General features: G+C 35.2%; 3 protein-coding genes across 9 annotated transcripts; 1 reads left to right on the top strand and 2 right to left on the bottom strand.

The window, feature by feature from the left end:
• Positions 1-4,692: 4,692 nt before the first annotated feature.
• Positions 4,693-18,660, bottom strand: LOC141388615 (uncharacterized). Of its 2 annotated transcripts, XM_073958629.1 has the most exons (6): positions 18,399-18,657; positions 17,995-18,303; positions 17,832-17,924; positions 5,496-5,649; positions 5,306-5,439; positions 4,693-5,236 (listed from the first exon to the last, which is right to left on the bottom strand). In XM_073958629.1, exons 2-6 carry the CDS (start codon positions 18,083-18,085, stop codon positions 4,905-4,907), a joined length of 804 nt encoding a protein of 267 aa, XP_073814730.1. In that variant the 5' UTR covers positions 18,086-18,303; positions 18,399-18,657; the 3' UTR covers positions 4,693-4,904. The 2 variants fall into 2 exon arrangements, with proteins under 2 accessions (XP_073814730.1, XP_073814731.1); XM_073958630.1 differs by having other exon boundaries at positions 17,995-18,660.
• Positions 18,661-30,550: 11,890 nt separating this feature from the next.
• On the top strand, positions 30,551-40,425 carry LOC141388614 (uncharacterized). Of its 6 annotated transcripts, XM_073958628.1 has the most exons (4): positions 30,595-30,677; positions 36,967-37,059; positions 37,119-37,201; positions 37,277-40,425. In XM_073958628.1, the coding sequence occupies exons 1-4, from the start codon at positions 30,674-30,676 to the stop codon at positions 37,382-37,384; spliced, it is 288 nt and encodes a 95-aa protein (XP_073814729.1). In that variant the 5' UTR covers positions 30,595-30,673; the 3' UTR covers positions 37,385-40,425. The 6 variants fall into 6 exon arrangements, 2 of the variants coding, with proteins under 2 accessions (XP_073814728.1, XP_073814729.1); XR_012408902.1 differs by having other exon boundaries at positions 30,551-30,668; positions 37,119-40,425; XM_073958627.1 differs by having other exon boundaries at positions 30,565-30,677; positions 37,119-40,425.
• Positions 40,426-42,495: 2,070 nt separating this feature from the next.
• Positions 42,496-43,849, bottom strand: LOC141390908 (circadian clock-controlled protein daywake-like). Its single transcript, XM_073963841.1, has 4 exons — positions 43,723-43,849; positions 43,340-43,562; positions 43,145-43,275; positions 42,496-42,845 (listed from the first exon to the last, which is right to left on the bottom strand). The coding sequence occupies exons 1-4, from the start codon at positions 43,811-43,813 to the stop codon at positions 42,535-42,537; spliced, it is 756 nt and encodes a 251-aa protein (XP_073819942.1). The 5' UTR covers positions 43,814-43,849; the 3' UTR covers positions 42,496-42,534.
• Positions 43,850-56,506: the final 12,657 nt, after the last annotated feature.

The following is a 56,506-nucleotide window of genomic DNA, read 5'->3' as shown; positions in this document are numbered from 1 at the left end:
AAATTCATAAAAATTTATATGTTGATGATTCAAATAAACAAAGAGAAAATACTTCAGGCTGCATTGACTTAAATTCAGGTATTTGATAGAAAAGTTTTCGGAGTGATATACTACTCACGAAAAAGTGTATAGCAATAGAAAATTTATGAATAGTTTTAAGGGTATTTTAACAGAAATAGAAACCGGATTTTCACCACGAATAAATTAAAACCGTTTAATGATATATTAAATCAAATTCATCGGTATAAACTTGTCTATTTCAAAAACAAAATAAAAACATCATCTCAAATAAAAACGCCAACACAATGAACATGTTTTTAATTTGAAATGAAATAGTCCGTATCAATTAGACTAAATATTAATTTCGTTTCCAAAGTCTCACAAGTTGAACAGGAAAGAAAGATATCAGAAGACATATTTAATTAAATATAATTGCTGTTTCAAATTCGAAAAAGAAATTAATGATTATAATCTCTCTCCAATTACTCAATATCAAGCGATATATATTAGAGTACGAACTTTCCAAATATCCTTTTGAATCTACTCCGTGATGAGTCAGTCATTCAGTCATCACTTTTCTCTTTGATATATACTATGTATGTATGTTATATTGATAGAAGAAGATAGAAAAAAATATCCAAAACGGTAAAAAGTAATGACCTCGTAAATAGTATCATAACAATACGCTTCCTACTAAACATGACTATAGTTTTGTTAATGGTCGTATTAAATTCGAATTCGTATATTTATGAATATTTATGCATACTTTATTGCAATATCGTTCTAGATTTAATATGCAGGTTCAATGTCCTATATTGTCGCATTCCTTATTTCTTTTATGTCAATATTAAATAACTTAATATCCCAATCATAATTAATCCGGTAATTTCCTCTGTCGTGTTTGCATTCAAATTTTCTACTTATTGGACACCGTTTTTTTAAAGCTAGCATAAAAATACTTATAAGTAAAATTTGCATAAATTGCATAATTTGCATTGATTATACCCTCGGCGTTTATGCTAACCCCAAGTATGTTTGGACGAAATCCGTTTCAGACAATTTGGAGTCGATTTAGCAATATCCGTCCGTCTGTCTGTCTGGCTGGCTGGTGCGCACGATAAAACTCGAACGGATGAACGGATTTGGTCCAAAATTTGGATACAGCTGCGTTTCCAATACGGGCCCTATCGATCCACTCCTTCGGGTACCTCCCACACAAAATTTTGGAAAAGTTTAGTTTAGGACCTGCTCTCGAATCGCTTTGATTTTTCTTGTAACAGCTTGTATTTGCTTCCCCCATTACGAAGTTGTAAAAAACCCCTATGGCACCAAGTGCAGTGGTTGGAGAGCACGATAACTCTTGAATGGATGAGCCTATGTGGTGCAAAGTATGGAAATCATAATATTTTGTCCGAGCTTTGTTTAAGTTTGAAGATGAGCCATATCTGTCTACTCCTTAGATACCTCCCCCACAAGAGTTCGGAAATGTTCGGAAAATTTTGCGCAGGATAACTCTTGAAGGGAGTTCCCTGATTTGGTTCATACTTTGCACATCGTGACATTTCTACTATTTATAGATGAGGTTCCAATATGGGCTCCGTCGGTCCTCTCTTTCGGTTACCGAACATAAAATTTCGGAAAAGTTAAGTTTAGGACCAGCTTCCGATTCGCTTCGCTGCCCTCATTACAACGGTACATGTTTTATTAGGGGCAAGTCCATACTTCTTGAGAAAGTAGCCCGAAAGGTGAAAAAACCTTCCATGGCACCATATGTAGTGGTTGGAGCGCATGATAGCTGTCGAACGGATCAGCCGAATCGGTCCATAATTTGGCCTTCGTAATATTCCGTCAAATCTTAGTTTATACTCGAAGGCACTATTGGTGCGCAAATTCCGTTCGTCCGTCCGTCTGTTTAGGTATTTTTGTAATCAAAGTACATCCCATTTATTATCCTTTTCGGGTACAAATTTAGGGTTGTCATTTTTTGCCCAAAGGATGAACGCTATTTGCATATAGCTTTCATATTGTAACGGAATTAGGTTTGACGTTGTTGTAACAGTATTTATATGTTTGTATATTCGTTTTTCTGCTTAATCTGGCTCTGGGTCTATCTCCATTTCTAAGAATGTGGCTGCTTCGATGGTGTGAAACCACAGAGCTACTGGAGTTAGTTGAGTAGGTTTGGCAGAACAGTTGAAAAGGTGCAGTGTGACGTGCGGGTCTGTGCCTAATACTGGGCAGATGTTTTGTACTGTGTCATCAATCCTTGCTCTATAGGAATTTAGACGGCTGCACCATACCGAGCGCAGTTGAGCCAAAACTACTCTAGTTTGTCGTAACAGCTGAAGCTCCTCAGCTGTGATAGACGGGGAATATTCTTCGATGACTGTTTCTGTGTGAATGCTATTTAAAACTGTTCCATGAACTTCTTGATATAGGGGTTCTCTCTTGTAAAGTTAGATCTCTCTTTCAAGATCATGAAGATCCATCCTGATATGCCTGGCTGGGGGGTCCTGTCGACCATATGTTGATTAGGATAGCTCTGACGGTAACACCCGAGCAAGTACTGCAACGAAAGCATGCCATTGTGATACTGTACCGGAATAATCTTTGTCTCCACATGTAGATGGTCCACTGAAGGCATAATGAGGCACCCTGTAGCCTCAATATTCAATCCAGTTCCCAGAACGGCATTCTGACAGGTTTGAATATTTTCTCATCACGTTGCACTTATATTCGCGGACAAAACTGGCTTACCAACGACATAACACGTTATATGTGGTCAACAACGTTTCTTTATCTGCACCCCAAGTGTTACCCGGCAACAAACTTGAGGACCTTGTTCCTACATCTCAGCAGATAGCTATGGCATACGCGGACGACATGAACATGACCCCTGGAATTTTGGGGTAGTTTGCGGTCGGAATTCTGCTATCATCGACCATGACATTCAACTCTGTTCTCACCTCTGCCGTTCATGTGGTGAACAGAGTGGGCGTAGATTTAGTTGTGGATATTTGGATATTTCGTGCGTGGAAAAAAAGTGGTCAGATCAGTCAAATAGGAGGTCGGCTTTTCACAAATGACATCAGGGAAGAAACCTGACGTCAATATCGTACAATCATCCGCATGCGTTACGATCTCAATGTCGTCTGGAGAGGTTAAACAGTTCCGGAGATATCACCCCACCTTGAGAAACTCCGTGTTTTATTCTACGGGGCTTAGACTTCTTGTCCCTTAACTCCACGTAAGATTGGCGTCCACACATAGAATTGATTATCCAACGTTTCAAATGTGGACGTAGTGTTGTCTGTCCTCATTATTAAAGGATTTTGATAAGCCAAGCGCCACCATCACTGTTCTATTAACGTGGCTTGCCCTGGTTGAGTCCTCGAGTCATGTGGTGGTTCCTTCTCGCCAGGAAAAGATCTAATGCGATGTAGTATTCTTCTCTTCGCCCAGTCACTCCCGTGTTGCTCGACAAACTGGCGATTAAAAAAACTTGCGCACTGCCTGTGATCAGTCAGAGTAACGTCGCCAAACGTGACTAAGGTCCTATCTTCCTTATTTCCAGGGTTCGAGAGTTATTTAACCGTTGCCCACAGTTCACTTTTTCGGGTTCTAATTTAGCAACTCTTCAGATGATTTAACCGGTTATGCCCACCGACCAAACTGTTAACTTCCAGTGGCAGCTCCCTGACTCTGGGGTCACTGGGGAAACTCATCACCCTCATTTGCTAATCCCTTTCCTCAGTTGGGATGTTTGGTCTCATTTGGGGCATTCGGCCTTTAGGTATATGACGAGCTGCTGCTAACAGAACATCAGAAGGGTTGGGCAGATCTCTGAAGTGATGATTAGTGAACTCTCTGAAACCTTTGCAATTAGCTTTTCCATGATTGACGAAAGTGTGTCGTTTAGAGGTGATGAAATAGGGCACTCTGCTGATTGAGACAAATATAGGGAGATGGTATCATCCAAGAGAAACGACAAGTTGCCAGGTGATGTCATTTGTCACACCAGGTGACACGATGGTTAAGTCTAGCGAATTCGTACACTCTCCGCTAATTCGGGTATAGAGGGTCGTCTGCATTGATCGTACAAAACGTAGAGCTATCAATCTGTGATTTTAAGTCTCAAGTCTTACAATTCGGCGACATCTATATATCGTCACCATAAATGCCCGAAGTCGTATCTCCAAAAAAGCCGAAATTAGTTTTTTGATTGAATCTAATACAGCGATTAAAATACAAGCTTCTACGTTAAAAGATAACGATCCTATTCAAGAAAAGGCATTTCGGAAAATGGTGTAACATCGCAGATTTTGTTGTAATGACTGATCCCAAAACCAAGATTTGGTCATTACATATTTCCATAATACAGTTTTCATTTCATAATGTTTTTCGTTTCTCCTGTAAAATTATGATTTTGGTAGTTACGTCATTGGTCATTTATGGTGACGATATATACAATATTGCATCTTTGTGTTTTCTTTTCTATTCCTACATCTGTATCCAGCACTTTTTTACCAAGACGATTTGGAATCTTCGTCCCTTTCATTCCCGACAACGGGAGGTACAATAAAATGTTGGTAGCATTTATTTCACTGTTCTATTCAAGATCGTCTAATTCGTTTTATCGGATGCTTTAAATAATCTTCATCCTTTTTTCTATTGATACAAATAAAATGACGCTTTTTTTTACAGATACATTTTTATTTTTTTTTATTTACAATATCAACAAATATATTAAAATAACACATACAAATTTTAACAGTCCATGATTATAACATACATATGTATGTACATACATATTTAAATACATAAATATCTCGCGGAGTTTTATTGAATTTAAAACTAAATTAACAACAATTATTTAAACAATCTTCACCTAATTTTTCTAAATATCAGCCATAATAATCGGCAGCAGATGGTAATTCACTGATGATAAATGTTGCCGGTACATTGGCAAAGATCTTTCCAAGACGTTCCGTTATAATTGTTTCAATGGCTGATTTAATGGCAGGACGTAGTATTTCATAAAATTCATGCCAATTTTCATTGAATACAACGTGAGCACTCTCTTCCAAAACATGCTGGCCGTGGAATAGATTGTCCAAGCGTATTCCAAAACCACCAACTTCTTTGATTTCCACATGCAGCTTATCGATATCCATAAATGTTAAGCCGTCTTCGTCGCGTAAATTGAAGCGGATCAGCAATTTGATTTCAAGATGCTCTATAGAAAAAAAATAATGTTGGTGTAGTCAGTCCATAAATAAGTTCATAGGCTCATATGCATACTTACCAGCCCTTATAAATGCCTTGCCATTTCCATTTAAAGCTAAACTTAAAATTCGACCCCTAATTGTGTAATCGGAATGAATATTTAATTTAGGCACCACCAGCGTTACCTTGGCAAACAATTCATTTGTATCGAAACTGAAATAATTTTTTTTTAATTTTATAAACTAAAAAATGTTTTGATTTGGACATACCTTACATGTTCTACACGTATATCTTTGAGGCCTTTTACTTCAAGGTTATGAAGATTGGCATTCATTGAGACAGGATGTCTGAGATCTTGTTCGACATCAATACGTTTCACAAATATCGGGTCCAAGTCGCCAATGTATTTCGGACTGAGCAAACCTGTAATTTGAAATAAAAATAATAGAATTAATACCAATTATTTGCTTTGATTCAACATTAACACTCTGTTTTTGTAAAAAAATTTATTTTTTTAACGCGAATTGTAAAATTTTGTAGATCGATTAATCGACTTAGCGCAAAAATAGAACCCTGATTTTAAAATGAGGAATTTTCAACTATATATGGAACGCTTTTACGATAAATTAGGCCGGTATATTTACTGGTGACTGAACTATGGATGCCTAAATTATTACGAATATAGACGAACGAACAAATTATTAGTTACAAAAATAGGGGGTAAATGGATAACAATTCCCAAAACATTTTAAATCTCACTGTACGCTGTATTGGATATATGAATATGCAAATCATTTAAAGTTTTTTTTATACCCTCCACCATAGTATATAGGGTATATTAAGTTTGTTTTTTCCATTTATAACGTATTGAAATAATCATTTGAGACCCTATTAAGTAAACATCATTCATTTACTTATCGTATAATCCAAAAATACGTTTCTATTTTTTCTACAACTTCTTCTTTATCTTGTGTCAAATTTTCATGTTGATATTTTTAAAACTCAAGAAAAAACTTTTTGTTCGAAGATAACACCGTGTGTAATTTTTTGAATCATGATTTATTAACCATATTTTGACACCGCAGGGTGATAGAGGACCAAAAATAAGAATACACGTGTCCCGGCGTTTTTCTCTATCACTTCAACTTTCGCGGTTATGGGCCCTCAAAGACCTCAGGCCTTATTGTCAAAAGGGATCATTTTGTCAGGCTCATATTTTCTAAACCGATAAGAATTTGGATTCACACGACGAGGCAAAGTTGTAGCTCTCGTCTTAAAGAATAATAATTGTGAACACATAAAATCCATTCAACCTCATCTTCAAGGTGAAAATCGTCAAGGTCAAATTTTGATTATAATTTTTTATCGGATTTTGGTCTACAGATATAAAGCCGATCAAAAGTGTACCATATATCTCAATAAACAACTTTTTAAAACATACGTACGCTGTAGAAATGGTTCTTAATGGTCAAAATAGCAAAACAATTGCGATTTTTATCCTATTTTATCGGCTTCTGCTCAACCACAATAATGTAGCAAAGACATGAGTAAAAAACTTTCTGGAACATACGAACTGTCTACGAACAGTTCTTAATGGCGAAAATAGAAAACAATAACGTTTACAAAAATTCGATTTTTATACTTTTTGCTTCAATTGTGGTCCACAGATATCGAACCGCCCAAAAATTAAGGATGCAGTCAACTTACTAATATGTACCTAAGATCCCTAAGATAAACAACATGAACATTTTCCGAATAATGCTTTAAACTGAAATTCACAAACAATTAAATTATTTTAAACGTTTCTCCCTACTCAGTAGTGGGATTCTCTAACGCATTTTTTGGTTACCGACCAAAATCAGTAAAATTAAAATACTTATAATTTCGGTAATTACTGAAATTTGTCGTTAAGTTAGCAACCAAAATAAAGTTGTCCTTGTCCTGTCCTACCTATAGCTAGAGTGTTGCCAACATTTGTTCATAACTTTCATTTATAACTTTGCGTTCTAATTTGACCGATTTTTGTCGGTAACCAAAAACTGCGTTAGAGAATCCCACTACAGGTCTGGAAATAACAAACTGTACAAAACTCAAGGTAGTTTGAAAAGTTTGTTATTTACGAACCTGAACAGGAAAGAATGATCTGAAATTATAGAATTTTGAGCTTGAAGAACTGTTCCTAGAATGTGCATGTGTTCTAGAAAGTTGTTTATTGAGAACTTAGGTACATTTTAGTAGTTGACTGTATCCTTAATTTTTGGGCGGTTAGATATCTGTGGAACAGAATTGGAGCAAAAAGTATAAAAATCTAATATTTGTAATTTTTTTTTCTATTTTCCCCATTAAGAACTGTTCGTAGACAGTTCGTATGTTCCAGAAAGTTGTTTACTGATGTCTTTGCTACATTATTGTGATTGATTGCTTCCTCGAATTTTGAACGGTTTAGTATCTATGAAGCAGAAGCCGAGAAAATAGGATAAAAATTGCAATTGTTTGGCTATTTTGACCATTTAGGACCGTTTCTACAGAGTTTGTATGTTCTATAAATTTGTTTATTGAGATATATGGTACACTTTTGTAGTTGGTTGTTTGATTCAATTTTGATCGGTTTGATATCTGTAAACCAAAAACCGAGAAAAAATTATAATGAAAAGTTGACCTTGACGATTTTCTCCTTGAAAATGAGTTTGAATGGATTTTATGTGTTCACAATTATTATTATTTAAGACGAGAGCTACAACCAAATTCCACGAGTGAAACCAAATTCTTAGCGGTTTAGAAGATATGAGCCAGACAACATGATCCCTTTTGACATTAAGGCCTCAGGTCTTTGGGGGCCAAGTGATACAGAAAAACGACGGGACACGTGTCTTCTTATTTTTGGTCCTCCATCACGCTCCGGTGTCAGAATATTGTTAATAATTTTCGTGTTGCATAGTGTAAGCTATATCTTTTCACGTTTTGGTATAACCCCCATATAACAGTACCGCCCGATTTGAGGTATTTTGACGTTTTCAGTAATATTTTCTGACCGAATCACCAAACTTCTCCACTAAAACTTGTGGACATAGGTTCATGTTTTGGAATCGGCTTTATATAACGCCACCACCCGATTTCGGGTATTTCGACATTTATAGCTATATTTCCACATCAAATTTGCTATAATTTGGCATTTAGGGTTCCAAGTGGTCAAAAAACGTATCTTCCATAAACAGTAGACATTAGTTCATATGTTTGACTAGCGCCGTAGAACTGTACCGCCCCATTTGAGGTATTTTTTTTTTCGTTCTTTCCCATGCCTCACACACCCGTCCCTGCCGACTTGCAATGCATATACAATTTCTTCATCTAAAAGTTTGAAAATACCTGAAATCGGGATGTAACGTTACATAGGTATACCAAAATAAGGGCCTATGTCCACAATTTTGAATAGATAAGTTTTTGGCCACTAGAAACCCAAAATGCCAAAATATAGCTAATTTTATGTAGCTGAAAACGCCAAAATTCCTGAGTAATACAGTACCAAAACTTGGACTGTTATAACCCATATTCGGACTGCAAACAAAAGACGCGTCTTTCCAGAATTTCAGCGTCCTATCTCTATTTTTGTGGATGCTATAGTGAATGCATAGATCGATTCAGAATTTTACCCTGATAAAGAATATTTATACGTTATAGTGTTGTACGTGATGCGATACAAACGTAAAAACAAAGTTAATATACCCTTCATACTATGGTGTAGGGTATAAAAAGTCAGTTTTTTTATTGTCTGTGCGTTGTACAAAATACAATAGAAATTTATTGTCTGGTATTTATAACTTCGTTTTTGTAGGAAATCCCATTTTCTGCAGAATCGTTTTCGGACAATTCAATATTTTCCGACATAACTTTTCTGATGATATATTCATCCCTCGGCTCTCCATAACATTGTAGGTTGTTATCAGATTGCTCGAAACTCTGCATCGGCTATGATATCCAATAAATGGGTTTCATTAAAATCTCTTCCGCGGTTATTTCACAAAATTTGCACTGCACGTCAAAAATCGCATTGTATGTAAATACAAAAATATACATTTTAAAATCACTTAACAATATTTATTGCCATTCTAAATTCGTCAATAGTTTTTTGCCTTTTTGCCACCAACATAGACAGCCAGTAGATGGAGTAAATGGCTTTTTTATTTTTATTGCAATTATCAGCTTTCTTAAAATGCATATTGCTTGAAATAACATAACGATTTTTTTAAGCTAATATGAAGGAATGATGACCAAATTTCAAGTGCTTATAAGCGCGGAATGCATATAAGCGGGATGCATACATATATCGAAATAATGCCAATGTATTTTGAACTAGAAGTAAAACTTGCACAAATTTCAGTGCTACTTATTCTTATATCCGGGATGTATATAAGAGGAAATATTGTACAAAAAAACGTACCTATACGAGCATAGATCATTTTTTGCGTCGAGGTGTTCTACCCTTTGCAAATTTGAAATATCAATAAATACCTCTCCTATGTGGTCTATTTTAAAGCGTGCATCTATCCATACACACAATTCTCTGTAGATATGTTTTATACACATATCGAATACTAATTACCAAATTTCAGTCATTTTGGTAGGATAATACGGCTAAAACCTTCAAAAAAAGAGTTGTTCTTTTAGCTCTTTTAACTGATCGCTCCTTTAAATGAACTAGGTCGGTCTTTTAGTTCAGTGGTTCAATCGCTCGTCGATACCCAGCAAACCATTCATACCGACACCGTAACGAAATCGGAACAAAATTCGGACGCTACGTCCGATATCTGATCGGTAATGGTAACGATATTTTAACGAAAGTTGTATGAAATGGTTAACATAATTTCGGAACGAAATGTCGGACCGAAATCGGTTCGATTTCGCTCAGAATTCGGAACGAAATCGGAAGAAAATCCTTGGAAAATTCGGGATGCGGGTTTTTCCTCTGAATTTTCGTACAGATTTCTGAACGATTTCGGAATAATGTGGTATAAAAATCTGAGGTACCTTCCGAACTTTCGTAGAGATTTCTGAACGATTTTGGAATAATTTCGTTGATTATAGAAGGAAAACATTTTTCTCTGATGCCTCTTTTTTATTGATCAATTTTCTTTGTTATGTTTTTTATTGGAAGATTATAATTTCAAAGGTATCTAATGATTATCATTTTGAAGTTATAGTAGAACAAAGTAAACTTTGTGTACGAATATGTTGAGTCTATCAGCACTGGCTTGAATTATTATATGTTGCATTTATATTTAAAATATTTAAAAACTGTATATGCGAATTTTATAACCAACCATTTTGTTTTTCGAGAACAAACTAAAATGTTGCCTGTTAGATATATACAAAAGGTGGTTGTTGTGCAATGGGAAATTTGTTTCCGACATATCGATCCGAAATCGGAAGAAAAACATTAGCATATTCGAAGGAAAATTTACTTCCGACATTTTCTCTGAAATCGGAACGAAATCTGAACGAATTCCCCATACGAAAACAAGTAAGAACGGTGTTAAGTTCGGCCGGGCCGAACTTGTTATACCCTCCACCACAAGTTGTATTGAATTAAAATGGAATAATTAGTTTCCTTTCGTGTATGAAGAAGACTTAATACTAAATTTCAGCAATTTCGGTAAAACAATGTGAGGCACCATTCTATGGGGGCTATTTCAGAACTTCGATCTATACCGAAAAATTTCTGACGGAAAGTTTTTAGGCTTAAAGAAGACTAAATACCAAATTTTCTATATTTCGGTAAGAGAATGTGGCTAAAATATAAAAAATACATGAAGGCGTTGACCTAAATTTAATGGGGAAGTGCAGTACCCCCAACAAAGTCTAAATACCAAATTTCAGCCCTTTCGGTGGAATATTGAAGCCACAACGTTCAAAATACCGAAAATGGGGAGGTACCGTTCTATGGGGGCTATATGAAGGCATGGACCGATACCGACAAAGTTCTGGGGGAAAGTTTTATACGACCAACGTAGGCTAAGTACCAAATTTCAGCCATTTCGGTGTGATAATGAAGCTAAAACCTTCAAAATATCGAAAATCGGGAGGTACCGTTCTATGGGGGCTATATGAAGGCATGGACCGATACCGACAAAATTCTGGGGGAAATTTTTATACCCCTAAAGAAGACTACGTACCAAATTTCAGCCATTTTGGTAGGATAATGAAGCTAAAACCTTAAAAATACCGAAAATTGGGAGGTACCGTTCTATGGGGGCTATATCAAAACGTGGACCGATATATCCCATTTTAAATACCAACCATCCTGCAAGCAATAAAAACTTCTGTACCAAATTTTGACTCTCTATTTTCTAAATTGCGAGCTGTATCTTGATTTCAACAAACAGACAGACGGACCGACAGACGGACAGGGTCAAATCGACATAGAATTTTATGCTGATCAATAATATATACACTTTATAGGGTCTCCGACGAATATTTCGATGTGTTACAAACGGAATGACAAATTTAATTATACCCTCCATATGGTGTGGGGTATAACAAGTAAGAGAGGGCAATAGTCGGACGGGCCGACCATGTGATACCCTATACCACTACATATATGTATTAATTCATCGCGTATTAAAACCGTTTTAAAATTTGATTTTGCCTGGTTGGGGAATTGGTTTGAAAGAAGGTGGCAAAGCGAATCATGCTGCAATGTATGTATAAAAATCCAATTGGACAATTAAAACGTTAGGGCACCATGTAATATGCAACAATGCAACAACTAACAATGAGAAAATGTGGTTCTCTACACCTAACCCATTATATATTAAGCAGTAGGCCCGTTATCTAGCAGACACTTTATTGCAATTTTCATCGGGGGGAAGATAAGTAGTTCTATTTTCATACGTAGTCTACTTTGCCGGTATATGCCCTCCAGGAAAAAACATATGGACCAAAAATATTTTTTTGTATTTTTCATACAAATGTAATGGTCCATTTCACCCGCTAAATAATATCAGATCATCATCCAAAATTGTAGGCCTTTTCTTCGACCTAAACTCTCACCTCATGCAACATTTCGTCATTATTGAACTATAATTGCGACCTCTAGCGTGTTTTATATAAGTATAGCTTACTTTCCCGGAATGTCTCTTCCAGGAATAAAGATATAAGCTGTATACTAAAATTTTTCACAATTTTCACACAAAAGTTTTGGTCCATTTAACCCTTTAAATATTATCTGATCCCCATCGCAAATTGCAAGCTACTTCTTCGTCATATACTCTTACCTTATTTAAAATTTCGAGGCGATCTGACTATTATTGCGACCTACAGAGCATACACAACATCGGATAAAAATTATGTTTTTGGTCCTTTTCACCCGCTAAATATTTCACGATCATCACCAATTAAAATAGCTATCTATTCTGATGCGAAACCGACCTCCATACCAAATTTCGTGACGATCGGTCCAAAATTGCGGCCTGGAGTTTGATTACGGACGGACACACATCTCAAAATCGCTTTATCTCGCCGAAGAATATTTCGCGGTGTTACATGAATTTTTACCAAAACAAACTTATATTATCCTTTCCACATAGTGGTGTAGGGTATAAATAGTATAGAAATCGATACGAAATATGAACAATTTTGCTTCCGAAATTGTTCCGATATGTCGGACATCCGACATTTGGTTTGCTGGGTAAGCTCTGCCGGTCAGCTGTCTTTTCGCTCTTCGTTCACTGATTCTGAATCGTTCGCGCGAACACATGTAAATGAACAAACTACTAAATAATATTTATCATTATATCAGCGTCAGGCGAGAGAGCGCCCACGTGCGTTTTTTTATACCCTCCACCATAGTATGGAGGGTATATTAAGTTTGTCATTCCGTTTGTAACACATCGAACTAATCATTTGCGACCCTATAAAGTATATATTCTTGATCAGGATAAAATTCTAAGACGATCTAGCCATGTTCGTCTGTCCGTCTGTTGTAATCACTCTAGCGTTCGCAATAATTGAAATAGAGTTCTGAAATTTTTCACCCGAGGGTCTTTTTTCCATAGGCAGGTCAAGTTCGAAGATGGGCTATATCGGTCCACTCTTTGGTATGGCCCCCATATAACGGTACCTCCGGATTTGAGGTATTTTGACGTTCTTCGCCACATTTGTAGACCGAATAAGCTATAATTTGGCACTTAGGGTTCCTAGTGATCAATAAACTTATATCCCAAAGGATATGGGCATAGGTCCATGGTTTGGTATAGTCCCCATATATCGGTACCTCCCGATTTTCGGTATTTTGAGAATTTTAGTTACAATTTTTAACCGAACTATCTGTAATTTGACATTTGAGGTTCTTAGTGATCATGAAAAATCTCCACGAAACATCGTCAATATAGGTCCATGTTTTGGTATAGCCCCCATATATCAGTACCTCCCGATTTTCGGTATTTTGAGAATTTTAGCTACAATTTTTAACCGAACTATCTGCAATGATCGGTATTTTGAGAATTTTAGCTACAATTTTGTCTATTTAAAAATAATCGTCAATATAGGTCCATGTTTTGGTATATCCCCCCATATAACTTTACCTCCCGATTTTTGGGAATTTTCAGTGGTCACGAAATTTCTTCACTAAAATTCGTCAACATGGGTCCATTTTTGAGGGTCTACATTGTTTTGATGAAACTACCCTCAATTTGACTCTTGAAGTTCCCTGCAGCTATAAAACTTTTCCACCAAAAAATGTAAATATAGGTTGACTCTTTGATATAGCCCCGTAGGTGGTACCTTTCACCTAGCTGAACACATTTTTTAGATTAGATAACACAGTGCAACAAAATGGAGGTGAAAGTCTGGGGCACGAAAAATTCCTCTTGGGGAAGAAAGGCCTTGGTGAGTATATTATGAACCCCGAAGGACAGATCCGCCGTGAGTCGAACGGACGCGGAAGTATGGCGTGATGAAATTTTTGTTAGAGACCCTGTGGGCTATCAGGAATTAGCGTTATATATTTGTTCACTGTTGCTTAAGTGCTCTACAAAAACAACAAACAAAGATATAATGCTAATTAATGATGGCGTACAGGGTCTCTTGCAAAAACTTCATCACGCCATAACGCGGAAGTTCGACTCACGGCGCATCTGTCCTTCGGGGTTTTTAATATACTCACCATTGTCGAAAAGTTGTTACACCTAAAATTGTGAAAGGACCCTAATTATTCCATTTTAATTAAGACTTTTTATGGTGGAGGGTATAAAAAGTTCGGCCCGGTCGAACTTAACGACTTTTTACTTGTTAACGTTGTAAAATATGCAATATAAAAGTATGGTGCCTTAGGCTGCATTATATTTACAAAGGCATCAGTTAACTGAGTCAACGGGGCACAGTGTCACGACCATGGCCCAAAATGGTAAAAATCAAGTACTTCGGCATACCAATTTATTGATGGGAATTGATAGTAAACATTTCAATTTGAAGGAATTTTAATTATGGTATTGATTTGTCATGTAGTTCTGTCCATGTGAAGGTTCAAATCCGATAATTGTTGGAAATACGAATTTTTATCCTTATTTTACTAAAATTAATATTTTTATTATGTTCCAATATTTTCATATTTAAAGTAATTTATCGTTCTAAAATAAATTTTACATGGATTTAATTTTGTTTGGAAGTAAATTGTGATCATGTGGTGTTTACAGCTACCCAAGTCTGTGGTACTTAAGTACTCAAGTACTTCGGCATACCAATTTATTGATGGGAATTGATAGTAAACATTTCAATTTGAAGGAATTTTAATTATGGTATTGATTTGTCATGTAGTTCTGTCCATGTGAAGGTTCAAATCCGATAATTGTTGGAAATACGAATTTTTATCCTTATTTTACTAAAATTAATATTTTTATTATGTTCCAATATTTTCATATTTAAAGTAATTTATCGTTCTAAAATAAATTTTACATGGATTTAATTTTGTTTGGAAGTAAATTGTGATCATGTGGTGTTTACAGCTACCCAAGTCTGTGGTACTTAGTACATCGATTTTGTGAAACAAATTTTGAAAATTAGTGGAGTGGGAAAAATTGTATAAAAGTTTATATCGGTATTATTTGCTGTTTGAGTTTTGAAAAGTGAGTACTTCAAATGTATCATGGCACAATAATGCAGGTACAACGGCAAAAACAGCTGATTATCACATTAGTTGTCAAAATGCATTATTGTGAATAAAACTCCATACAAAAGTTAACAAGCAATTCACAGTAATGCGTTATTTTGAGGTTTGGTGTGGTAAATTGCCCGATTATTGTTATCGATGTAACACCTTCTTATTCCACCATGAAATGTATAAAGGTTCCCTTTTTTAACAAAGCGTTTTGCGGTGTTGGCTATAGCTCGCAAACGAATAGACCGATCATCACATATTTTTGTGGACTTATTAAGTACATAATAATCTTGCTTTTGAACGGAGACACTTTTAAAAATATCAATTTAAACAAATGGTGAGCAGTTTTTGACCGATAATCGGCCAAAAAACGTTTTTAAAAGAAAGTTGTTTGTTGTATTCAATAATCTCACAAAAAATATGAAGACTGAACAACAAATTTCAGTCATTTCAGTGGATATTGAGGCCACAACCTTCAAAATACCGAAAATGGGGAGGTACGATTCTACGGGGGCTATATGAAGACAATGACTTATACCGACAGATTTCAGGTGGAAAGTTATTACCCCCCAACGAAGACTAAATACCAGTTTTCAGCCATTTTGTTGTCGGGAGGTACCGTCCTATGGGGGCTATATGAAGGCGTGGACCTATGCCGACAAATTTCTGGGTGAATATTTTATATCCCCAACGAAGTCTAAATACCAAATTTCAGCAATTTCGGTGTAATAATGAGGCTAAAAGCTTCAAAATTGCGAAAATTGAGGTACTGTTCTATGGGGGCACACAATTCTTTGTTGGAATGTTTCATACAAATATCAATCATTTAGGTTGGTTATTGTGACTAAGGCTTTCAAAATACCGAAAATCGGGAGATACGGTTCTATGTGGACTATATTAAAAAGTGGACCATCGCAGTTTTTTGTCCCGGAGATTGTAAGTCAATAATAAGTACGTGTACCAAACTTTATACACCTACGATAACTCCTTCTTTTTTTAGGCACAGTTAATATGAACTCGCGACATAGTACGGCGTCGTATTATGCACACATCGGGTGCTTAACTAAATTGAATCGTTCTTTCTTTAATCGTTTCTTTGTTGATAGTTATTTTATCTTTCGGTCCGCACTCAGTGAACTGCTGAACTATATCGACCGATCTAGTTCATACGCTTTTTTCAGTGAATCGTTCAATTGAACTAGTTCGTTCTTGAACTATACATCTCTACTTCAAAATACCGAGAATCAGGAGTTACCGTACTATAATGTACTATAAGGTGTGCGTCAAGACGTGGACTTATACCAACAAATTTCTGGGCGAAAGTTTTTTGGAAAGTTTTGTAGCCCCAAGGAAGACTAAGTACCAAATTTCAGTCATTTCGGTAAGATAATGTGCCTGAAATCTTCAAATTACCGAAAATGAGGAGTTACCGTTCTATGGGGGTACATGAAAAAGTGAACTTATTTTTCTGGAAAGTTTTGTTGCCCCGAAGAAGATCAAGTATCAAATTTCAACCATTTCGGTAAAAAATGTGGGTAAAACCTTCAAAATACGAGACCTAAAACCTAACCTAAACCAAATTTTTGGGGAAAAATTTGGTTGACCCAAAGAGATTCAATTAACAAATTTTAACCATTTCGGTAAAAAAATATGGCTGAAACCTTCAAAATACCGAAAATCTGGAAGAGCTGTTCTATGGGGCAATATTAAAACGTGCACCTGTACTAAAAAATTTCTGGTATAAAGACCAATAAGACCAAACACCAAAATTCAGCCATTTCGGTAAGACAATGGGCTAAAATTTACAAAATACTGAAAATTGGGATTTACCGTTCCAAGGAGGGTGGGGAGGTGGGGGCTATATCAAAACGTGGGCCTATAATAACAGATTTGTGAGGAAAATTCTGTAGCCCCAAAGAAGCATATATATCAAATTTCAGTTATTTCGGTGAGATATTGAGGCCACAACCTTCAAAATACCGAACATTTTGAGGTACGTGTACCGATATATCTCATTTTTAATACCAAACGCCTTGATTTCAACAGACGGGCGGACAGGCGGTAGTTTCAAAGTGTTACTACCCTTTTGCTGAGTAACTATTACTACTCTTTTGAGTTAACATCCTTTTGTTGAACAGGTGCGATATGTTTTCATACATTTTACGTTAAGTAAATCGAAATAGAACAACTTATCTGCACTGAGACTATTAAATTATAAATTGAATATAAATTAAAATCTGTAATTTCGAAACTGCGCATTATTTTAATTGAACCTAACTGTTATACAAACCAGTAAATTTATTATACAGTTTAACTACAGTCAAATATGTTTATAACGAGCAACTACTTAAATAAAATGATTTAGCTTATTCGTAATATGAGCAAATGAACAGGAGCTATAATTTCATAGTAAATGTGTTAATTATAATTATCTTAAATTGTTACTATTATTTACCATCTTTCCATTCGGTAAAAAATGCTTGAAAATTTCTTCCCAAACATCGATTGAACTCGACATCATCCGGTTGGCACTGTGTTAAAAAATCGGCTAAAATGAAATACAAAATTATTATTTATTTTTTTGATAACTTTGTATGAATATAATGTTTGTTCATTACGTTTAGCGGTGAGCGTCTTTCCATTGACAACTACGGCTACCAATGTTGTTGCCACGGTCACAAATAAACTTGAACCTGAATCCAGTTTCATGATTAATTTGCACTTTTCAAAAGAATAAAAACACGATTTGATTGACTGATGCACACAAACAAATTAGATGAAGAGCAGTTCTGCCCTAAGCGTGAGCCGTTAATAAGCGTTCAAAATCGGCTATCTTTTGTTGTATGCAATTGCTGAAATACTGATCTGATTTTTTGTTTTGATAAGCGTTTTTCCAAACACTCATTTCGGAATAATTCAAACAGCATCTGAAATTGTATCGAAAACAAAACCAGTTTCTCCAGAATCTTCGTTCACAGAACACAGGAGATGCAATTGATAATGCGTTGTATGAATTACTTACCCTACAGTAAGTCACCTCCCACAGGTATCGTGTGGTTTGATTTGTTTGCTTTTGAACCCTTAGCTTTTGACGTTTATTACGCACTGGTCTTGTAGATTTCACTTAGAACAAACTGCGTTCGAATGGAAATGCTTTTTTCAAACGACATGGTTTTGAATATCGAATTGTTATATCTTCTTTGATGTGTTGTTTCATTGTCAATATTGAAGGTGATTTCTGTTCTGGGTCCCATCCTAAGCGACGTTTCAACTTAAAATACAGCAAACGAGATAAATTTGCGTTGGTTCTACCCTCATAGTATTCTGTGTTTTGAAATGTACACAACGAATAAAACGTGTGTGGCTTAATGAGATATCTATGTATACAGTGATGCTCAAAACATTTGCAACTGAAAAAACTCATGCAGATTTTGCACAGGTCTGGGGAAATTTGTTGTTTTGAAACATATTTATTTTTGTAATTGGGTTGTTTTGTTAGGGCCTTTTCTATGTTTAAAAAATATTATTCGGTTATTTCGAATAAACTAATAATAAAACCTTATCTATATATATAACAAGTGAGCCAAGGCTATAGTCGGGTCGGGGCCGACTATGTGATACCCTACACCACTACCCCTGTTCATAAGCTTTTGACTAATAAAATTCAAAATATTAAAATTGGGATAGCTTAGCGCCTTTGCTCTGAATGTCTTTATTAACACAGGTATATTTTTTGGAAACACATTTAAGTGCATCGACAGTACAACCAAAATAAAAAATGGAAAAGTGGGATGTATTCCAACCATCAATAGGCTTCTTTCTCTGTTAGACCCCCATCAACCCCCAAAATTTCGTGAGGATCCGATCAAAATTTCGTAGTGTGATTTCACAAAAATGGAAAAAGGGATGCATTACCGACTATTGCGATATCTCTGTTGTTTGACCACCTATGACAACCTACTTCACATCGTTGTAAAGGTGATATTTTCTACTTTCCTTGCCAGGTTTTGCTTTCGATATTAACTTTGAAATAAAACGTTGGTCTTTTTCCAAATATTTTTTGTCACATTCCGACCCCTGAATAATATCCGACCATTATCAAAAATCAAAAGGTTTTTTCCTCTGTGCGACCCCCAATAACACCAAAAATTTCGTGACGATCCAATTAAAATTGCGACCTGTAGCGAGATTTCCAAAAAAGTGGAAAAATGGGATGTATTACCGACTATTGCGATATCTCCGTTATTTGTATACCTACGCCGACCTAGTTTACATCATTGTAAAGATGGGATCTTCTACTTTCATAGCCAGGCTTTGCTTTTGGAAAGTCCCCAACCCAAGCTGTGATATTCGTCATTATTATTAAAATCGCAAAAATAAAAAGTTGGGTTCTATTACCGGCTATTGCGATATATTCGTTGTTTGATCACCTACGAGAACCTACTTTACATCATTAGAAAGGCGATGTTTTCTACTTTCATGGCCAGGTTCTGCTTTTGGTATACCCCATATTGAAGCTAAGATATTCGCTTAGGAAAAAAACGTTGTCTTTTTCTCCAAATAAGTTTTTTGCCCATTACGACCCCAAAATATTATCCGACCATCACCAAAATCAATAGGCTTCTTCATCTGTGTGACCCTCATTAACCCTCAAAATTTCGTGACGATCCGATCAAAATTGAGATCTGTAGCGTGATTTCCAAAAAAGTGGAAAAATGGGATGTATTACCGACTATTGCGATATCTCCGTTATTTGGTCACCTACGCCGACCTAGTTTACATCATTGTAAAGATGGGATCTTCTTCTTTCATAGCCAGGCTTTGCTTTTGGAAAGTCCCCAACCCAAGCTGTGATATTCGTCATTATTATTAAAATCGCAAAAATAAAAAGTTGGGTTCTATTTGCGGCTATTGCGATATATTCGTTGTTTGATCACCTACGAGAACCTACTTTACATCATTAGAAAGGTGATATTTTCTACTTTTATTGTCAGGTTTTGCTTTTGGTATACCCCGTATAGGAGCTGAGATATTCGCTTTGGAAAAAAACGTTGTCTTTTTATCCACATAAGTTTTTTGCCCATTCCGACCCCTAAATATTATCCGACCATCACCAAAATCAATAGGCTTCTTCCCCTCCGGGACCCCCATCAACATCCAAAATTTCGTGACGATCCGATCAAAATTGCGACCTGTAGCGTGATTACAAGGTTTAGATGGACAGACGGACAGACGGACGGACGGACACACATAGCCAGATCGACTCAGCTCGTCGAGACATTCATTTTGATATATATAAGTATGGGTCGGCCAAAACCAACTTATAATACCCTCCCCACATAGTGGTGTAGGGTATAAAAATGGTGTAAAAAATGTATAGTAATTCATAAAATGAGAACGGCTAGGCCGATTTCTGTAAAATTTTTTGTCAGTTATTCGTATTTTCGAGGAGAAGGTCTTTACGGAAGAAAATTTTGGAAAATCTCTCTGGAAAAGTCGGAAAATTGGAAAAATCGAAATTTGAGTTTTTGTATGAAATTTTATTCCTTAATAGCGAGACGAAGTTCGCCGGGTCCGCTAGTAAATAATAAATATGGAACTCATGTTTTTAGCAACAACAAACGCACTGTGGTCCCAACCTGCGACACAATTCGAAAAAGTCGATATCAACAAATTTCAATGACAATTTAGGAAATTATCTCTAAATATATCACATTTTAATATTCCAACAATGTTTTTGTAATTTATAACGGTACTTAAGAAACTAAACAGAAGAAGTTGATTGACGTTTACGTATGTTCTCTTTAAGACTTTAAAAACATCAGTAACGTTGTGACTTCTTACAAGGCAAATAACTAAGAATTTAAAAGATAAAATATTTTTTTCGAAATGGATGTTTTAGTTAAAGTTATTTTGATTACTTTTACATAAAAATCTGTACAAATTATTCGCATAAAATGAGTTGGAAATTATTTTTTTTTTCCAAAATACTTTCTTCTGAATTTTTTTCCAATTCCTCAAAATTGAAGTTAAGTTTTACTAACTATGCCGTATGTGACATCAAAAATACTAGTGATGTCTCTGTTCTTTTTAGTGAATATTTTGTATTGTTGTGTTGTTTTGTTTTGTGTTTATTTTGTTTGTTTTGGTTTTTTCGTTCAAGATTTAGATATTTTTGTTTAGGTGTCTACTTATGAGTGTATCTATTTTTCACTCTTGTATATCTATTATATATGATTCTCTATACAAAGTGAAAAACAAACAAAAATGTTAAGTTCGGACGGACAGAACTTTATTATACCCCCAACATGAAATATTCTGACCTGAAATGGGATAATTATTTTATTTTCCCGTCAACAATATCAGGCGGAGACGTTTTCTGACCAGTGAAAACCCCATAAACAACTTACAGTCAATTTAGACTAAAAATGTAGATAAAAACTTCATAGAACTTGAAATCTGATGATACCGTTATATGGGGGCTATACCAAAACCTGGACCAATGTCCACACTTTTTGGTTGGAAAGTTTCCCGATCAATGAGAACTCCAAATACCAAATGAAAGCCACGTTGGGCCGAAAATATAGATAGAAGCTTCAAAATACCTGACATCGTGAGGTACCGTTATATGGGGGCTATACCAAAACATGTGCCTATGTCCACAATTTTTGTGCAGAATGTTTCTGACTACTGGGAACCCTAAATACTAAATTATAGTCAATTCGGGCCAAAAATATAGATGCACTTACTTACTTAGCTGGCCCATTACAGAACATTTGTTCCATAGGCCGAACTAAGAAAACATCTCCATTCCTCTCTATTTGTTGCTTCGCACTCTGGAATACCGCGCCTTTTCATCACCACTTGTTTGCGCCATCTATTCCTTGGCCTGCCAATTCTGCGTGCACCGCCAAGCGGTCCGTATTTATACGCTTTTTTAGCGGGTTCATCACCGCTCATTCTTATGATATGGCCTAGCCAACGCAATCGCTGCATCTCGATACGTTTAACTATATTCATGTCTTTGTATAGCTTATAAAGCTCGTGGTTCATACGACGTCGATATTCACCGTCAACGCAAATCGGCCCGTAGATCTTTCGAAGAATTTTCCTCTCAAACACACCAAGCACTGCCTTATCTGCTTGCGCAAGTACCCATGCTTCGGAGCCATACATTAGCACGGGTAGTATCAGCGTTTTGTATAGTGTTATTTTTGTTTGACGAGATGTGGCTTTGTTTTTAAATTGCTTACTTAATCCATAGTAGCATCTGTTGGCCAATACAATTCTTCTTCTTATTTCACAACTGATGTTGTTTGTTGTGTTTATGGCAGTGCCGAGGTAGACGAGGTAGACAGTTGGTCCGAGCTCTATGGATGCTTTGCGCGTCGACACCATCTTTTTGATCGGAGGGACTGTCGAATACTGCTTTATAATCGACAAAAAGGTGAAATGGTTCGATCTGCATCTCTTGGGTCTTCTATAGGATTTGCCGCAGGGTAAATATCTGGTCAATGGTGGACTTGCCAGGTCTAAAGCCACATTGGTATGGTCCAATTATTTCGTTGACCATTGGCTTTAGTCGTTCGCACAATATCCCTGACACTATCTTATAGGCAATAGGGAGAAGACTTATGCCCCTATAGTTGGAGCATACAGTCTTATCTCCTTTCTTGTGGACGGGATATAGGATGCTCAGGTTCCAATCGTCGGGTACGCGTTCTTCCTGCCAGATGGTGCTAACTAGTTGATGCATACACCTTATCAGCGCGCCTCCGGTTTTAAACAGCTCGGCTGGTAAGCCATCGGCTCCTGCTGCTTTATTATTCTTCAGCCGGTTTATTGCTGTTTTTACCTCATCTTGGCCGGGTGGTATACATTCTATACCATAGTCTGGGATTGGATCTGTGGTATCATCGTCTTCGCTACTATTGGATACCAGCAGATTGGAGAAATGTTCCTTCCATATCCTGAGCACGCTATCTGTATCTGTTACCAGATTACCTTGCTGGTCTCTACAGGAGGATGTGCCTGTACCAAAGCCATCTGTTTGATGTTTCACTATTTGGTAGAATTTTCGGGCTAGTTGGAGCATACAGTCTTATCTCCTTTCTTGTGGACGGGATATAGGATGCTCAGGTTCCAATCGTCGGGTACGCGTTCTTCCTGCCAGATGGTGCTAACTAGTTGATGCATACACCTTATCAGCGCGCCTCCGGTTTTAAACAGCTCGGCTGGTAAGCCATCGGCTCCTGCTGCTTTATTATTCTTCAGCCGGTTTACTGCTGTTTTTACCTCATCTTGGCCGGGTGGTATACATTCTATACCATAGTCTGGGATTGGATCTGTGGTATCATCGTCTTCGCTACTATTGGATACCAGCAGATTGGAGAAATGTTCCTTCCATATCCTGAGCACGCTATCTGTATCTGTTACCAGATTACCTTGCTGGTCTCTACAGGAGGATGTGCCTGTACCAAAGCCATCTGTTTGATGTTTCACTATTTGGTAGAATTTTCGGGCTAGTTGGAGCATACAGTCTTATCTCCTTTCTTGTGGACGGGATATAGGATGCTCAGGTTCCAATCGTCGGGTACGCGTTCTTCCTGCCAGATGGTGCTAACTAGTTGATGCATACACCTTATCAGCGCGCCTCCGGTTTTAAACAGCTCGGCTGGTAAGCCATCGGCTCCTGCTGCTTTATTATTCTTCAGCCGGTTTATTGCTGTTTTTACCTCATCTTGGCCGGGTGGTATACATTCTATACCATAGTCTGGGATTGGATCTGTGGCATCATCGTCTTCGCTACTATTGGATACCAGCAGATTGGAGAAATGTTCCTTCCATATCCTGAGCACGCTATCTGTATCTGTTACCAGATTACCTTGCTGGTCTCTACAGGAGGATGTGCCTGTACCAAAGCCATCTGTTTGATGTTTCACTATTTGGTAGAATTTTCGGGCTTCATTCTGGCTCCTGTACATCTCGATTTTTTCACACTCCCGCTTTTCCACATTTCTCTTTTTCTTGCGGAAAAGACGTTTCTTTTCTCTTCTTTTCTCCCGATATCTCTTTCGTGCGCTACGCGTTGCTACTGATTGTAAAGTAACTCTATATGCCGCATTTTTCTCTTCGGTAGCAGCACGACACTCCTGGTCATACCATGAATTCCTTTGTTGAAGGTCTCTGGAATCCAAGTATGGATTTTGCGGCTGTTTGCATGGAGTGGGCAGTGTTTTGCCATTGTGTTGTTATGTTATCGGGACAAGGAGTGCGTTAAGCAATTGGGCTAGTTGAGTGGAATATGCTGTGGCTATCTGTTGTGTTTGCAGCCTATCGATGTCCAACTTCCGCGTTGTGTCTGTTCGTGCTTTATTTGCAACGTTTAGACGGGTACGTACCTTTGCTGCAACAAGGTAGTGGTCCGAATCAATGTTTGCCCCTCGGAACGATCGTACATCCAACACTCTGGATGAATGTCTTCCATCTATCACAACATGATCAATTTGATTACTTGTTCTTTGATCTGGAGACAGCCAGGTGCCCTTATGAATATCGAGATGATTCAATCTGGTACTGCTAACTACCATGTTTTTTGCAGCTGCAAAGTCTATCAGCCTCATACCATTGTCAGATGTTTCACTGTGGAGACTGAATTTCCCGACTGTTGGGCCAAAGATATTCTCCTTTCCAATTTTGGCATTAAAATCGCCTAGAATGATTTTAATGTCATGGGAAGGGCAACGGTCATATGTTTCTTCTAAGTGCTCGTAAAATATATCTTTGGTCTGTTCGTCCTTTTCTTTAGTGGGAGCATGAGCGCAAAAAAAGCTGATGTTGAAGAATTTAGCTTTTATTCGAATTGCAGCAAGTCTTTCATTCACTGGGGTGAAGCTGGATACCAGATGTTTTAGTCTCCGACTAACTACGAATCCGCAACCAAACTCATGCTTTACGTCATGGCAGCTATAATACAGTGCGTCACCTTTAGGTGTTGTTGTGACGTCTTTCCCAATCCATCGTATTTCCTGTATGGCAGTAATATCGGCCTTGTACTTTTCAAGTACGTCTGCCAATGCGAAGACTGCACCTTCTCTATAAAGAGTGCGAACATTCCAGGTGCAGATTCGCAGATCATGGTCCTTAAAACGTTTGCGGGGTTCGTCAACTTTAGAGGGGGTTGTTTTTCTTTTCTTTCGTTTTTTCATAGTAGGCTGTTTTTTCTAGGGGAGGGTTACTAACCCGACGCCCAAACCCAAGTTTTTAACGTTCTTATGGGAGAACGCGCGGCACATGTTAGCTCACTACCTTTAACGGATGTTAAAGGCAGTTCCCCAGGTGACACCACGGGGATTACAGTGTCCACTTGGGATGAAAGAGGGACCAAGATAAATCCTGGGCTTTGCCATGTTAAAACCGGTCAGAACCGTTGCTTGGTATCTTCCATCCCCTATATAGATGTAAGCTTCAAAATCCCCTATATAGATGTATAGATGTATCTTCCATCCCCGATATAGATGTAAGCTTCAAAATATCTGTTGGTAGCGTTATATGGGGGCTATGGGAAAAACTGGACCCACATTGATAATTTTTTGGCTCAAGTATTTTTTACTTATTTGAAGCATTTACTGAAATCATCAGATCTATCCGACGATTAGAAGTATTTTTGTCGCACCTTCCCATAAAAGCGGGACCACTGTGAAATGTATTGCAACTAATATTTTTTCCGAATTTGTAGGATTTTTATTTGATTGGATATATATTATCAAATAATCTTGATATATTGAAGGTATCCTGTGAACTAACTGAATGAATTTATCCTTTGCAATCCCGTGGCTTATGGATAATTTGTAAAGTATTAAGGTTTGGAGGCATAGCTTGTTTTCAAACATACAGTTGGTTTGGTTTAAAATATCGAAGAATTAAAGATCGTTAGATCCATGTAGTATCCAATTATTATGCCCATATACCAATCTTAATAATCCGGACACCTCATGTTTCGGTGGTGTCCGAATTATCGAATTGTCCGGATTACCGAGTAGTAACAAAAACATAAAATGTTGTAAGTTTAAATCATTATTAACGGACGTTTAATAGATACTAATTTGATGTATATAGTAAACTGGGAGCAGCTTTCTTGGCTACTAAATTATCTCCTGTACTTCCCCAGCGTAATTTGGGTGACATATCCTGAGTTTATTTGTCGTCTTAAACTTCTTGGCAAGGATATAAACTTCGTTGCCCACGAACATGTTTTCATTTCCCGTGTCCGTGAGATATGAGCGTCTTACGACTCGCGATAGAGCTTCGGAATTCAAGTGCACCCCTTTTCAGTATGGGGAATACATTTTAGCATTTTCTATGAATGACTTCATCTCGTCCTCGAAACCAAACAGTTAAATTGTTTTATCAAACAATTTTATAGCCTTGCATTTGATTTTCACTACGAATAAGACAAAATGGAAGTTAAATCTTTGGGTTTGGTTTTGAATGCCAAGGAAAATAATAGGAGCCATTAGCAATTGTTTAATAATTTATTCACAATAATTTATATACAAGGTTTCCTCGTTCAGCTTTAAATTCCAATAAAAACAGAACTATTAATTCAAACGTTTTAAAATTTAAACATGCTCCTGAGGCAGTTTCTCACGAACTGTCCGCCCAGACACACTTATTCGGACTATATAACTTATATATCGATCTGTTAAGGAAGAGTATTCAGTTCTAGAATTTCATAAACTAAACTTGTATACCATTATCAAGTCTGAGGAAAAAGTCGATTCAAAATCAAAACCATGTGTCAACATGAGCACATGCGTGTTTGATTTTAAATATTTCGACCACTAACGTACTCACTTTGACAACGGTATGTTATCAATTCTCGAAACCGTTGACAATATCGCCTTTTCAAATTGACAACAGCGTGCTCAATTCGACCACAAACAGTGTTGATACACTATCGACAACGGATTTGGAAAGTTTGCCAAGTATGGGGTGTATGGCTTGTATAAGCACGGTTTGTAGGTAAACATTATATTAAGATTTTCATTATGTTTGTAACTATAATAATCGTTTTATATCTGCGTGCAATCCTACGTTGATATGGTAATGGTAATTCTGTGGAAATCACTCTAGCGTCCTAACTGATTGAAGTAGATGGATTTTGGTGAAATCTATTGTAGGTACCTGCAACTTTTTGGTAATGAAAATATGCTATATAGGTCAACGTTTTCTTCTAACGCCCATACAAAGTGACGCGTTGAACCGTCGACTCTATAAGGAATTCTGAAGGTATTAGACCTACTGGCGCTCCGAAGTGATTGCAATCTGGGATTTTGTGCTTCAACAAAAAAAAAAAAAAAAAAAAATTATATAGATCCTCGTTTTCGTATAGCCCAACGCGACTCGGCTCTTTAAGGCATTTTGAAGGTATTAGTCGCATTACCACCGAATTGGTTGTACTTTTGGATTTATGTGTTTGTTATTTATGTGCCTCAAGAAAACATTTAGATATAGCTCCCTATATAACGGCACCATCCGATTTAAGGTATCTTCAGGTTTTTATTTATATTTTCGGTCTTAGTTGACAGTTATTTAGCATGTAGGGTTCCTAGCAGTCTTAAAGTCACAACTTACAATTGTAGACATAGGTCCACGTTTTTGGTTCCACCCGATTTCTGGCATTTTGATGTTTTATCGTCGCTTTCGGCCCAATTTGGACGTAATTTGCCATTTAATGTTCCCAGTGGTCAAATAGTTTCCCCACCAAAAATTGGGGACATAGGTCCACTGTTTGGAATAGCCACCATATAGCCGAACGGCTCAATATCAGATACTTTAAGTTTTTTTATTGAAACTTATGCACCAAAAATTGTTGACATAGCCATTGGTATAGCCGTCATATAACGGGTATTTTGAACAACGTTTTCGGCCCAAATAGGATGTAATATGGTATTTAGTTTCTAATGGTCAATAAACTTCTCCACCAAATGTATAAACATATTTATACCGGTACCAACCGATTTCAGGTACAATTGAACTTTTCTATAACGTAAATCGTTATAGATAGGTCATTCTGCATGAGAAATTCCACCTTTGACGTTTTTATCGACGTGTTCGACCGCATTTGGATGTATTTTGGCATTTAGAGTTCCTAACATCGGTCAACATTTAGTATAGCCCTATATTACGGTATCAACCGACTTCAGGTATTTATTGGTTTTTATCTACATTTTCGGCTTAATATTATATAATTGGTAAATAGAATTTCCAGTGGTCAGCGTTCACCAAAAATTGTGGACAATGGTACTTTCGTAAAAGGAAGAAAACGAAATATTTCATTTTAGTTCAGAATATTTCATGATGGTGGGTATAAGAAGTTCGGCCCCGAAGAATTGAAAATTTGTTTAATTCTAATTTTTTAGAGCTTTCTTTTGGTCTGTTCCAGAACTGCAAGAATCTACTAATTTTTACTATTTTTTTCGATAACATAAAGGAAAAAATGTTATCGTAGTAAAAAATAGTAGCTCCTTGCAGGTTCTGGAACAGAGCATTTAACTATTTGGTACTTTTAGAAAGGTATCAGTCATCTTTGCCGACAGAGATATACCCTCAGCCGTGTAAATTGAAAATTTCATCTATTGACAGTTCGAATACCGGCCTACACAACCAATATCATTTTCCTCAAAAAATATTTTTTCTTTAGCCGATAGTCTTAGATGCTAGTTTTTTTTTTTTTTTTTGTAACATTTTATTATTTTGTTTTTCATTTTATTATAATAAAAATGTCAAATAAATAAATATCTTTTCTGGGCTTTTTCTGAATTTTCAGAACCTGCCGACAAAAATATGGATTTGGATTAAACACAAAAGTGTTACGAAGAAGGGACATGGAATGAAGTCACCCACCCACCAGTTATTTCAGAGCGTCACCTCATAATTTAGAGCTTTGGACCATGCTGTCGGGAAGCTTGGACATAACATCGCTGTAAACAGGACCTCAAGAAGTATCTCCGGTAAAAATGTCCAAAGAATCCTCGAATAGACCTTAAACTGTACTTAAACATAGAAGGTAGCCTAAGCAATTTGTGAGCTATCTTTATTCCCATAGTAATTTGTATGGGACCAAAAGTGAATTGTCACGAAATCGCTCTACATGCCGCAAACAATCGATTAAAACATTTTACTAGTTCATTGTTGTGGCTAAATAACCAATCTTCCAAAAAATTATTATATGTACGTTGTTTCAGCCAAAAATCATGTAACACCTCGAAACGCTATAAACGCACATTTTGTTCTACTGATCTTCTATTTTGTTCTACTGATCTTCTATTTCGGTATAAAACGATGCGTCTGTCCATCATAAATTTTGATAAATGGAATAATAATTAATAAAACTACTGGAAAAATAAATTTTAAGACTTTTAACTTCGCCAGAAATATGTAAAACCTGAATGAAATATTTTGTGCGATACTGTTTATATGTATGTACTGCGGTGTGTGTGTCATAAGTTTATCTATTCATAAGTGAGTCTTGAAGAAAACAAGTTGTTGCGTTCGCCACCTTCAAATCAGCTTCATTTGTTTTATGATGACGATTCTTAAGCTACTACTCACTCACTGGCGATTGCCAGTTTTAATGTGATTTTTATTTTGCAAACATTTTGTTTTTGTTGTTTTCTTTTTGAATATTAATTATCTACAAATTAAACCGGTGTTACGCTCGGCAGTGTCGTATCTAGTATACCCTTTAGGAAAGAAATAAAATAGTGTTACATTTAATCTTCATATCTACACACATTTGTCTATGTACCTTGGTGTCTATGTTACATTAAAATTAGTAAAAAAATGCTATTTTATAAAACATGGACGCCATATGAAGAAATTGTAATGAGCTGGTAGCTTTCCCTCGTGGTGTGTAGTTAAATTGCTTATATAAAGACAAGTGAAAACGGTGTTGGATTTGGCGACATCAAATTTTTATACTATCCGCCTCGCGTACCTACACATGTTGGGAATATTTTGCAGTTTCTACTTACTAATGGGTGCAAAGAGATATGTTCGTTACTTCACATAAAGTTAACAAAATTTGTAATTTGATTTAAATGCGGGTATATTCCCTAGTGGGATTGAAATATTTACAGGTAACAAACTTCTTACACTTTGGCAATGCTAGATTCAGGAAAGTTATATTCATCCAGTCTGCCTAGCGTGAATTTGTTTTCGCATTGACAACAACATTAAATCAGATTATCGTTCACTCCAGGCGCAAAGTTCAGTGGAATTCTACAAAGTAATATGAGTAAATTTTATTGACAAATTATTTTAAATTATAAAGTAAAAGTATAAAGTTTTTGAATTAATTTTATTATTGAATTAATTTGTTAATTATATTTTGAAATTATAATACACTGTATGCATCGTGCAATATATATAATTTCTTAGTATGTGTGAATATTAGGGTGACCCAGTAGTGCTATTCTTTAACTCACCGACAAACCGACAAAAATCGGTTACATTAAAACGCAAAAGTTATGAATGAAAAGTTCAAATAAAAGTTGGTAACACTGTTGGTATCGGTAGAAATTTACGACTACGTTTTATTGATCGCTAATTTACCGAATAATTTTACCGATATTTGTTGGTAACTCAAAACATGAGTTAAGGCGTGGGTACATAAGCTGCCTCCCCTGCTTGCCTTGCTTGCTTCTGATAAAAGAATAAAAAAGAAAAGGGTAGCCCAGTTCGAAATTGGCTCGGCCTTCTTTATTCTTTTATTTTTGTTATGTCAGAAATGAAGTAGGAAAGCAAGGTAAGGCAGCTTATGTACTCACCCCTTTTGGCCTTTAGAGAATCGCACTCTAGATTTTCATTAGTTAGAATTCGTTTTTTATGTAATTAAAAAAACAAGTAAAAAGGACAAGTAAGAAAGTATCAGTAATCTGACCAAAAAATAAGCAAACACAATAATTATGCCGTACAAACAATATATTGAAGATTTTGCTTCGAAATAATACGATTTGCAAAGTTTGTACCAATCGGAAACTCTCGGCGAGATTTATCTTTCGGATTTGTAATTTTAGTTGGAGCTTTGGGCTATTATCTCAGGAAGTAGGGACTTGCCCCTGGAAAAGATTGTACCGTTGCAAAAAGTTCAAAACTATCCGAGAGTTCTTAAACTTCACTTTTTCCGAATTTTGTGGGGGAGGTGCCCGAAAGAGTGAACCGATATAGTCCATATTCGAAGCCGATCAATACTTAGAAGGAATAATACGATGTGCAAAGTTTGTACACAGAAACAAAGACTGCATTTTAGGAATAGTGTTCATAAAATATTGCCAAGATTCAAATTTCTGCATTTCATGAACCCCTTTCATAAAGCAAAAAATACTGGTTTCTTCTGTACGATAACTTTCCCAGCAATAATTACTCAGTCAGTTCCAGCAACCTCTCTCAGTGAATTTTACTCTCTCAGGCAAGAAAAATTGCAGAAAGTTATCGAACAACATTTTGCAAAAACTTGCAAGAAAGTCAGCTGTTTCCGAAAATGAATGAAAATTGTTTTTGTTTCTTTTCATATTTTCAACCAAGTGGAACAAAAACATACATTGTAAAATTGCATTTAACTTATTTAAAGCAGTAATCATATCCACAACGCTTTAAAATCTAAAAAAATTAAAATTGTGAAATTTTCTTGGTCAAAAATGTTAACATTTCAAGTTTACATTGAACAGCTGATTAAATGTCAGCTGGCCGAACTTACAAATTTTTACGGGACAAATTTTCCCAGGAAAAATTTGCAAGTTCTCAGTCACAAAACTCTCCAAAAATCTCTCCATACTCGCTCTATTTTGCTGGATAATTTTGTTATCGAACAGCATTCAGAACAAATTGTACGCATTTGTACAAATTTTTGGGTTACACTGTGCGACACGAAAAAAATTAACCACATTCTGACACCGCAGCGTAGTAGAAGACGAAAAATAAGAAGACACGTGTCTCGGCGTTTTTCCCTGTTACTTCGAATTTCGCGGTTATGGGCCTCCAAAAACCTGAGGCCTTGATGTCAAAAAGGACCATTTTGTCAGGCTCATATCTTCTTAACCGCTAAGAATTTTGGTTTACTCGTGGAGGCAAAGTTGTAGCTCTCATCATAAAGAATAATAATTGTGAAGACATAAAATCCATTCAACCTTATCTTCAAGATCAAAATCTTTAAGGTCAAGTTTCCGTTATAATTTTTTCTCAGATTTTGGCCTACAGATATCAAACCGATCAAAATTGAATCAAACAACTAACTACAAAAATGTACCTTAGGTCTCAATAAACAACTTCCTAGAACATACGAACCCTGTAGAAATGGTTCTTAAAGGTCAAAATAGCAAAACAAATGCAATTTTTATTTTCTTTTTCGGTTTCTGCTCCATAGAAATTAAACCATTAAAAATTCAAGAAAACATTCAACCACAATAATGTAGCGAATATATCAGTATACAACTTTGTGGAACATCGGAGCCCACTACGAACTGTTCTTAAAGGTCAAAATAGCAAAAAACTTTAGAAAATATTCGATTTTTATACTTTTTTCTCCGATTCTGGTCCATAGATACCGAACCGTTCAAAATTCAAGAATAAAATGAATTACAAAAATTTACCTAAAATCTCAGTTAACAACTTCCTAGAACATATGAACATTCTAGGAACGGTCCTTCGTGTTCAAAATTCACTAACAATTATATTATAGTTAATGCTCAGGTCTGGAAATAACAAACTGTTCAACACTCTAGAAAATTTGAAAGGTTTGTTATTTACGGACCTGACCAGGAAAGAATGGGTAAAACTAATGGAATTTTGAGCTTAAAGGGCCGCTCCTAGAATGTTCATATGTTCTAGAAAGTTGTTAGCTGAGATCTTAGGTACATTTTTGTAGTTGCTTGTATTCTTGAATTTTGAACGGTTCGGTATCTATGGACCAGAATCGGAGAAAAAAGTATAAAAATCGAATGTTTTCTAAAGTTTTTTGCTATTTTGACCTTTAAGAACAGTTCGTAAAGGGCTCTGATGTTCCACAAAGTTGTATACTGATATATTCGCTACCTTATTGTGGTTGAATGTTTTCTTGAATTTTGAATGGTTAATTTCTATGGAGCAGAAACCAAAAAAAGAAAATAAAAATTGCATTTGTTTTGCTATTTTGACCTTTAAGAACCATTTCTACAGGGTTCGTATATTCTAGAAAGTTGTTTATTGAAATCTAAGGTACATTTTTGTAGTTGGTTGTTTGATTCAATTTTGATCAGTTTGATATCGGTAGGCCAAAATCTGAGAAAAAATTATAACGGAAACTTGACATTAACGATTTTGACTTTGATGATAAGGTTGAATGGATTTTATGTCTTCACAATTATTATTCTTTAAGATGAGAGCTACAACTTTGCCTTTAGGAGTAAACCACAATTCTTAGCGGCTTAGAAGATATGAGCCTGACAAAATGGTCCTTTTTGACATCAAGGCCTCAGGTTTTTGGGGGCCCATAACCGCGAAATTCGAAGTAACAGGGAAAAACGCCGAGACACGTGTCTTCTGATTTTTCTTCTTCCATTACGCTGCGGTGTCAGAATATGGTTAATTTTCCATGACACAAAAAATTACACACAGTGTTATCGTATAGACCTAATGTTTGTTACGTTGGAAAACTGTTTAAAAAGAAAAGGTTGATGTTTTAAAAAAACATTTCACTACGTATCACGATGTTAATAGGTTTAGTGTGGAGGAGAGAAAATATCGTTATGATGAAAAAAAAATATTTTTTTAAAAAATAAAAGAATGGCTAATACCCTAGACAGACGGCAGCGTTAATTTGCATTAATAACTGTATTTAATTTTGGCCTGACAGACGACAGTTTCTGCATTTACGAAACAGCTGATTGCTGTTTTGTTGTTGTTTGCAATGTATTTTTTGTTTTCCTTGTGTCTCAGAGCATGAATATCCCAGTGGGAAAATGTAATCGATGGGAATCGAGCGGGTAATACCGAGCCACTATGTTTTATTGATTACCGAATACATTATTCGTAACACGGTGCATGTCCTAGGAAAATAATATATTCCTTTATAGTATCCATAGAATGCAATGTGTAATCTATGGATTAGAATATACTATTTTATAGTTCAGTTGGAATATCTAATATAATTTATATATTGGATTGCATCGTATTATTTATGTATGCTCTTTTTCAAATTATGTATTCCCCCGAAATTAAAATTGAACACCATTTATTTTGATTAATTGTTATTTATATTTCAAACCGTTACACTGATTTTAAACATAATTCACAAAACTATAATGAAAATAGATACAATAATTAAAAATAATAGGATTTTCGTCTGCACTTCCACCAAGTTTTTTTTTTCTTGTTTTCTAATAATCTTCCTTAAAGTCTTAAAATAAATTTTATATAATTACGTCTTCACTAGAGCACGACACAAACAAAACTAACAAATTTTTGCTCCGACATGAAGGCATCGGCAGATAACGGGACTACAAAATTAAAAAAAGTTGAAAAAAACTGAAACACTGCATTCCCTTGTCGTATATTTTGGGAATGTAATAGGTAATTAATATGCATTTTTTGTCAAGTGGAATTACTCTCTCGATTCTTTAGGGTAAATTATAGAATATATCTCCTATAATGTATTTAATAATTTTTCTTTCAGTCCAATTCAATTATTTCCTCGATTCTTTCGGATACGTTTTGTAACGTATTGCGTATAATGCATTAATAAATATATTTTCAATGTAATATGTTCCCAATTTTCCCACTGGGTATGCTCTCTCCTCCATATGAATATGGGCTCTCTTCTACGGAATTGCCATATTGAAATACCTAAATGCCTTTTAAATGCAGCTCGATTTTGTGCATTAAGAATGTGGATAATGCACGAATTAATTTGAATTAAGGCAGTTAATGCAAATTAACGCGTCTGTCTAGGGTATAAGCAACTTAGAAAATAATGAAAAAAAGGAAAATAGAAATTTGAAGCTCGATATTTCAAGCTCCATACGCCTAGACATTATTAGACATGGGAGACCCTTTTCTGATGTGCCTTATGTTAAGGGTACGATCATTAAAATTATGCAGAAACTTGGAAATGGTATCAATGTAGCCGAATCCCTTTCCTTATCACGCTATAGCATTGCTCGCAATAGACTACGTTTCAAAGCAGGAATAGAAAAAGCTATCGCTGATAAATTAAAAAATTGTGCATTTTTCCAATCGATGAAAGTACTGACATTAATGACGTTTGTCAGGTATTGATTTGTGTCAGATTTGTGGATAAGGATTACAACATTTATGAGAATATGTTGACTATTGAGCCGATACTTTCAAATGCATCAGAGAAGGCTATATTTGAAATTGTGAACGAACAGCTATTCTCGAAAGTGGATTATTCAAAATTGGCAGGCGTTTGTACAGATGGTGCAAATGTTATGCTCGGAAAAAAATGAATGAAAAATTATCGGTCACTTGAATAGACATGGCGTGGAATTCAGTAACTTCCATTGTAATATTCATTAGTTCGCTCTGGCATCTAATGCACTTAACTAGATAATGGCCACACGGAACATGTCCTAGGAAAATAATGCATTTTTTTCCTGAGTCCAGAAGAAATTAATGTGTAATCTACGAATTGTCTGTGTACTGATTCCTTTACCATTGGATTTGGGAATGCAGTAGGTAATCAATGTGCAATTTTTTGGTCATTTGCATTCTTTATTCGATTACAAAGGTAATGCATTCCAATTTCCGACTAGGATGGACTTGCCCATGATGAAACATGTACCGCCGTATGGGGCGCACTGAATTCAAGTTCATCAAAACTGAACTTTTCCGAAATTTTGTGTAGGAAGTACCCGAAGGAGTGCACCGATTGAGTTCATATTGAAACCTCATCTAAGTCTGGCAGACATTTCACGATGTGCAAAGCATGGACCAAATCGGTTACTCCCTTCAAGTGCTAACGTGCGCACAAATTTTCTGAACGTTCGTGGGAGGTACCGGAAGGAGTGCACCGATATAACCCATCTTCGAACTTGAGCTAAGTTTGGACAAAATATTACGAAAGCCAAAATTTAGACAGAATCTGTTGATACGTTTGAGAGTTATCGTGCGCTCCAGCCTGGCTGAATCAACTCCAAATTGTCTGAAACGGATTTCGTCCAAACATACTTGGGGCCTAAAACCATGATTTCGATGAGGCACATTTTACCCGTATGAAAGTGTATATACCCTCGTTATCATAAATACTGAGGGTATAAATATGGCATCACAGCTCAATGGAACATCTGTTTGAACTGCTCACAACAACGAAGAAATGAAGATGTTGTTTGTTTTTGTTTACGATCCGTATGCGTGCGAGGAATAAGCAAATAAAAACAACAGGAAGCGTCCGTGGAGTATTGCTCCGATTTAAAGGAATAAAAATATGAATATGCAAAAAAATTAAAACCAAAAACTTAGAAAATGGAAAGGTTGGCAGTTAACTAAAAATTGTAATTAAACATGTTTAAGCAATTTTAATGATTTTATAGGTATCTTAAAAGAGGTGACCCAACTGATTTGGATATTGACGAACTTAGTAGTGACTCCGATGAAAACACCTGCCGGACCAGTACCATTAAAAGGTAAATAAGTACTAATTCCATATGTTGAAAATGTATTAAAAATCATTTAAATATTGCAGATAATATACCCAAGAACCAAAATAAAGCTGGTTACAAGGTTCCGAGACGATGTAAGTGGATTGTCGAGCTAAACGATCAGGAGGTAAAGTGTAAATACTGTCAGAGTACTTTAAAACCAAAAATAAGTAAACTTCTTACTCATGGAAAATCTACTAAGCATTTAGCAGCAGCATCGCCTTTTACAAAGAACAATCAAAAAACTTCCGAATTTCCAATATTAAGCAGCAATTCCAAAGTAAAAGAAGCTGAATTGTTAGAGGCTTAATTTGTAGGGGTACATACTACGATAATGACAGCCGTTCATTTAGTCCGTCTACAAAAAAAAATTATTTGCTGATAACAAGGCCGCCGTTGGCATGATATTGGATCGGATAAAGTGTACTGCCATCATTAAGTCGGTTTTGGCTCCCCATTTTAAACAACTTTTGGCTGAAGATATTAATAACAGCTTTTACAGTCTGATTAAAGACTAATCCACAGACATAACTGTTAATATATATTTGGGTATAGTAATACGTTATTACAGTAAGTCTGCCAAGCAAATTGTAAGTACACTTTTAAATCTATGTGCACTTGATGACGCGTCAGCCAATGGAATATGTCAAGCCATTTTTATAGTTCTTAAGTATTTTAATCTAAAAATTGAAAACATGGTGGGGCTAAGAACTGATAATGCCAGTGTAATGACTGGAGTTAACCGAGGAGTGATAACAAAACTACGTGAAAAAAATAAAAACATATTACTTGTTCCCTGTATCTGTCATTCGATACAGCTGTTAATGTCTTCAGCATCTAAAACGCTACCTGATGAAACTGAGTATTTGGTGAGGGAAACGTACAATTGGTTTTCCAAATCTGCTTTAAGACAAAATTATTATAAAAGCATTTACGCTGCGATTAATGATGTGACATGCAACCATTAAAACTGGTAAGAGCTTGTGACACTAGATGGTTGTCAATTGAAACTGCTGTAAATCGTATAAAAAGTCAATGGCTAGAGTTGAAAACTTATTTTGAAATTGCCGCAGCAGTAGAATTATGTCATCAAGCCAATATTTTAATAAAAATGGACACAGACAAGAATTTATTATATTTGAAGTTTTTGAAATATTTGCTGTACAAAAATTAAATAAAATGTTTGAAAGTGACCCTACTCTGTTGCTATCAGAACTTTATGTGCTTTTGAAAGACCTTTCAAACCAAATTGTTTTACGATCTGGTACTTTTGATCCATTAAATACACCTTTATACCCTAGACAGACGGCAGAGTTAATTTGCATTAAAAATTTCCTAATTTGAATTAATTTTTCACCCTGACAGACGATAGTTTCTGCATTGATGAAACAGCTGTTTGTGTTATTTGTTTGTACCCAGCAGACCATTTCATAAAGCTTTACAAAAGTTCGCCAAAATATGCGAAACAAATACACTTTCTACCATTGACCTTTTCACCACGATGAAGCAAAAATAAAATTAATTTATTCGCGATATTTTTGAGCCTTTTTAATATTATAAAAATATTGCAAAACTTTAAAAAACATTTGAAGAAGATATAATTTTCGATAGAATTGGTATGGTGGGTAAAGAAATTTTTTGTGAAAATAAAAATTTTAAAAAGATATTTGTTAGAAGGCGTTAAAAACGATTAGCTGCTATTCTACTCGCGAAAGACCACTACTTATTTTGAAGAAACGCGAAAATTGCTGATTTGCTTTCCTTTTTTATTTTATTAAACATGGAAATTTGACAAAAGACAATTGATTTTCAACAGCATTGCCATATTGAAATTGCTAAATTCAGTTTAAATTTCCTTTGATTTTGTGCATTAATCCCCTGTTTTTGTAAAAAATTGTATTCTTCTCACACGAATTGTCAAATTTTGTAGATCGATTTACTCGCTTTAGTACAAATGAGGAGCGCTGATTTTTAAATTAGGAATTCTTAACGATATATGGAACGGGTATACGAAAAATTAGGTATGTATGTCTTCTGGGGGCTGAGCTATGGATGCCTAAATAATTACGAATATAGACGAACGAACAAAAATAAGTTACAAAAACAGGGGATAAGAATGTGGATAATGCACGAATTAATTTGAATTAAGGCAGTTAATGCAAATTAAAGCTGCCGTCTGTCTAGGGTATTAGAAGACTTTTTTATTCAAGCAAATTTTCGAAGTCTTAAAAATACAAATATTTTTTTCGGTAGAAGACAGCTTAAAAACTAACAAAATTAAATTACATAAACATTTTGAAGAACAAATGAATGACAGTTGATGAAATTACAATTTTAGAGAAGCAATGGGAAAAGCTAAATACTTATGAATGGGCAAACAAAAATTCAACAATTGATTTCTGGATAAGTGTATACGAATATAAAAATTCTTTAAATGAGTACCCTTTCAAGGAATTGTCCTCTTTTGTCACGAAGTTTATAGTTTTACCATTTAGTAATGCAAAAGTTGAACGAGTTTTCAGTGGTATAAACTTTATAAAAACAAAAAGTTAGAAACAGACTGATATTGAATAATATTCTTTACATTAGATGCGGATTGGATGGTTAAATAAATGTTGCGAAAGTTTTAAAATTACAAACGATCTCATAGAAAAATGTGATAAATACATGTATGATAATTCGACCGACTCTTAGGAAATTAATGAACAATATTCATTCGATGATGTATTTAGTTTATAATTAAAATTTATCAATCGTAAATATATGATATTAAAAATAAAATAAACTGCTTAAAAATAGCGACTTAAATTTTTAAGTTATTTTTTTATATGAATATAGATATACATATGTATTTATGTACAAACCATGAATTATTACATGACATCGTTTTATTCTAATGCGGTCCATACACTGTGGGCATGCAGGACAGCATTTGTAATAGTATTAGTAAATTTTTAAGTTTTTGTCAATGCATGTGTGAATATTTTAAGCAGGATTGAAATCAAAATAGTTTTGATTTTGTAAATGAAACCCTTTCAATCCGATGAATTTTGTTTATTTTCCAAGCAATCGACAGACAGTCTTTGAAAATAACAAATATTGCTTGTGAAGAAATTAAAAGTTGTTGAAAATTTTAACTCAAAACCGTGCTTTTAGAGGAAAATGTATCATTGCTGAAAATGGATTGAAGACATACCACACACTGTTCAATCACACACGTATACAAGGGGTTCATTTGGCAGTGCAGTTTGGCAGTTAGTGTCTGGCCGGCATAAGGAAATACATTTCTAAGGCAACATTAAATACAAAATTTTAATAAATAAACTATTTTTTATAAAGAAACGTTTTTAATTTTAGCATTATTTTTTGGCATTTTACATGGTAGAATAATAAAAGGTAACCTCATTCAAAAAAAAAAAAAAAAAAGATACATCCCACATCCCTCCATTTCTTTGCAATTGAACCTGTCGGTAAGTTAAATGCAGATATTTTGTGTGGATAATATTGAAATTTATAGTTTTATTACACTGATGAAAGTCTGATCATTGCGGTAAATTTTGGTGTAATATATTGGCATACGCAGTGGGGGAAGGCTAAAATTCCCATGCAAGTGAATGAAATCTGCAGCCTGTGCTTACAATTGGGGAGACAAAAAGAAGACTACCAATGGACTGTATATACCCCCAGGTTCTTGGCTAACGAGGATATATAAACTTTATACAACCAAAACAGTGTCTGATCCAAATAATTATTTTAGACCCCAAGTAGGTTCGGAAGAAATCCATTTTAAATATCTGGATTCGATTTAGCCCTGTCCATCCGCATATCTGCTGGAGCGCACGATAACTCTCAAGCGGATCAACCGATTTGGTCCAAACTATGGATATCTTAATATTTTGTCCAAATGCAGTTTAACTTCGAAAATAGTCCATATCGGTTCTGCTTTGTGTACCTCCTTCACAAAATTTCAACATTTTTGTTTAAGTACAGTTTAGGAACTATTTGAATAATTTGGAGAAGTATACCTGTTTACAACGATATTGTGTCTTTCGTGGGCAAGTCCATACTTCCTGACGTAGTGGTCCAAAACCTCTAAGTTGTATAGTGACCAACTAAAATGACAGGAGGGCGGGCTATCTATCGAAAATAAATTACTCCCATAATAAGATCTATTTTCAAAATGGACTATGCCGATGTATTCTTTGCTGTGTAACACTACTGAGCTTTAATCCAAATATACTAGTATATTTTATTCGGCAATTTCATATGTCCAAACAGGACTACAAAATCTGAAAACCTCCTAAATACATAATTGGGGAAAAGGAATTTGGTTCATTCGATTCGATATTGATCATAGATGAAACTTTCAATTCACACAGGCTGAGGGTATATCTCTGTAGGCAAAGCCAGATACAGATACTTTTTTACTTGTTTTTTATGCTCTCCACTGTATAATATATATACTATAATCGTTTAACAAACATCCCAGACGGGACAATGGAGACTTCCCTCATATCAATGAGTGTACCCCGATTTATTTTAGCTCAATGATATGGGACCTCCTGTTTATCGCGGAGTCCGAACGGCGGTCTTAAGACACCACTTGTAGGGAAGTTTTACATGTCTGAAGTACTCAGGAAATATCGCCATGTTGCAACCGTTGAACATTTGATGTTATATTGCCGGGAAGCAGCGTGCAAGGCGGCAGTTCATAGCAGTGCACCACGGTTGCACCCTATACTATAGTACGGAGGGTATATTTTTTTTTCGATTGTAACGGATTGATACAATCGTTTGCGACCCTATAAAGTGTATATTATCTTGATCAGGATAGTCGATGTGTCGATCTCGTCATGTACATCTCTCCGTCTGTTGTAATCACTCTAGCGTCTGCAATAATTCCCTAGAACGTTTTTTTGCACCGCACTGTCTTTTTTCCATAGGCACACGTTTTGGTATAGCCCCCATATAACTGTATCTCCCGATTTTCGGTATTTTGAGAGTTTATCTAAATTTTTTGATCGAACGATATGTAATTTGACATTTGAGATTTCGAATGGTCACAAAATGTCTTCACTAAATAATGTCAGCATACATACATACATATGTCTAAGGTTCGGTATAGCCAACATTTAACGGCACTTCTCGAGGGTTTTAGTTACATTTTTTGCCTGAACTACCCGTAATTTGACATTTGAGCCTCACCGATTTCAGGTTAGCTAAATTTTCGGCTCGGCTGAAATTAATATTTTTTACTTGTTTATTTCGCCTCAGAGATTCTGACTTTCAAATCCAATTGGTACAATTTCGTTATTAAATGTGCAAACAATCGGTTTTATTTACCGATTGTGTACGTGATGGAACTGCAGTTAGAGTTTCGAAATTTGAAACGCCAATATAATATTTGAAATACACTTTTAATCAAATTGGTAACTTTATTTATTAACACCAGTAAATATTTTACTTGGCATCCAAAATAATACTGCCAGCTGGAATATTGCCGAAGATTCTATTGGCCTGTGCACGAATTGATGTATCCATGGATTCTTCAATAACAGGGCGCATTATTTCAATTAAATCTCTCCAATTCTGATTGAATAGATCGTTAGCACTGTCGGTTAAGGCTTGATTGTTGCCAAAAAGATTGGCAAAGTCGACATGCAAATTGCCGAGGTGTTTAATATGCGATTTTAGAGATTCTATATTGAAATAGCGTTCGCCTTCACGATCAACTACTTTTGCCATGAGGGTAAAGACAGCGTCAATATCATCTGCAATGAATTAAATGTACATTATAACTTACATAAAGCTAACATAAATCAGAGAACAGCAAAAGTCATACAAGTTCATAAAAAAATACAACAATTGATACTTTGTCCAGATTTACATTAGGCAATTTTCCTTGCTGCAATTACCAGCATAAGGGAGGGAGAACCCTTAACCACACTGACAATTATAGCAAGGAAAATTGCCCAAAGTAAATTTAGACTTTGCTTTCAAATATACTCTTGCAATAGTTAGGAAATATTTTAAAAGGACCTTCACAGTTCTCTCTGAATGAAATACTTACTAAAATCCACTTTGAATACGCCTTTGCCCGCAAGATTCAGTAGCAGTACTCTACCATCCATGACATAATTGCCGGTTATGTGAACTTTAGGAATTTTTACTTTTAATACAAAATGCTCGCTATTATTAACACTATAATTTAAAAAGTTTTTTTGATATTAACGACTAGACTTTTAAATATTCATTAAAATCTTACCTAACATCATTAAGTGTGGCCAATGATAAACCACTAATGACGACTTTTGTTAAATCCATGTTAAGTTGGATGCTGGGATTATCGACGGTTACACGAGCTTTTTTAATCTTGTACGGATCAATGGGGTTCTTGATAGTGCTGCTTAGTAATAAATTTTGCAGTAAATTCCTTAGACAAGGTCCATTATTGGGATCGTTGAGTTTGCAAGGAGTTAATTGGGCATCTGAAAAATTAATTTGTTATGAACAGTCTCGAAAATAACTTTATAACATCAAGAATTTAGATTTGCTGTGTATGCTTGCTTTATGGGATTTTAAGCAGCTAAATACAATATTTGGATGCTTATTATCGGATAATATGGTATAAATTTAATGGATTCTTACTTGGCTCCTGAGTGTTAACTGAGGGAACGATAACAGCAAATGTTCCTAGTATAAGGACCACAGCATTTGGTATTTTTAAGTTGTTATACATTTTGAAAATGAAATTGAATATTGAATATGCTTTAAGCCAACTAATTTCAATTGTCAGAAGATCTCCCTTAAATATCCAAACGATTCTTGGGTTTAGGGTAATTACATTAATTAATTAATTTTAAATGTCAATGTTTTGAAAAAAGAATGCAATTTAGAAATAGTTAAAATAAAATTAATTGTTCAAATATTATTAATCATTAACAAACGATAGTTGCATAAAATCAGCAGTAGCTGATTTATTCAAAACCAATTAATTTGATTAATGTCTTTATAATAATCAGAATATTGCAAAATTACAAAAAAATAATGACTTTTGTTTTAAGATGATTCTAAAACCATCTCTGAAACCTGAACAATATCTTCAATCGTGCAGTAAACCCTTTTGGGAGGTTTAATCTACTAACCGAATGCAATCACTTCCACTTAGAATTTGCAGAGTAATGCGCTAAATCTTAAACATGTTCAAAATCGGAAAGTACCCTTCTATGGGGGCTATATCAAAACGTCCCAATAGAAAGTGTCTTCGAGACAACATTGATGAATCGTGCACGACATACCCAATTCGTTCACGACTCTTTGCAGACAGCCCTTTGGGATTGTTGACGACATTTTCACACAAGTGTCCGCCTATTCATGCACGACAACTTGGGTGACAGGGTAAGCGAAGTTGTCGTCGGTGACAATGTACATGACACTGTCTTGCAGATAGTCCTTGATGACAGTTTTAAAGACACTGTCTTGCAGATAGTCGTTGATGACAACTTTACAGACACTGTCTTGCAATAAGTCGTTGACGACAGTTTTAAAGACACTGTCAAGCAATGAGTCGTTGACGACATAATGCCTTACAATGCCATCTATTTTCTCTTCAGTGATAAATAACCGCAGTTCCTCCAATAACCCCATTTAAAAAGAAAAAACAATTTTTTTTAATATATAATAATGCATATAAAATTAAAGTAAATTCAAACATTGTATTTTTCAAAGAGTATATAATTAAAAATAATTAAAATGATAACATAGTTATAATAAAAATTAGTCCAACAATAAAAAACGCCAACAACAAATAGTAATAATTATAAAATTGGAAATATTTTTCAATTTTTGTTTTCTGTTTATCGTAATTTAAAAGTTGGATGGAAGTGCTGGGAACATTTAAGTTTTCTTCCCTCAGAATTGCCAATATATCATCTCCCAAACTTCTAGATACGTTGTGCTTCAAAAAAACATCCCTCAATTTATCACGCAGTGTTGGCTGGAATTGGGAACTTTCGTCACAAACAGGCAAATCTTCAAGGAATGGTTCAAACTGGGAATTTTCGTTGTAAACTGGCAAAACTTCAACATTATTATTGTCCTCTGCCTGATAGAAGTCTTTTTGATTAAATTGTTTTCCTCGAAGTCTTTTCAAATAATCCAGACTTTTTCGAGAAATTTCTCGCCGCAAAGATCTTTTAGATGACATAATGAAATGTTGTAAATATTATTTAATTTTACTTACGTTCTTTTATAATCTGTATATTTATTCACTTTTATTTATATAAACACACGTTTAATATGTACATTCAATAGCTTATTTGAAGGCAAGAACCGAATTGAAAATAACAAAAAAAATAGTTTTAATTTTCTATTAATATTGCATAGCATGCTGCTTTCATACAGTTTTGAATTGGTATCGTTTTTTTTTTGTTTTGCACTACACATTGCAAGACAATGTCTTGCAAATTGTCACCTGTTCGTCATAAAAGTGGTAATAAATTTAAAAGTTCGCTTTTTTGAAAAATTTCTTGGGTTCTTTGCCAAGACACACTGCAAGACATTGTCATTCAACTTGTCGTTCATGACAATTTCGGAAATTTCGTTAACGAATCGTGCACGAATATGTCTTCGAAGACTCGATTTTCTAAGGGGGTCGAGCGATACAAACCATGTTCAATACCAATACCAATATGCCAACGCAATCGTTGTAACTCGATACGTCGTTGTTTAACCGATACAGCTCGCATATTGACCCATAGATCTTTCGAAGATTTTTTCTCTCAAACATACCAAGCACTACCTCATTTGTTTGCACAAATACGCAGGCTTCGAAACCATACATTAGCACAGGTTTGTAAATTAATATTTTTAACGAGATGTGGCTTTGTTTTTAAACTGCTAAGGCTGCGTACACACACTGCATCAAAGGATGCATGCATCACCATTTTCGTACTTGTAATAATTGTTCCACAAACATTTCAGACGGACAAGGGAGCCTTCTCTCATATCAATAAGTGCACCCCGATTCATATTAGCTCAATGATATGGGACCTACTGTTTATCCCCGAGTCCGAACGGTGTGCCTTAAGACACCACCTGTAGCGAAGTTTTACTTGGCTGAAAATAATGTTAAATAAATGTTATTGTTGTTAAATACATATACATAGGTTTACATTGTCAAACCAAAATTATTCTGAAAAAAATCCTTGAAACCGGTACAAATATTTTTTAATATTTCTCGATAAATGTAAATAACAATCATGTTTTTTTTAATTATTGGAAAAACATTTTTAGGTAAAAATGTATATTCCAAACTTCGGGTTATTCCATTCTATGAGATACAGGTAATTTGTTTCTTTAGAGTAAGATAACCCCTAATTTATAATACCTGGAGCTGGATTCTTGTACTATGAAAATTTGAAATAAAAAATGTGACTTGAGCGAACAAAGGATATATACAATTGCTTTGTGACTAAGGGATCTAGGAATTCCTCACTTTAACGCTTAACAAATCCAAGGTTTTTATACGCTTTAGTTGTGATTAAAGAGATGTGATCCTTGAAGTCCAACCTGTGGTCTAAAAGAATACCAAGGTCCTGAATGGAGTCAAATAATAGTTTGTTTTTTTACAGTATTTTATTTAACTTGCTTTGGTGTCCGTTTAGTTCAAATTTAGTAACTCATTTTTAACACAGTTCCAGTTGACCAATCGAACTGAAACTTTGCACACTTTTCAGATTTGGATGACAATACATGAAATCAAAACCAATATTGGTCCATTTTTACAGAGTTTCAACGGTGTTTTATTTAACTTGCATTTCAAATCTGGTAACTCATTTTTGACATAGGTCTAGGTTTTGGTATACCCTCCCCCCATAGCCGTACCACCCGATTTCAAGTATTATGAGAAATTTATCTTCATTTTTAGCCCGAATTGGCTGTAACTTGGCAATGGGACCCCCATTGGTACAGAAACTTCCTTACTAAAAATTATGGAAATAGGTAGAGGTTATGGTATAGCCCCCATATAGCGGTACCACCCGATTTAAAGTGTTTTAAAGATTTTATCTTCATTTGTAACCCAAATAGGCTATAATTTGGCATTTGAGGTTCCCAATGGTACTGAAACTGCCCAACCGAAAATTGTGGACATAGGTCCAGGTTTTGGTATAGCCCCCATATAGCGGTACGACACGATTCCAAGTGTTTTAAGGATTTTATCTTCATTTTTAGGCAGAATTGTCTGTAACTTGGCATTTGGTGTACAGAAACTTCCCCACCAAAAATTATGAACATAAGACAAAGTTTTGGTATAGCCTTTATATAACGGTACCACACGATTTCAGGCATTTTAAAGTTTTTATATACATTTTCGGCCTAAATTGACTATAATTTTGTTCTTAGTGGCTAAAAAAATATTTACTAAAAAGTTAAAAACAAAAAATAATTTTAAAAAATTAAGTTTCAATGTTTTATTTGTAAACGCACTTAAACTAGAGAATAATTTGTCGCTCAGCCTCAATAAGTATATTCTTTCCCATGATGGAATCTCTCAAATAAAACGCTTGTATTTAAATTATAAATGGTGGCAAAATTAAACGGCAAGCGCCATTATTTTCTAGTTTGAAGTTCACTTGTAAATAAAACGCTGAAACTTAATTTTTTTAATTATTTTTTTTATCTTTTTATGTCGCACCAGTGATAAAAATTATCTAAATCAGAACTAACTGACTTATTTCATGATTAAAAGAGTGGAAAATTTTAAAGTCATCCGCGTACATTAATACTTTACAGTTACTTATTACATTTGGCAAGTCATTGATGAACAATGTAAATAAAACAGGGCCAAGGTGGCTGCCCTGGGGAACCCCAGATTTCACATAAACCCGAACCCCGAGTTTCACAGCTTGATTCTGTTTGCTATAGCAAACTTATACGTATGATTCAATTCAATTTAAAGACGGTTTGTGATTTACCTTATCGAACGCCCTACTAAAGTCGGTGTAAATGCAGTCCGTTTGATAACGATTTCTGAAACCATCATTTACAACAGATGTTAGTTCTAAAAGATTTTTGATAGTGGATCGATTTTTCCGGAAACCATTTTGGAATTTTGATAAAATCGATGAAACTCGAAATGATAAAACATCCGTTATCATTTTTTTAACTTAGCTATTCCTCTGTAATTTGATGCATCCATTCTACTGCCCGACTTGAATAAAGTAATAATGAAAGACTCTTTCTAAATTAATGGAAAGTAACCAAAGAGGCAGAGCGAGATTTTGTGCACAATTTTTTAAAATACACCGGGTGTGGTAGTATTTCAAGTTTTTTAAATTACTTAAAACTGTAGACACGTCACTGCAGTTAAATTTATAGGGGGAAATTCAGAAATACAATAGGGGTAATGAAGGAATCAACATGTGACTTATCAGAATATGTCGTTTGGAAGAAAGAGGGAAATATATTAGACGTTCCTTCATCATCATTTGCAACAATTGATCTGAAATTCAGTGTTTTGGGGATAACGTTAGATCGACCTTTACTATTTATAAATCCATAAAATGACTTATGATTGTACATTAAGTCGTTTTTTTATTTTAGTTATGTATTTTCTATAGAGTTGTTTGTTTGGTAAAGTATATTTCGATCTCCTGACAGAATTGTTTGTGAAATCGATAGGACGGCATTTTTTTAAGCTTTTTATGAAGTTTATTTTTCTTATTCTTTACTTTGGATAATGTAGGAGAATTCCATGGAGGTCCAGCTTTAACAATGATTGATGTTGTTGGAACTGTTTTAGACATCAAATTATTTAAAGTTTTGTAAAATATGTTGATCATCTTATTTGGCATTTAATAAAGAATTTAATTGAGGATAATCAGTTCTGGAAACACTATATTTGGGCAACTCTAAACATTTTTTTTTGCAGAATACTTTACAAAAAGAGTTGAAGTGACTTCTATTATTAAAGTATAATGATATTTATCCTCAGGCATAACTAGAGGATCACATCGGTAGAGCAGGATGACTGACAAAAAACCAAGTTAAGGAGTTTATCCAAACAGTTATAAATATTATTAATTTGTTCTGAGGCCACATAATGTTGGGCAAGTTGAAATCGCCAAGTGTTATTAAAATGTCATTGGTTTTTGCTGATTGGTAAGCATAAAGGATAAAGTATGCTTCATATATACATATATTTTCATATCTGAACATGGTGGTGCATACGAACAAGTCATATTGACAGATTTTTTAAACTCACTCTAACCGCGACAATTTCTATATCACATGATAAAAGCCAAAGAAATTTGTTCTGCAGGAAACTGGGATGAAACAGTGATAAGGACTCCACTGCCTCTGCGTTTAAAACTGTTAACACGATCATGTCTATAGATCTGACATTTTTGGCAATGAATTTCAATAGCACATTTGAATTTTTTGTTTGTTACTTCATTTTAGTTGACATTACTCGAATATCCCATGGTACAATCATACAAAGTAGGGCATAGCAAACAGCTGATTACAATTTTTTTCTATTGGTATGCTTATTCTTTCAAATCAGTATACACAAATTGTATATATCAGCAAAAATGTCTAAAATCGTCCTTTCCATTTCAAAAAAATCAAAAAAAAAATTTGATACTACATCTATGATTTTTGGTACATAGATTAAGGAAAAAATCGTCATTCCAAATCTGTTTTCGTTACCAACTTTGATCGTTGCGCGCAAAAGATATGACCGTTTTAATTATGCTAATTAGAAAAAATTCTAAAAAACTCGCGGCTTAATATAGTAAGCTGTTATTTCCAATTATCGTTAACTGAATTCGCATTCTTTGAGAATATGCAAAAATAATTCGAAAAGTTTCAATGGATTCGCGAAAAATTAAATTTGTTAAATAATTTCACGTATTTACAAACATATTTTTGAAACAATGCTATAAAAAAATTATAGCAGCATCCAGACATTGTGAGGAATAAAATGAAACCTAAGTCGTGAAGTTTGGAGCTATAGTATTCGTGTTATTTGCAAAAATACAATGAAAATGTGACGAAAAAAATAAAAATTATGTTATTCTAATTTTATTTTTTTATGGTTTTATAGGAAAGGTTGAAGAAAAAATGATTGAGTTCTTCGTCATTTTCGTCCAAATTTCACGCAATAATGAAGATATTCCGTTGCAACAACTTTTTCACTTATAGTTTTCCTATTGGCGAATATTTGTAGAACATTATATTAAATCACATGGAATTCCAATTGTGGCATAACATTAAAATAATGTTATATTGAATATTACAACATTTGAAACGCATAGAAACCGCCTAATAGTGGAAATCACAAGATGCGCATCCGATTTTCCAAAACAGCGAATCAATCCCTCTTATTTTATATACACTTTGCGAAATTCCATTTGGCGACCACGATGTAGCATCAGTTGCATGTTAGGGTGCAAAAAACAGTAAAATGCCCATAATTTCCACGAAGTACATTTGCATTTTATGCGCATCCGATTTCATGATCACCATTAAAAAATACATCATCCTATGTCATTTCAATGCGATCCATCAAGGACCGTGGATGTAGCATCGTACTCAGTTTTTAGAAAAAATCTATTATACATATCTCCGGATTTGCGAACGTTTTTCAATATCTGTTTTCGCATATTTTAAATATGCGTTTCGCTCTAATTATCTAAGTAGGAATAACACATCTAAATACGCGATAAATACGCGATATTTTCAAAAACATTTTTTGCAGATTTTCGAAATTTGAGGGGTATCATATCCGCCGATCTAGTGGATGGATTTAGACGCGCAAAGGCTTGTTAGATTCAGAACGTAAAAAAACTAAATTCACGCGGGTTTCCACTGAAATCGAAAGGCATTTGTAAATTTTGAATCCAAAAAACCGTTTTTTTAGAAAATTTTACGCACAAAAATTTCGACTTTAAGCTGAGATTATTGTGAACCTTTGAAGGCTACACGCCCGAGTTACACATCAAAACATGCGTAATCGCGAGTACTACAATCTCATAATCAGTTTTTAAACGAGTACAGTTGCGCGTCACGATTAGAGCAAAAATTCAAAAAACCCAATTTTTCAGTCTTCAAAATGTCAGCATCCGTTTGAGATTGATGCGGTGGTTATATTAAAAAATCATACATTAGAAACTTCATCTGTGAAGTGTATTCTTTAACTTCTTCTTTGAACATTATACTCTACATTGTATTGTAAAGCCACTAATTGAAAATTGACTTAAAACAACTCGTTTCCTTCAACGATTTTTTTACATTAATATGACCACATAATTTTAAGAAATCCATCGGTGAATCGTGCTAAAACAGTTTATTTTACCTAAATGCGTTCAAAAGTTATGGTATATTACAACAATTCGCGAAATACAATACACCATACCTCAGTTTCAACAGAAGTAAATTTTCTACAAAAAGGCCGATATGTATGTATATGTGTGTTGTTTTGAAAAATATGACAAAATATTGTATACATCCCAGTCAGCATTTTTTGAAAATTTTAATCAAATTCGAGTCTTTTTTGATCCGACTGCACGATTAAAAAGCTAGAATATGAGCTCATTTTCTGATCATAAATGACTCCTTTGTCGGTAGGAAAACATAACCTCAGGCGACTCTTCTAAACAAATCACAAATGAGTCTTTTTCGAGTCGTATTTCAATCATTTATTGGTGTTTTGTTGATTAATTTCGGACCCTTTTTCGAGTCTTTTTAGAGTCATGTTTATAATCATTTATGAGTCTTTAGGGAGTCATTTATGAGTCTTTTTGTTAGACGAAATAAATTAAAAAATTTTTCTTTTTATTCTTCTTTGTTTCTTTCCTTTGTTTTATAGTCTTTTCTGCTTTGTTATGTCTTTTAATTATCCTTTATGTTGCTTGGTGGTTAGTATACTGCTTCTTCATTTCACTTGGCAAAACCTGTTGTGTTGTGTTTGTCTGTACCTTTAATATTATACGTTACATTTATATCAAAATTTTGTAGAAAGTGTATATGAGAATTTTATTTTTTTATTTACAACCAAATAAAAATAAAACAAAGCAATCAGTTTTTAATCACCTAACTGTTCAAAATATGATCAGAGTATACATAATTATAATCACTTTTCAAACACCTGTATGACCCTTTTTTGATTAAGCATTTTTCAATCTTCCAGATGATCAAAATGTGACAATAAATAACAAAAAATTGTCACATTTTAAACACCTCAATGATTTATTTGTGATTGCTACACATTTGTTGTTGTATTTTAAATTGAACTCTTTTTAATCATTACAGGGAGTCACTTTCGAGTCCCTTTCTGATCACACAAGCGACTTAATCAATTTTTGATCACCAAAAGGACTCTAAAAAGACTCCTCAATGTGATTTTTGAAAAAACAGTCTTCTAAATGCTATCTGGGATAATGCCTGTCTGCGTACTCGATAACACTGTGCCACAAATTGGAACTCAAGGCCTTAGTGAGTATATTAAGAACCCAAAAGGAAATTTTCCCCATAGGTCAAGTTTCTGAGATATCGCGCGATGAATTGTTTGAATTTTCGCCTATGATGCTTGAGAAAATAGCTTTATATCTCTGTTTGCCGTTATTGTAGCTTCGTTTTGAGATTACATGTCTTCAGTCAAATCGAATGGCGAATCTTTTTGTAGAACATTTCATTCTTCTAACTCAATTTCTTTCATGTCCTTTTCGTCCTTTCTTTCTTGAACCGTAGTAAAAGTACCACAAGATGAGATTTTACAGCATCCAAATATTCCACAAAAATGTTGCTCAGAGAATTTTAGGTACGGTTCTCATTGACAACTAATCGATATTGTCACGTTTTCATTGTCTCTTTTGACATTTACCCGGTTTTTGTTCAGAAAATACCTATGTTTTGGTTTTCTGTATATTCGTTATTTCGATGCCAAAGATGCCATTCAATCATGGGTGCAAGTGATCCGGCATATCATCTTTTTCTTCATCGATGAATTTTATATGAGCGTGGACCCCGAAAGATGCTATTCATTTTTGGATCCAAAGCATGTCAATTACACCAATGCTTTGACATGTAATTTTCACCAATGCTTAGGCATGTCATTCCCACCAATGCTTTGGCATGTCATTTTCACCAACCCTTTGCAATGACATTATCATTACGACGAGAGTTTTAACAACGTTGGTAGTGATTTCGAATCTCCGATCACATCAAGCCTATTCTAAATAATTAATCTATATATATAAAAGAGTAGTGAGGTGAGTGACTGACTGACTGACTGACTGATTCATCAACGCCTAGACGAAACGGCTGAAGCTAGAAACTTGAAATTTTGGGTGTAGGTTGCTGTTGGTGTGTAGGGGTGAGATAAGGCTGGGTTTTTGGAAATTCGACCTAGAAGTGTACGAAAAGTACTAAATATGGTACCCTTGGTATTAGGCAAACGGGAAGAGCTAGAATTCTGAAATTTGGAATGAGGGTAACTGATGGAGAGTTAGAAAGATGTACCAAAGGGTTTTTGGAAATTCGAACTACAAGGGTACGAAAAGTACTAAATTGTACTAAATTTAGTACAATTTGGATTTGTGTGAACGGATATAGCTGGAATCCTGAAATTTGAAATTAAGGGCAATTGTGGAGAGTAACAAAGAAAGGTTTTTGGAAATTCGAACTATAAGTGCACGAATTGCACTAAATGGTACTAAATTTAGTACAATTTGGATTTGGGTGAACGGATAGAGCTGGAACCCTGTAATTTGCAATGAGGGTCACTGATGGAGAGTAACAAAGAATGGTTTTTGGAAATTCGAACTATAAGAGCTCGAAAAGTACTAAATGGTACTAAATTTAGTACAATTTGGATTTGGGTGAACGGATAAATTTAGTACAATTTGGGTTTTGGTGAACGAATAGAGTTTGAATCCTGAAATTTGGAATGAAGGCCACAGATGGAGAGTAACAAAGAAAGTTTTTTGAAATTTTGACAATAAGTGTACGAAAAGTACTAAATGGTACTAAATTTAGTACAATTTGGATTTGGATGAACGGATTGAGCTGGAACCCTGTAATTTGCAATGAGGGTCACTCATGGAGAGTAACAAAGAATGGTTTTTGGAAATTCGAACTATAAGAGCACGAAAAGTACTAAATGATACTAAATTTAGTACAATTTGGATTTGGGTGAACGGATAGAGCTGGAATCGTGAAATTTGGAATGAGGGTCACTGATGAAGAGTAACAATGAAGAGTTAATGGGATTCGAAGTATAAGTGCACGAAAAGTACTAAATGGTACTAAATTTAGTACAATTTGGATTTGGGTGAACGGATAGAGCTGGAATCCCGAAATTTGGAATGAGGGTCACTGATGGAGAGTAACAAATAACGGTTTATGGAAATTCGAACTATAAGTGCACGAAAAGTACTAAATGGTACTCAATTTAGTACAATTTGGATTTGGGTGATCGGATAGAGCTGGAATCGTGAAATTTGGAATGAGGGTCGCTGATGAAAAGTAACAATGAAAGGTTATTGGGATTCGAACTATAAGTGTACGAAAAGTAATAAATGGTACTAAATTTAGTACAATTTGGGTTTGGGTGAATGAATAGAGTTGGAATCCTGAAATTTGGAATGAGCGTCACTGATAGAGAGTAACAAAGAAAGGTTTTTAGAAATTAAAATTAAAAGTGTATGATGAAGAGTAAGAAAGATGTACCAAAGGTCGAAAAGTCCTAAATGGTAGTGAGTATAGTACGATTTGGATTTGAAGAACTGGAATCCTGAAATTTGGAATCAATATTACTGGTGGAATATGGAATTGAGATATGGAGGTAGCCATGGCACAATAATACAGGTACAGCGGCAAAAACACCCGATCTTCATACCAGTTGTCAAAAAGCATTATTGTGAATAAAATCGCATACAAAATGTAAACAAGCAATTCACAGTAATGCATTATTGTGAGCCAATTTGACGTTTTGTATGATTTGATGTAACACCTTCTTATTCCACCATGGAGGTAGTGTTTAGTCCGCACTATAGGGACTTGGGGGGAACAAGTGTATCGAGGCTCCCCAATGGAGCCAGTACGCCCAATGCGTACGTTTGGCCGTCAATATAATGAAAATAGAATAAGAAAATAAAACACAATAGTTTTAGTAAATGGTTTGGCTCAACTGCCGGTGTTTATTTAATGGTAAACAATATTACCTTTAAGAATTAAGTACAACGATATGTACAATGCTTACAATAAAGCGCGGGAGTTGTTGCTTGCGATTCAAGCGGTCGATCGATCTTCGTTTATTTTTATTTATTGTGTTGACATCTGCATAGATGCTTCAAGAGGGCGGTTGTCAAGTGAATATTCGTTGAAATCTCTCATACTATTACAGGGATGTAATAAATGGGAATGAAGAGATTTCAACGAATATGCCTATGCAATTCACAGGGCCAATTTAAATCAAATAATCAATTCTAACTTAAACATTTGCCGCCTCCCTTGAAACATCCAAATGTTTTAACAAAATCGATATAAGTGCAATGTATATATGTAAGTATTCAGTATTGGTATAGTGAAGGCGTGAGCATAACCTTTTACTTTTTTTTCCAATTTTTTGTTTGTTTTTTGTTTCATTTTTTCAAAAACAATCTTACATACTAAACGATGGGCCATTAGGGACCCGGGCCATTAGGGACCCCGCGGTAAATATGGCCATTAGGGACCATGCGATAAGCTTACAAACTAAACGATCGGGCCATTAGGGACCCCGGGCCATTAGGGACCCCGCGGTAAATATGGCCATGAGGGACCATTCAAGTGACTGGGCCATTAGGGACCCAGCTGTTGTGCAGATCACTATAGACCTGGCTAACGAAAGGGCCATTAGGGACCCTGCGAACGATAGTGCAACGTGAGCTAACGTTCGTTATGTTTGTTTGAGGCCGCTTTACAACTTTTTTTCCGTACGATTTACGAAAACGACAAATTATGTGACAGGGCCAGTAATGATCCACCCAAACGATGTATTTTGAGCGAGCAGCGAACCAGACGAAAGTCGAAGAGAATGATTTTTAATTATTTTCGGGTACAAGTCTGCTCCTATCAAAATATCTACTGGTCGAGATTTATCGAATTGAGGATCTGCCAAAACTATATTCGACATATCCGTCTTAAGGTCCGAAGTGACCGAAAATGTGGGAAGATTTCCCGATATCGAATCTACAACTAACGCCGAAGTTTCATAAATAGACGACCTGTCACCACGACTACGAAGTTTCAATGTACAACTTTTAAGACATGTAGCTGCGACAGTATTATTTACTCCAGATATTGACGACTTATTGGAGTGGACCTGGACTCCCAGATCCTTCTGAAGTCGTTCCGAAACGAGAGACGACTCAGAAGCGGGGTCGAT

The sequence above is a fragment of the Musca autumnalis genome, unplaced genomic scaffold (assembly GCF_047663935.1).
Source record: "Musca autumnalis isolate F117 unplaced genomic scaffold, ASM4766393v1 scaffold_1, whole genome shotgun sequence".
Classification (NCBI taxonomy): Eukaryota; Metazoa; Arthropoda; class Insecta; order Diptera; family Muscidae; genus Musca; species Musca autumnalis.
This window is presented reverse-complemented; position numbering and strand designations above follow the sequence as displayed.

What these genes read in the sequence shown, in the direction of transcription:
- LOC141388615 (XM_073958630.1), bottom strand. Translation starts at nt 18,085, where the DNA reads ATGAAACTGGATTCAGGTTCAAGTTTATTTGTGACCGTGGCAACAACA. An exon ending in AAAGACGCTCACCGCTAAAC is followed by an intron (nt 17,925 to 17,994) that starts GTAATGAACAAA and finishes ATTTCATTTTAG; the next exon opens with CCGATTTTTTAACACAGTGC. An exon ending in ATACGTGTAGAACATGTAAG is followed by an intron (nt 5,440 to 5,495) that starts GTATGTCCAAAT and finishes AAATTATTTCAG; the next exon opens with TTTCGATACAAATGAATTGT.
- LOC141388614 (XM_073958627.1), top strand. An exon ending in CGGACCAGTACCATTAAAAG is followed by an intron (nt 37,060 to 37,118) that starts GTAAATAAGTAC and finishes TAAATATTGCAG; the next exon opens with ATAATATACCCAAGAACCAA.
- LOC141390908 (XM_073963841.1), bottom strand. Translation starts at nt 43,813, where the DNA reads ATGTATAACAACTTAAAAATACCAAATGCTGTGGTCCTTATACTAGGA. An exon ending in AGTTAACACTCAGGAGCCAA is followed by an intron (nt 43,563 to 43,722) that starts GTAAGAATCCAT and finishes TTAATTTTTCAG; the next exon opens with ATGCCCAATTAACTCCTTGC. An exon ending in GCCACACTTAATGATGTTAG is followed by an intron (nt 43,276 to 43,339) that starts GTAAGATTTTAA and finishes TTTAAATTATAG; the next exon opens with TGTTAATAATAGCGAGCATT.